This window comes from Colius striatus, chromosome 10 (assembly GCF_028858725.1).
Source record: "Colius striatus isolate bColStr4 chromosome 10, bColStr4.1.hap1, whole genome shotgun sequence".
Classification (NCBI taxonomy): Eukaryota; Metazoa; Chordata; class Aves; order Coliiformes; family Coliidae; genus Colius; species Colius striatus.
The window spans coordinates 34096832-34168920 of record NC_084768.1 but is presented as its reverse complement, the minus strand read 5'-3'; the positions used below and the strand labels follow the sequence as shown (position 1 = coordinate 34168920).

Sequence of the window (72089 nt, the reverse complement as noted above, 5' to 3'; positions counted from 1 at the left end):
TCTCAGTATAGGTATCCTAGTAAGAGTCTAAGTGAGCCTTGGTTAATGGGTGTAGTTAAAGCATAAAGATGTCTGATATTGACTAGGGAGGACAATTGAGCTAATCATGGTGAAGTGCAGTGACTGTGTGTGTTATTATAATTGTATATCTGGACTTCTCAGATATAGGGGAGGGAAAGGTGATGAACTGCAGTTTCCTATGCATGACTAATGGCCAGTATTTGGTACTTCAGGACCAAAAAGGACTGGAAAACACAGGTTATTCTCATCATTATAGAGCAAGGTATACTTTATCCGTTCTGTAGCTCACAGATAATTAAGCTCTATGCTAAAGTAGATCTGATTAGTCTGCTTTCTGACTACAGAGGCAGCTTCTGACCATCATATGACAAAAGCTGGTGAAACGTAAGACAAGTATGTCCGATCTGAAGTTTTACTGAATTTCATATGCTGGTCAGATTACCCAAGGAAGTACATTTTGTACTCAGAGCTCATTCAGTAGTTTTCATCCTGGAATTTACAACCTAACTATCTCAGTCAAGTTCTTTCTAACACCTTCTTACCAAATAAAGTGTTAGTCTGCTTTGCGATACAGCAGTCTTCATCATCTGTACTACTTTAGATCTGACATCCCACTCTACTGAACATTGGTGAATGTATATGCTAGAGGGTATAATATTATTCATTGAACACTGGTGGGTATATATGCTAGAGGGTATAATATTGTTTAATGGAGTTGCTAAATTACAATGTATTCATAGGATTTGAAAGTACAGTGCCATTGCCTATCTCTTTTGCTGTTAGTGATCAATCTCCTGAGGCAATATTGTCATGAGGACATAACTAGGTTAGCAACAAAAGTGAGCCTCAGGAGAGTGCTCTACTCCTAGTCCTGTGTAACAGTTTACACAATTTGTTGCTGCTGTTTCTCACAAAAAGAAATCTGCTGGCTTCTGTCAATGGTAATTACGAATGCCTCTTGATGAGTATGAGCTTTCGGACAAGAGTTACTATTCCAACAGGGCTTTTCCACCCTTCAGCATTTCCTTTCTTTCAAAGTATTGGCTCTTCACTCAAGGGATCGAATTAGAGAGGAAAGAAACATCTGTCCTGCAGTTGTGAGACTTGTCCAAGTGAACACATCTGGTATAAATAAATGCAAATAGAAATGACACAGGTATGGGCCCTTTGAAAGTTACTGAACACCTCTTGAACATCTTTTGAGTATGCTAATTCCTGAACTACTGTACAAAAGCATCTGTAAAAAAAAAGTGAACTCTAGCCAGTTTCTGATGAAACAGTTATACATATCTGGTCTCAAAGGGTCATTCCTGGGTGGGCCTCAGCTGTGAACTTTTTCTGAAGCCTAGGTGTAGCACCTGAATTCCTGAAGTCGATTTCCTACTGACTTTAATGGCTCTTTGCTCAGGGCACAGGTTGTTCTGCTCGCCTATAATGAGGCTCCTAAATCTTCCTATTCACAATACAGGGAGTGTAGGTGCCTAATACAGGATTCCCTGCAGGCCATGGGCTCAGATAGCAAGTGTTATTATAGCCCATCAGTCTCCCACTGGACTCTGCTCAAACATTGCTAATCCAACAGCAATAGTAGTTTGTCTGTTTTGTTTCCTGTTTTTGCTTTAAATGTTAATGATGAACCTGATTAGCTACAAGACAGCAGATGCTATAGTAATAGAAGATTCAAATAACAGATGTAGGAACAGAGTCTGGCCTTGGTTTACATGACACGTTACTTATTTAATATTTTCTCTCTGCTCTCTGAGAAACTCCTTAATGAATAATGTGTACAAAATTAGGACTGTTATAATGTTATGCCCATCTATAAAAATCTGAGAAAATAAAATTGTTTTACCTAAAAGCAATATATTTTTTTGAAATACAATACTGATCGCAGAAGAGTTAACTGATAAGCTAACAGGACTGATTTGTTTCTGTCATCTCACCTTGGTAAAACAATTCAACGTGATACAATTAAAGGTCAACAAAAGAAGCGTGTAGATCTCTGTTACTCTTGGTTATGTATATGGCATAAAAATCCAGAGTACAATTCACTGCACTGAAAAATATAGTATTTTAACAATTTCATTCCAACAAAAGCCATAAACTGTTTGCACTTACTGATAGCTATTAAAAAGGAGTCTTGTTTCAGCAAACATTATTTTATAGCTCTGTAGCCCTGATGAGATATCCAAATTATATATAAACAGAAAACTGCAGTAATAAATAACCCAAGCCCTACTTGTTTATGTCCAAGTTACTAATGGCTCACTGGCACCTTCACAGTATGGAACTGTCTTTGATAACAGCACGAATGCAAAATCAAAGCTGACAGGTTTGCACATCTATTGAGTGGAAAGGCCACTGATGTTGCCTGAGCTCTGGCAGAATGCACACTCACTGAAGACCCTCCTCAGCTTTCTCCTGTAAAATAACTTGTCTTGGTAGGAACATATGGGGATTCCCTGTGAGTACCCCAGTTTGCCCCATGATGCAGAAACACAGTGGCCACTTGTGATGGGATCCCTCTGTGAGGAGACTTAGATCATGTCAGGTCCAGATGACTGCAGAGAGAGTCCTTTTGCTTTGGCAGAAGGAGTCCTTTTGATTTGGCAGACACTGCTGGTAGCTGCTCTGGGAAGAGTCCAAGTAGGTACGAGCCTACAGAGAGGCAAATTCCACCTTCCTAGAACCAGAGACTTTTACTGAGGCCAGGCCACAAACCCGGGCTGGTTCCTTCCTTGCTATTCTGATACTGTATTGTGGAGTAGCTTTGGAGACCATGCTCTTCAGACAGACAGCCTCCAAGTCACGGTTTAGCCATGAAGCAGCATATAATCAAGAAAGCAACACTGGCAAACTTCTTTAGCGTAGGTATGTGACTCCAGTGCTGATGGAGTATTTGCCACATAATTTCAGTAACTTCTTCCAACCGATAGAAAAAATCTCTGAGATTGGCTTGGCTGACAAACATTACAGGCTTTGAACTTTGCTGGCAGGTAAAAGTTGTATGTCAATGACCTAGAAAAACATCAAAAGGTATGTCAGGGAATGCTGTTGCAAGGGCTGGAAGCTGGAAATCTAAAAGAAAATCCTCAAAGATAATATGAAAGGACTTCAAAGGGAGAAGATATGTAGCAAACCAACCACACTGGTCAAAATCAGACACAGAAATAAAAAATTTCTCTGACTTGTGTAGAAGTTGGAAAGGAAATAAAAAGGAACTTTTGTGATGCTTTTCATGTTTACTTGTGCACATGTACCATGTAAGCAGCAGCTGTCTTGTCTTCAAGGTGTATATATCAGTATATAAATATACACAGTTAATCCCCCAAAAGGAGACTGATTGTTGATTTTTTCTTTTTACTTGTGCACCTAAAGATGTTGTATATATATTTTTTTTTAATTGCAGTTTATTACAAGGTAGTGAATATGTAATACTGAAAGACACCATCGTTAAATATCAGGTCCTTCACATCACCTGCCAGAATCCAAATATGGGACCTAAGACTCAAAGTGAATGCATTAATGTAGAAAAATTACTCAATCATGGATCATCTCAATAGCATAAGGCTTTTTATAACCTCTGGTACTTTATCTCTTAAGTAAGGATTTTTCAGCAATGAAAGCCTAACTTGAGAACATAGAATTTATGTACATGGACCTTTGGAACTGGACGTAAGTAACGCTTCAAAATAAGAATGACCAGGCTGAGTAAGATCAAGAATCTAGTAAGACCAGTATCCTGCTTCACATAATAGCTATGAATGGATGCCTAAGGAAGATATGAAACACTGGGCAGAAACATATAACACTATGCTGAGCTTCCAGTCATTTGCAGCAGAGAAATTCTGTAAGCCAAGCATGTTTTCTGTGTATCTAGTAATTTCCAGGAACTTCTCTCCAATGAACTTCAGTAATCCTCTCCTGAAACCAACATTTGAGCCAACACAACATTCTGTAGCAAGGAGTTCCCAGCTTTAGAAACAGACACTGTGAAGAATTACTCTTTCCCCCCGCCACCCCCATTTTGATATCTGAAAGTCAGGGCTACTGTAGTGAGATTCAGAATGGGTTTCTGAATCTGTCTCCTGCCACACACCCTGTTCTGTGAGACAAGCTCTATTTGAACAAGCTGCAGGACAGTCCTCCATCAATGCCATTGTGCAATGAATGAAATAAACTGGGAAGGAGAAGGAAATAGCAGCAGCAGCTAATCTTGAACATCAAAATGACCACGTGAAGACATTTCCAAAATGCATTGGAGCACATTTGTGTGTGCTCTGTGTGGTTTACCTCAGTGCCAGAGTGCACAGGGCTGCAGTTGAAATTCCATTGATTTTTTTTCATTTTTGTGAAGTTCTGCTTTCAATTCTCAGTGTATAGCAGTGTTACCAAATATGGGAGAATCTGCTGCCACTGGATTTGTATCACTGCCCATGCACTGGGGATGCATCACAGAAATGGATTTCTTTTTTAATTTATTTTTTTTATTTCACTGGTGAGCACAGATTCCCTGCAGTCTCCAGTGTAGCAGAAACTTACAGGGAGATAATACATTAGATCAGATTTTTCCTGCTTTAGAACCAATTAAAAAAAAAAGACAGGAGCAGTGTAAAAGAATGCTGTTCAATCTATCAGCTTCAGTAAGAAAGGTGAAGCTGTTCAGATCACCTGCTTCAGATGCAACATAAACCTTTTTGGTTTTTTCCCCTCCAGGAGGAAAATAAACAGTTCCCTTGTCCCTAGAGTGGGAGGACACTCTAACAAGCAAAAGCAGGACACATTCCTTTCCTCTTTCCTTTAAAACCAGTCACTGAATTGCTTCCAACACATTCCAGATCTGGTAGGATAGCTTAATTGTCTTCACCTGAGGCCACTGCCTGAATTCCTGTCAGTTAATATAATGTCTATGGAGTGAGGCACCTCGATTTCTTTCTGATGAAAGCAGGTTATGCACCCAGCCCCATGGTCACGAGCAGTTTCATAGGTTCACTTGCATATGAAGATTTATGAGTTTCCTGGGTATTTCCTGTGCCTATAAATTTTGAGTCTATAAGTGTCATCAAGCATAATTCCTCCCTAAAGACTTAGCACAGATATATGAAAGATGAAGAACTGGTCATTGTAATCAGTTGTGGTTATGAGTTGAATTTTTAATTGCTTTCTTTACAATTAAAGGGCTGTATGGAGAAGGGAATGCTGCTGGTTCACTTTCACTGGGGGTAAACTAGGGAAACTTCCATAACAATTCATGATCAGGTGTGCAGTGTTATTCCATAAGACAGATGTTATCATGTGTTGCATACTCTTATATTGATATATTTGATACTCATGTATCAACAAGTCTGTGTTTTGGGTTGTATACAGACACACTGGAAACTATAGCTTCCAATCCTGTAGCTGCTTGTGATTAATTTAAACATAAACCCGAGAGACAGAAGGGTCTGAAACACATGCAAGGCTCCTACTAGAATGACATTATAGTATCATTTTTGTCTTAAACTCAAAAGATTAAGTTCTGTCATGAACAACAAAGATAATCTGACAATGTTAGTCACTTTAATTAACAAATCATTCTTTTGGTACTCACATCAACTATTTCAGTTACATAGACTTTCCTAGGAACGTCTTGTTTACATAGAGAACGTGAAAGGAATGGAATACCTGTTTCTCAGGTGTCTTATACAAATAAGAGTTCTTCATTGTTCCCATAACTATCAAAACACTACATAAAGTAAACTAACAGTGACTTAGGCTGGTCTAACTACCATGACAGCTGAAGGAATATGGTCATCAATTACACCTTTGGTAGATGAAACAAACAAACAAAAAAGATATTTGTAGACTATTACCTCAGAAGCTGCACCAGTAATATTATTTCTGCACAATGAGTTTTACAGATATTCCATAAAATCATCGTTATGAAGACAAAGAGGGACACACTTTCACCTGTGATAAGCCCCTACTGTACAGATGTTCGACAATAGTTAGTACACTGACAGCTCTAATACACAGATGCGGTTTGGGAATGGAGATGAATACAGATCAAGAAAATAATGATTTAAATTATCTGTTAAGATTACATCAAATACAGACAGTGCCCGCTATTAAGTGTATAATGCTTGTGTAGATTATTTCCTTTACCATTCGCTTTCTTTAATAACATTAACGCAAGTGGCAGAGGAATGATTTACAAACCTGACCTTCTGGCGCCGCCCTGTGGCCTAATTGATAATTGCACGACTCTCACCCTCTTTCAGGTGCTAACTGACTGTGACTTCCGTGGCGAGTGGTGGAGCAGGGCACAGCGCAGAGCTTCAGTTTCATGTCTCTTTCTGTCGCTAAGTATCACATCGGCTACTCTAACAAAGTTTTCCCTTATTCGTGAGAAAGTGGTTTGGAGGGAAGTGAGTTTTCCTTGTTATCCTAAAATTGATTTAAATATGCTCCTCAAGCTGTGGCCAGTATGATTAATACAAATAAAACGTAGACTAGGGAGATGGTGTTTGAATAATTAAAACTCAAATTGGACGGGCTGAAAATCTTCACCCCAGAATCCTGAAACAAAATAGAATAAGAAGACTGTGGGATCGGTTCTGTGGGAAATGTTTCAAATAAATATAAAGTCAGGGGGGTACATGATTGGAGAATATGACAACAGAATATGACTGTATAACAGAGGGAGAGGATGGAAGCAACTGATGAAGGGTCCCTGAATTTGCCCTGAGTTGTCTGAAATGATTCAAAGTAAAGAGCGAAGCAGTGAATAATCAAATATAAATGGCTGTATTGGACTTAGCTTGGTTTTTTTAAACAAATACTTTGATTTTCTAGGCAAAGACAATGTGACACACTTTATTCAAGTGAATATTAACAAAATACATGCTATCATGCCACTCAGAAATTTATTACTGAAGCTAGCAAAGTTGATAATTTTTATAGATTTTTTTTTTCCAGGCAAGGAACTGGCTAAAAGTGGTAAGGCTCTGAATGTTTTCTGAGTGGTGCATCCAGCTAGAAGAAAGCTATAAGGTTTTAATATAGTCATTGGTGACTTGATATAAATGCTACCAGTCCTCTGTCATCAAAAAAACTTAGTACCAATATCATGCAGGAAAAAAAGGTTGATCCCAAGAAATGTAAGCATTAAACATAATTAAATTCTATAATAGAAACTATAACATACTTCTGAATAATAATTACAAAGATGTGCCATAAGGAGAATATTGGATTTGGAAAGAGCAAAACAGGTTAATCTGGTTTATACAGCATGATGTTAAGTGTGGTATAGCTGTATTTCTTGACACCAATGAGACTTTAAAATGGAACAGTCAAGTAAATCAGTATGCAGACAAGACACGCATCACTGGCACATGTAGAAATGACTACTGAAGTGGCCAAGGGAAGAAAAGTGAAGGCTGAGTGATATTATATGTGATTGTTGCATATAAATACATTAACCAGGTAAACACAGAGCAGGAAGATCTAGAGTGAAAGAGCCATGATGATGAAGAACAAACCAGCGTAAACTGCCAATTTGCAAATTAAGATTATTATAATTAGAATTTAGGAGAAAGATTGTAACCTATAGGAGTGAGTTTCTAGGATAGATTTCCAACTGGAACATGGGACCAAATCTTCATAAAATTTGACCCTAGAACGTCAATTTATTAGCTTTACGCTATTTGTGTTCTAGCCCCCGTTGACCAGAAAACTTCTGGGGAGAAACCCAGACTTACACAGCATGACAAGCATAGCACCACTCTCTCCAGTGTTAATCCTGAGCAAATGCCCTCCAGGAAATGTTGTTGAGTCTTCCACAAGCTGTCAGCCCAGCCTTACCTGTGGTGGATCAGGTATATCCCTGATGATCCTATCAACCAAAGACTGGTTGGATGTGTTAATTAATTAGTCAGCTAAGAAGCAGCTGAATGCTACCTTCAAAGGTAAGAATGTAGTTAAATAACATATCTGTACTGGAATGGCTACACAGTGAATGGTCACAAGCATAGTGAAATTTCTGAGTTTATGGAATGGGTTGATTGAGAACTTTGTGCTACTACCAGGTTCTTGTCTGCATTCATATTGCCTTGGAAAAACAAACAAACAAAACCTACAACCAAACTGCTTATGTAAAGAGCTAGTTTGGTTTCCCAACCCAAGAATTCATTACCATATATACAGATATTTTGAGGTTTTTTTCAGAACACTGTTTTATTAATTAGCATCTGGGAGGAAAACTGGAGCTACTGTGCTTTGTTTGGGTGTTAGCCCAAGTATTTCTTGCTGCTGGAGGAGACTATGTAGCTCTAAAGCAAACTTTAGAGCACTTCAAACGTTATTGTCACATTTGTTCTACTTTTTTATTAGTTTTCTTTCAATTTATTGCTATTCTATTTTAGTTTAGTGACGGAATTCTGAAAACAGTAAATTCCGAGAATGCAAGTGAAAATATCCTCAAAATGTTAGCATGGTGTTCACTGTGGGGCTGCATTTTCCATTCAAAAGGAAGATGATGAATCTAGAAGTTTTGTAGCAGCAACTTAAAGTTAGCTTGGATCATTATCCAAAAGTTTGGAAGATGAGATAAGTTTTCTTGAATCGGCAAGATACCGCTCATGTGACTACAACTGAAGTGGATAAACTTGGAGTCTAAGACTTGCTACTGTGAATGGGAGGTCCCACTATCCATCTCTCAAAGTTCTAAGGAAAAAACACTATGACTTTCAAGTACATTTGTAGGAACCTCCTCCCTTTTCTCTTTCCTTATTCCCTAGACTTTTCTTACTTGCTTTAACCTTTTCCTCTGAGATTTCGATTACTACTTTGCTTCCCTCCTTCATCCAAGGTAGTAGTCAGTGTTCTGCTTTCTCTAAGATCCTATGTTATTCAGGGATATAATCTTTTTATCACACATAATCTGTTCCCAGCAGCAGACAGAGGACAGGCTATGATTGTACTACATTGCCACACAAACCCTGCTTCTGTTACAGACAAAAGCTTTGGATCTTCCTTAGTGAGCAAGTTTTAGAAAAAGTGAAGGCTATGTGTCTTAAGACATAAAGGTTCCTCTGTAATTGGAACAATTACTTTAAGCTGTAAGATGGCACAGAAGATGAACCTGTTGACCATCCATTTGAGAAATGTCAATGTCATTGGTGCCTGAAGTAAACTTTGCAAAATTGGCCTGCAAAAACTGCTCAGTACTTGCACGACCTGCCTACTTTTAGCAGTTTTACTCATCCACATCTGAAGAACTCTGGGGCTTCTTGGACTGAAAGGTATTTCAACAATAGAACCAGACAACATAACTGTTCTGCTTCTAATTTACCCTAGAACTATATCGGTCAAGCCCTATGATTTACAATTTCACATTACAAAAGGAAATATATAAAAAGCTTAAAGGGTAGGGCACTGGTGTTTTTAAGGAACAAATGTATGGTACAACTAAGTGTAGGAAAATAATTAGGAAGACTAAGTTTATCTTTGTTTTTGCTTAGTTACCATATACAACTACTAAAGGTTGGTCCATACTTTGTATTTGGTTACTTCTGCTGTCTGCTGATGCTATTTGCACCAAGTTAGTGTGAGATAAACTAGCGTGTGAACATTAAGTGCATCAACTAAACTGATAATACAGAAACATGTCTTTACTTGTGATAAAAACTCACTCTCATCTTATTTCAGATAACAGGGCAATTGGCAGTTGACATTTGACATGGAATGATGTAATTTGAGTGACTATTTACTTAATAGTTAAACTGTGTATCTTCTATTTATATATTCTACATTAAGATGGACTGTGTGGGTTCAGTCTTGCTGAGCTGGAGCAAACAATCCTGCCCTACCTTATAAACTATGCCTTAGTTGGCAGGCAGAGAGGATGAGCTTTCAGCTGTGGCTTAGGGTGTAGCTCTCTGTAGGAAGGAACAGAGAATTTTCTCACGTTGGTTAGAAATATACAACTTTATGCCTTAAGGCTGAAGAGTAGAATGATTTCCTTCTGCTAGAACCAGATAACACTTCAATATTTATTTTTTCCTGTGAAAAAGATATTAAATTATTCTCCATACCAAAAAAGGAAAAAGTGTGCATACGTATCTCTGTATTTATTATATACACATGCACACATATGTATATTCACACACCTACTATGTGTGAAAAACTGTGAGAAACTGTCACCATTTTTTTCTAAAGCATGTGAAATACTGGCCTATATAGTACGATGGCAGCTGTCCTGATGAGTATCACATTTGGATCGTTATTTACATTACGTTCCCTGATGAATACCTCCAGCCGTTTTTTTTAATAATTCTTTGATCTTTAATCAACACTGAGATCTAAAGTCTTTCTTAGTTTCCTCAATTCAATGTAAAGAGCCGCCACTTCTGTACGTTCTGCACATTTCCACTGCAATCTCTATTTTCTTACCACTAGACAACAATAAGCCATTCATGACTCGCACCTTTCCTTGTTGCTTCCTACTCTGCTACCACTGAATTTCTTTTCAAATCTCTGAGTAAATTCAAATGCTTCGAGAGAGGAAGAAGGCGACTAGATCCTATCTACTGTAAGATTTTCAGATCCAAAGATTACAGATCTAAACCGACACCTCAATTATGATAACTACTGAAAGGCAGTGCACACACTAGTAAAACATGTTTATGCAGAAAATGTTGCTAGGTAGAAGCAGCTGGATCTGTCAAAACAGTGGTCTAAAACTGCCCAAGAAACTGGAATTAAGGTTGTGTTAGGATTCAACCCTTAAGTATATGGCTTCTTACGTTTTTACCACAGTATTGCTGCCTCCTTCCACAAGTAGACAATTATTTTGTATTCACTTGAAATATTAAATCTGTTTGAAATCAGTATCTAGCACCAGATTTTAATGAACACCATCAAAATAGGATGCAAAATTTAAAAACAACACTAAATGCTTAGTATTTTTTAAAATACTATGTTTAAAGAAAGAGCCATCTAACTGCAACAGCCAGTAGCACAGAACACTGCTGCAAATATCTCTACAATACATCTCACAATAAATATTCTGAAAATGGGGGAAAATGCAATTATAGACCAACTTTGAATGTGTTAGACAACTTCTGCTGGGGCAGCATCCTACAGTGATTCTGTAGCAAAATTAAAGTAGTAGTTCAAATCATTTTATCAGCATTCATCTGCCTTCGCTATAGAACTGTAATTTTACGTTCCATCATTACCTGCCTCATCTGCTGTCTCAAAACTTTTGTAATATATTAACAGAGCTGGCCTGTAGACAATAGTCTATGTACCTATATAATACTAATTCAGTACAGGTTCATGCAAGAAGAGAATTGGGGTTGTTGAGCCTGGAGAAAAGAAGGCTGAGGGGAGACCCTCTCACTCTCTACAAGTACCTGAAAGGAGGCTGTAGTGAGGTCGGTGTTGGTTTCTTCTCCCATATAATGAGCAATTGGACAAGAGAAAATGGGCTCAAGCTGCACTGGGGAGATTTAGATTGCATATTAGGAAAAACTTCCTCACTGAAAGATTTGCCAAGCTTTGGATCAGGCTGCCCAGGGAAGTGGTGGAGTCATCATCTTTGGAGATACTCAAAAGATGTGTAGATGTGGCACTTATGGACATGGTTTAGTGGTGGACTTGGCAGCAGTAGGTTTACAGTTGGGCTTGGTGCTTATCCAGCATAAATGATTCTATGATTCTAAGAACTGCACTTGAATTCCCTATAAAATGCTTCTCCTACCATGTTTCCCCCAACTTCTCCACCATAAATTGCTAGCTCAGGCACCACAGGCTCTTGGTCCAGCCAGTTCCATCTCACACCTTCTCATTAGATTTTAGTTGCCTTCTTTCAACCTTTTTCTTCTCCAAACAATTATCTCTTAATTCCTCCCTTCTGTTTTGTTCAGTAGCTCTGAGTGTCACCATCCTGTTTTGCAACACACATCCAGTCTGCTTTTCTTGCCTAATCATTTAATTCCCTCCCAATACCAGAAACATTGCTCAGCCTATCTAATCTCCTCACTCAACTAGTCTCTCGGTCCTCTTTCTACTGGCTTCCTGACCCAAGGTGGCTCAGCCTCTTTTCCTAAATGCTGTCTTGCCAAGGCACCCCAGTTTCTGCAGCCTCTCTTCACTGATTTCTTCCCGAGCCATTTATTTCTCTTCCACTCTCAGTCTTGCCTCATCCTAATGCATTCCTTTCATCCTTCAGGTGATTTTATCACCCTGCATTCAGATCAGTGGGGTCATTCTTAAAGACAAAAAGTTACCTATGCTCATTCCTCATGTCTAGTTGCATTTTAGTGTAAAACACTCCTTGCAGGAAAAGCCTTTGAGATTGCATAGTACTTGATCAACAGCTGACTGCTTAGTCTGTATGGAGAAGGGCTGCAGTGACTTGGATAACATGATCTTTAGGAAAACTGATGGCCTACGGTTGCTTCACAGGGTAAAGTAGTTTGCTTAGCTGTAGGAGCTGAGAGATGTGAACATACTGAATAACAGACTCTCCAAACCTGCCACTAGCCCAGAGACAAGAATTGTTACAGAAAGCATGCAAGCCTGGTTTTCAGAAGTCAGTTATTAGGCAGTGAGAAGGAATAAGTGAAAAATTTACTCAATAACGCTACATGGACATCATTCATGACCTGTTATTAGTATGTAAGAACAGATCATTAGTCTCCTACAATGTTTACTATCTCTGACTTGGTTAATCAGAAGGGCTGCTATAGTAATTACCAACTTGTGAAACAACGGGTGGATCGGGATTTCAATTTTAGAAATGCACTTCAGGTTACCACATTCCTCCTCCACCTTTTATCTTTCTTCAGCTGGCAGGTGTGTGGCAAAATGGTAATTGAGTCTGAGTGTTAAATGTAAAGCATTGCATAAGGAGGAAAAATTCTAATTCTGCTTTAATTCTAAAAAAAAATCTGAACTATATTGATTCAAAATGCTGATTAAGAAAAGCTGAGCTTTCCAAGGGTAGAAGTTTAATGTGTAAAAAGTGCTAAATACTAAAAAATTTAAAAGTCCTTATAGTGAGAGGAAGAAGGAGACAGCAGTTTCCAGGATATGTCAACAGGGAGAAGAGTTCTGCAGAGTTTAAAAATCAGACCCTCACTACTGATCTTTCACGGTGACTGACTAAGCAAATAGATCTGCACACAGAACATATTAAAATCCTTCTGTTATATTAACGTCTTTTCTACACTGTCAATGTTATAAACAAATAACCCTTTGTTTAAAGAACACATCATCGTAATACATATCTGTGGCCATAGCTCCTGGAAAACAGAAAGATGGGTCTGATTAAGTTATTGTGGTTTAAACCTAACATCTGATACGTGTTGATCAAATGAGAGGAATATGACTCCTTTCTGAACGGTTATAACCAAGCTTCATCATCTGGTACTGTTGCAGGAACCACAGCGTAAACAGCAATGACAATACAGTTGTTTGAAAGTTACGTCTCTCTCTTACAAGCCAGCCTCTGCCAAATGTCAGTCTGCATTGCAAAGCATGGTGATAAATCACAGTGACCTAGAAGCTTGTTACATTTTCTTAATGTATTGAAAGTAATTTATTTCTCCGTTCCTTCATTCTTGGAAACAATTGGACCATACTGTCATGACACCTTTTATTATATAAATTAATATCCAAGCTGAGGTAGAAAACTTCTTCTGACTTTCGGTTTGCACCATTAGAAATCAGCAAAGATATAAATTAGCAAAGACATAAATGACTGGAAAACGGCACTTAAAGGAATTGTGGGGTAATCCCAAGAAAAGAATCACAGCTCTACCTATGAAACAGGAATTAGGTGTAAACTTATTTTAAATGTCTTTGTTTAAATTACTGAATTCAGATATCAAACTTGGCATCTTGACTTTGCAAAGACACATTATACTGTTTATGAAAACCTTCTCAGTAAAATGTTCCTTTAACACTTCTTTCAGTTTTCTCCCTTTTTGACAAAAAAGGCAACAGTTTTTCAACCAACCATTATTCTAAGTGTGATAGGAAGTTAACATCATTGACTTCTAGTCTTCTATTTTATTTACCTAATAGAACTTGGCTTTCAAATCACTAAAAGGCATCAAGATCAAACTGAGCTGTGATTCACTTCATGAAAAAATTGAAAAAGCTAAAGGGGAACATTTAGTTTCAGTTACCATTTTCCTACCCACTCACCTAGTCCAAACAAGGTAGGCAAGAGAAGCAAAAAATGCTAACTGACATTAAGAAACGCAGAATACTGCATTTTTGAGGAAAAATACAACTCCGTATTTATTTGACACAGATTGTCCAAAGATACTGACTCATGAAAGGAGTATCAGCATGCTAAGGATCAATATGGACAGCTCAGTGAAAACACCTTTCTGTAAAACAGTCAAAACCAGAAACCAACTAACAGGGAAAACAAACTGAAATAGTAACTTTAAAAAAAAAAAAGGAATTCTTAGTACAAATCGGTGGTTTGCTCTCATGTGACACAATAGGCAGTTCAGTATAGCATGCCAAACTGGTATAGCAGTTCAGTAGCATGCCAAAGCCTTATCACTTATAGCTGATGACTGGATTCTTCAAGCAGTTCATTAATTTTCCTGCAAACCATGCCAAATTTTACAACTAAGAGATATACCTAAGAGATAATACAGATTTCACAAAAGAGACCACATTAATCCCTGGAACTGTCCTTCTGGCTTCACTAGTTATTAAGTAACAAAATATCATAGGACTCAACAATTAACAAGTGAAAAATCTTTCAAAATTTATATGGACTTAAAAATTAAGCAACTCTACAGAACAGAGACCAGTACTACACAAATTACCTTCAGACTTGATTAACATACATGGTACAGTTTGCACGTTACAGCTTACCTCAACTTACTTAAATCAATCAAATTCTTATGCCACCTATTTAAACAAATATACGTTACACTGGACTTACAATAAACAACAGGATTTTTCATTTAATTATTAGATGATATGTTGTTCTAAGAATGCTACTGGGTGTTGTATGCCAAGTGCCAACAGCAAATAATACAGGTTCTTCCTGTTCTGAGAGAAACCAAATCGGGGCATCTTATTTGTTAACCCAGATTCCATTTTAAAAAAAAAAAAAAATATTCACATAACTATTAGCAGGACAAAACAACCACTCTTGTATTTCTGCCTTTGACTCACTCCTTAAAACTCAGCTTACTAAAATGAAGATTGACTGAGGACATAAGTTGAGAATCTGAAATGTTTAACAATTTTATTCTTGTTTTTATTAAGCGCTTTTTAAAGAAAAAAAAAGTGAAAATGAAGATTTTATCAAGGATACGTTTAGCTACGAGTGTTGTTGGAAACTGACAAACTAACGGATCAATAAAAACCTCATGTTTTGAAATAAGTGTCCATTCATCTATCACATTAACAAAGCTACTCTGAAAAAAAGCAATGTTCCAGAGGCAGCAGGACAAACAGTGGAGGGCTGGATGCATCAGTCAAATTTCTTAGATCACAGAAGATGCATGCGGAATTATTTAAGGACAAGTTAGAAGATAAATAAAATATGTAATAGGACATGGTATTGGCTAGCCCCAAGAAGTGGGATGAGGACATTGTGGAAGACAAATACAGCAGAACGCAAATCATGCAGTCATGCAAACAACAAAGGTCAGCATGGCCCAAACAGATGGACACTGCCTGTAAACAAAGTTAGGCTATATTACATAGCTAGTTCTGTGGAAGGGAACCTAAGCTTAAGGATGGAAGAGGACTTGTAAAGAAGTGCGTAGCAGTATCATAGCACATTTGATCTCTGCACCGATATTAGAAGTACCATCAAAACTCTAAAGGTTTGGTTAACCTGAAAACTAGATATTTTAATTTTTGTAATGATGTCAATATAAGAAGTTTACTTTGATGCAGAACCTACCTTTTTTTACGTTCTCACACTTACCTACTGCTAAAGCATCTAAGATTTAAAAACCAAGATGCTTTTACAAACATCAATCTTAAAAAACAATATGAATTTATTAATGCAGTGGAATTTTGCTGTATATTTTCCTGAGGTTAAGAAACGCTTTAAATAGTCTGATTTTTTGTTTTTTTCCGCAAAGCACCAAGGTACAGTAGACGTTTTAACGCAGGGAGATTATCGATTTGTGTCAGGTCACTAGAACAAGTGTCAAAGAACTAGATTCAGTAGTCCTCATGCTGGTGCTCTAGAAAATGTGAAGAATTTAATGTTCTGAGGCTCCAGCTTTTACAACAAAACATAAAATTGCCCCAAATATCAAGTATGGGGAGAGGGAGTGAGAAAGAAAAGTATATATGGTGATTCACAGTGAAGAAATGGGGGTTACTTCTCATAAAACTGCAGATTCAGCCCTGCTACTCCAGACAGATATATCTGAAAGAAACAGAAATACTTGGTAAGTGGACTGACCTATGCACACACTCTTATACCACAACAGCAGAAGCACAACATTCAAAGGTATTAAAATGTTTTTAAAATGTTTAAAAGCCCGTATGAAAATCTTTTTTTAGACTACACACGTGGATTCTAACCACATTTTGTTCTGTATTTATGCTTGACCAAATAAATTGCTTTGTCATTTCAGCGTTAGCCACTGCACCAGTATAGGCTTTAAATACACAACTGACCAGTACCTCTAGAAAGTACACTCAGTTCACACATATTATGTCTTTCTGAGGGCTATGACCACAGGGGAAGATGCAGGGTAAACATAGTTATGCTGGCATGGGTGTTTTCACTGGTATAGCTCGGCTTGGCAAACTGCTATTAACTCTGCTGGAAAAAGCACCAGTGCAAGTGTAACTGGTTTTGTAGGTGTCTGTCTGGTATCTCCTGCTGTACTTGGCATGGCTCTACCTGCGATAGCGATTGTCTTTCTGGACTTAACACAGGTAACAACTCATTCCACCCTCTGTCTGAAAGTCTAGCTTAGCAGCTCCTCTCACGGCCCTAAAAAACACAGACAGTATAGCAAAACTTACAACAAAGTCTCCCTTAAAAGCGTATCTCGTATTGTCTCCACGTTTATATGCCATGCATAATTCTCGCTCGGGAAACACAATGTTCACTTGCACAAAGGCCCTCCGTGAAAGCGAACCTCCGCAGCCCCACACGCCGGAGGTGTCAAGCCCAGGATGCCCGGGAAGACTAAACGGCGAGCCCAGGCCCGGCCGCCAGGCCCCGAGGCCCGGCTTCCAGGCGAGGACAGCCGGCAGCAGGCCCGACCGCGCCGGTGCAGGATAAAACGCCCCTTCCTTTTGATCCGCTCCCTGCCGCGGGAGATGGGGAAGCTGCGCTAATTACTGTTGCACAACCGCCCCACGGCCGCTCCCCGGTCGAGGCGACACCAAGCCCGGCTGGGTGCCGGCCGTCCCGCCGGCTGAGGAGAGGCCGCGCGGCCCCGCCTCCTCCCGGCACTCCCCGCGCCTGCTCGGCCGGCCTCGGCTGCGCTCGGCTCCGCTCGGCTCGGCTGGGCTCTGCTGGGCTCCGCGGCTGCACTCGCGCTATGGCTGCCTACAGCAAGTACCTCACCGTGCGCCACTCCGCCATCGCCGGCTCTGCCGCCGCCGCCTGCGCTCTCCTCTGCCTGCTCAACAAGCGGCGGGCGGCAGCCGCCCAGCACGGGTGAGTGGGGAGAGAGGGCTAGGCCCGGGGCGGGAGGGGCGCCGGGGCCAGCCGTAGTGCTAGAGCGAACGGGAGCTGCGGTGCCCTCGTCGGCTGTCTGCCTGGCAGAGAGGCAGCCGCGTCCCTGCTGCTGCGACTGTCGACACCCTTCTGCCGGGGAGGTGGCTCCCGTGGAGAGCTGTCAGGCTGCTTCTCCTCTCCAGCCGTCCCTGAGGTGCAGCCCGTGCCCTTCTGGGGAGTATCCAGCCACCTTGTTGCTCAAATCCCATTCGTTTTCTGCATTTTCGTGGCCGTGAACTGTGATTCTGTGATAAGCGAGCAATTGGCTCTTGTCCTGAGACGCCCTATCTGCGTAGGCAAATAGTGGACCCCAGCTGCTGTTTTAGTTCTACCGTGTGGGAGTAAGGTACAGGGACGGCAGTTTCCAAGAGGTATCTTCCGATTATGAGGCCTATGAGGATGCCTTGCTGGTGTATGTGTGCCAGGTTGTGTGTTTGTTAATCTCCTGTGGAGCATTTGGATACCATAAAGTGTGGCAGATGAAGAACATACCTCGTGCTTAATCTTTTCACAATTTTGACACATTGGTGGCTGTAGATTATTGTCTATGTGCTAAAGATCCAATGTCTTACTGTGGTACAGTTAGATATTGTATAGTCACTACAAACTTATCCTGGTGCTAGGTTTTGGTGGTGAAATGGATTTATCAGACTTAAGTAATAACATACTTGTGATTAAGCAATAATCCAGTTTTATATTCCCTAATTCCTTTCAAACATGGTGTCTTTAAGAGCTTTGTGAAGTTAGGTAGCTTAGTCATGTAACATGTCAGAAATAGATACAATGCTGACAGTTCGTGGTTTTGCTACCTTACACTGTTTGCATGAGAATAAAACCATCAAGATCAGAAAATATTGCTGAGAGATAGTCTTCTACCAATCTCTTAGGGAGGAATGGTATTTTTCAGCTATCTATACTGAACCATAGTTAAAAATACCCTTTATGGAAGGGTAAAAAAATGGTGAGCTGAGAGACAATAGCAATTGACAGTGGCAATGCAACTATTAGCTTGAGAGTCAATATTCTGAATGTGAACGTTAGCCTTAATGCTGAAGGCTGTATTTAGAATGTGTAACTCCCTTTCCATATGAATCTTTGATATCGCTAGGTACATTGTTAAAGATCTGAGGCATTCATATGTGTTATGTGGACAAAACCCTATTACAAGATTAGTGAGAATTGGAAAGTGGCGATAATTTATTAGTTATGTTCCTGCTACTTCAGCAGTTGAATGGAGTCGGGAGAGCCTGACTTCATCTGTCCCTTTGTAAGTACCATACTTGCAAAGTTGGTTGTTGCACTTGTACCTATGCATTGCTTTACACTTTTGAGTTCCTCCGCAGCTAAGATCTTATTTACTACTGGTGCTGTATTGTGGTCATAGGTTCCAAACTCTAACATCCAACATTCAGTTCTTTCCCTAGTAGCTGTGCTGCTGCTCGAATGCTATTTTTGAGGATGATTTTTGCCCACTGGTCTTTGTTCTTTTCCTCCATGTTTCCCCGTGAGGCAGACCTTGCCAGGAACCTTACAGAATGTTACCTATCAAGACTAGGCAGTAGGTAAGCTACATTGCCTATACCACCAGCCTAGACAGAAGCATCAAGTTATTATCATTGCCTCATCCTACTTTGTCTTGGTAGTTCATGTATCATTCATGTCCTAATGCTTTATTGCTAATGTAAATTATAGCTCTTATACTTGTCTTTATGCCATATCTTCACAAGTGTGCCAGGCTACTTGTACTGGTATATGATGCTGACATATAATAACAAGTGGTAAACCTGTGTGCAGTAATGATGAAAATCTCCAGGGCCTAGTGCACCCTCTAATTTCTGTCTTGTATTTCTCTCTGCCTCTTTGGAAAGAAGGAGAAGCTAGGAGGATACAGCTGTCCTAAATTTGTTTACTTATTCCTATGGAGAAGATTTTCACTTGTTAATCTATGTAGTCTGGAAGAGGATTGGTGGTATATCTGCTGCTTGAAGTTTACTGACTGAAATGTGTGAGGAATAGCGGTGATTTAGTGTTATATGTGTAAATTCCTTTGGTAACCTTGGTCTGTAATGCCTGGAAATGTTGTGTCAGGTTAGTGTGAGATGAATTTCAGCTTCTTGATTTCTGGAAGATGAAATTCTAGTTTTGAGCTTCCTGAGGGCAAAAGTGAATGATACAGACTTGAGTATAAGAAGCAAAACACAGGCCTTAAGGCTCAAGTGAACCATGGAAGTGTTCTAGTGGAATTGTAAGTTTCATCTGCAAAACCTCTTCCTTCCTTCCTTGCACAGTTTATTTAAGAATGCAGACTTAAATATTTATGCTTATGCATACTTTGTGTACAAAATAAGATATACATTGTATCAAGTTTTATTATTGATGGAATAACTGTTTTTTGTTTTCTTTTGTGTGGTTTGGTTTTTTTTACAGTTTTACTGGAATGTCAGCAATAGTTCTGTATCACTGCTAGTCAAGGTTGAAAAGTAAAAACATACAGGTTTTTCTAAACAAAAGTAATTTTTTAGCAAGTCAGATGTGTTTGAATGTGTAACAAAAAAGTTGTCTTACACAGTCTTTTTGTATTGTGTATTAACTTTTGGTCTAGAACAGTAAACTACAGAAATTAAGGTAGGAGGAAAGAGGCAACTTTCACCTACTTTTCTGCAGTCAGACAATACGGACAAGGTCCAGTGCAACTCATATCAAATAGTAATGTATGAATAATTAAGCTGTATATGTTATGCTAACCTACCTTAGTGGGTCAAAGATCACTTAATAAGTACTAGCTGCATTAGTCACAGGTGTTCTTCTGTAAGAGCTATTACATCACTCATCAGATTTTTAGAACTGAGAGGCAGTGTCACTTGCAGATGACAGTATGTTTTAACCACAACTTTCTAAAGTCTTGCAAAACATAATAATATAGAACTGTTTACTTACGGTAAGTTGTTAGTGTTTCATGGTACTTCCTTGCAGGAAAGCATGGAAAGAAAAATGTGCTGTTTCTCTATTTGAGTTGCTTTCTTCAAAAAGTCTGTCTCCTTTGTAAAGCTTCTTGGGAAGGGGGAAGCTATTCTATGTAAATATGGTTATTACTTCAGTTGTAGTATTTGGGCATTTCAGAATCATAAGAAATCGTCTTGTTTGAAAATACACACTACCATGGTTATATGATACAGAAAAAAACCAGTCATGACTTCATCAGGAGCAAACAGAAGTGACTCCAGCACTGGTGATCAATGTCCTGAAAAAAGAAAATGTTGCTTTCATTTAGGGAAATGTCTCATAAAATCTATTTTAAAGATCAATGATTCTATTTTTTCCACAGTTTAGTATTGGAGAAAGATTTATAGAGCAAAACAATGAAGGAAAACCAGCAGAAGTCGGTCAGTATTCTTTGTACTTTGTCCTCTGTTAGTTAAAATCGAGAAAGTGTAATGCCCAAGAGTTTGTCACTGAGCAAGGTCTGAAAAGACTGGTTTTTAGAATGAATTTTTCTTTCCTCTTCTTTTATTTTTTTTTTCCCCAGCAATAGAAAGTATTTAAATAAATCTTTGAACTAATCTTGACTATTTTCCTAAATGGTATTTTGTGCCGTAATACAAGTACAGTCTGTCTGTGTGAAAACACTGACAACCAATGTTTCTCTTTTAATAGCTGCTGGTACTAGGGCATAGCAGTTTGTTGCTATGAATTTCTATTTTCATTGAATACAAATGATCTGAACTATACTGACAATGCATGAGTAGTAGTTCATATTTGTGCCATATTTAAAGAAATGTCCAAAACTATTGAAATACAGAACCCCTTTTTACTCTCTTGTTTCCTGGCCTTTACACTTCTGCTTGGTTTCACCTAAACATTTTAGTTATTTAAACAAAGACACTAAACCTGTAATAAATGTAAACACTCAAAAAGGTGGCAAATGCTGAAACAGGGTTACCCAATAAAGCATTGTAAAACAAAAACGGCCCATAATGTACAACACATGTAAGATACAGTTAAGCTATATGTTACTTTTCGTCTACAAAAATCTAATCCTATGTCTTGTTTTATGAGCTTTGTCTTGAATATTAGATATCACTGTATCAGATGAAACACAGCAGAGTATTTGCTTCAGAAATAAAACCTTAAAGATTGTTAGGTAAAGGAGTTGGATATTGGCCATTATTCCTGTAGTGAGAGTTGTTCCTGACTATCCATGTAGTTTAAAACAATTATCTACACAAGTGGAGAGTGGACTTGAGTTACTTTCAAGAGGAAGGTATTTAACTCCTACAGCTTTCTACTGAATGAAGGGACTGAAAGGATTATTTTATGGTAATTAGGGTAAAGAGTTTGGAACTGCAAGATTAGGGAAGGAGAATAAACAAAATGTAGTTAACAGGAAGGAATTGATAATATATGAAAAGGTGACAAAACATTTTAGAATCTATTCCCAGACACACTGGCCTTTCCTATCACCCAGCCATGTCTATTAGAATCAAGAGGATGCTAGGGTAGATGCATTTAATTTTGTATAAATTTGGCTTCCAAAACCCAAGTGTTTGGCATCTCCCCTATGGAGAAAAACATGCATAACGGAAGGAAAATGTATACTTGTGGATTTAGAGGTTAGACATGCGTAAAGCAGGGGGAAAGGCTCATTTGTGTTGAGACACATGAGCAGAGTTGTTGACACAATATGTATCAAATAGGATTTTACACAGCTTATCTTAGGTCTGACACGCAATCTGGGCACTTGCCTGTTGTTGGGCTTCTCAGCCTTTTTCTTCTGACCTAGGAAGTAGATGTTCTGCTTCTATCACCGGCTGCACTGCCAATGAACCTACATCAGCAGTGAATGATATAAGTACGATTGAGTGACAGACACATTCAGACATTTGGAGGAGCTTTCAAATATATCACAGAAGTGTAAACATAGCAGGTGGCAGTTGCAACTTGAAGCAAGTCACATGCTTTTATTCAGTTTTTGTACATTGGAGGGTATGAAGACAAGAGAAACTAATGACTCAATCCTACTCCTGGTGTTCAGACTGCCTTTCTTTGGGCCCAGGTAGTTAATTAGTGGTTTCTCTCTTATTAAGTAGCATAAAATGATTGCTGTCTAAGGCAAGATCTAGTAAGTGTGTTTAAGAATATGAAACTATTTTTCACTTTGCAAGAAAATAGCTAGGAGTCTTTTCCCACTTGTTAGCCACCAGGAAGAGCTACTTGACTGCAGCTCAGGCCAGAGCACAAACTTAAGGAAAAACTTTATTAGCTCTAAGGTTTTTCTTTACATGTTACTTTATTATTGAGACACAGACTTCTACTGAAGCTTGGTATTTTCTCTACAACAGTTCTGCTTTGTTGCCCTCTTCTCAAATGTTTGTGGAGACCTTTGAGCTTCAGTAATGCAGAGCAATCCAAAGCCCCAGCTTTCAGTGACATAGCTGATTGTGACCTTCTCAGTCTCTTTCTTGTTTGCCTGAATGCATTCCCGTCACATTATTTTTGGTTATGCTGCAACTAGCCACTGACCTGGAGCCAAGGAAACTGTGCTTTTGGATTATGTGTGTGCTGGGGGTGTACTGCATAAATGGACATGCTTTTGGACTGTGCCCAGGCTTCTGAACAAGGTTGCTGCCCTTGACCTAAAATGACCGTTGCTGTTGCTCTCTCGCTCTGTGGGGTGTGCAATATGAAGCTGTGTCTAGCAGTGAGTGTGCTAAGAGCAATGCTATACTTCTCTCATAGCTTTTATTTCTTCACACTGTAACAAGAGAACCTGTTGCATTCTGCCTTTAGTCATTTAAATTATCTTCTGTCTTTGTGGTGTCTCAGTAGTATCTTGACTGCAAAACTAACCTGAAAAGTGAACAATCAATTGTGAAGTATTACAAAGTCCTTTATCTTGTAGTTTTTCGGTTGTTTTAGAAGCTGTGAAAGTTGCCCAGTGCCATTCTAGAATGTAAGGTCAAATACATACATACTGCAAAATACAAATACAAAAGTTGCTTAGAGATAACGACTCTTTGAAGAGCTACACCGAACCCTAAAACATTCTTCATTTGGGCTGTGTTAAGCAGAAGCTAGTCATCACATTCTAGAAGGAAAGTGGCATGACCTAAAATTTGTAGCTTTTTTTTTTTCAGTTAAGCACAATGTAGCATTTTCAAACCCTTATTTCCTCTTCATCTGTCATTAAACTGTAAGTCTTGCTTACCTCTCTCTTCATCTGCCATTCTCTGTTATGCTTAGCTTGGTATAGATTGCTTCCACTGAACTTTGTTCTGGAAAGAAACGGATATTTGTAGAGGCAATAATCAGTTAACTTTTTCCCGTTTGCTAGGAAGTACTACAGCACTAGTAGTCCGGAGACCATTCTGTCATAAGACACAATTGTGTCTTGAAGGCTTTTTGTGGTTTCTTAAATTACTTTCTTCTGCAGCAGTGTTGAGAATGATCTTTTTTATGTAGCCGCCATTGTTGCATGTTTCTCTAGAGAAAATAACTTCACTGGTATGGAAATAGTTAATCCCAAAGACTGAGTGCTGTTGCCAACACTTATTTGTAGACTGAAATTGTGTGGTGCTATCATCAAGTTTTCTACCTCCCAGTGCGCTACACTGCTGCCCTTGAAGTAAGATCAGCTGCCTAGTGCCTGTATGGAGTCCCAAGACCCTTTATGAATTTCTTTAAAACACCTTACTGTTTTTGGCTGATTGTTTTTCTTGATTTTGGGGAAAGATGCTTTGTTGTATTGCATTGTATTTGTCTGCTGTCTAAGTACTTGCCTATTTAATGATCTTTAGCAAGATACTGTTTGGGTGCCATGCATGACAGGTTTGGTGTAGTTGTGTCATCCCAGTACTGTTCATACCTGTCTTTGCTTTTTGCATGTATGTTTGCTGTGAAAAGCTCTGTGTAGTTAAATAGTGGGTAGCAGGCAACATCTGAGAGGTTTCTTTTCCTGAAACTTTGTCAGATGTTAAATGTCCCATTACATCTATAGACTGTTCATGTGTTTCGAGGTTTTGTTTGTTTGTTTGTTTTCAGGGCTTTTTGATTGGTTGGGTTTTGTTTTTAAAAAGTAAAATCATAGCTGATTTAGGATAGAAGGCACCTAAGTCACTCGGTGTCTGCACAAAACAGGATCTCCATTGAATTCAGACCAGGTTGTCAAGGGCTTTGCACAGTCAGATCTTGAAATATATCCACTGACAGATTCCGTGGTCTTTGGACAACTTTTTAAAATGCTCTGTTATTGTAATAGTGGTTTGTTTGGATTTTTTTTTTCTTATATCCAGTTACAACTTCCCCAGTTGAGTTCACATCTGTTGTCTCTCTTCTATTATGTACTCATGTAAAGCCTCTGGCTCTGTTTCTTCAGTGGTTTCTTCAGTAATGGAAAGCTGCTATTAGGGTCTCCCAAGGCTGCTTTTTCTATAGCCCTGTTCCCTTGACTTATCCTTACAGAGCTAGTGCTCCACCCTCCTGGCCATCATGGTGGCCCTCTGATGAACCTGCTCAAGTTTATAAAAGTGGTTTTTTTGTACCGGTTGTCCAAAACTGATCATAGTACTCCTTATCATAAATTATAACCTTAATAAGGAATGTTTAAGACATTACTGTAGTTAAATGTGACTTCTCATGTCTGCCTGTTGTAGTCACTGAAGTATTAGTTTCTAGTTGGATTAGAGTCCAACTTTAAACACCACGAGCATGGAGGATCATTTTGAAAGAATATTTGTGTTTTTGTAGAATGAAGGTAGCAGTCAGAGGAAACACCATGAAAATTGATGTAGATTAAATTTACGTTGATATTTTGTTAATGGTCACATGAAACAGATGGAAGTTGTGGGATTTTACGTTCTTCTTGGTTTTTTTAATAGGACAAACTCTTTATAAAAGCTCCTTCTCAGATCTCTGTCTCCAGTATAGAGAAATATCTTTACAGAATTACTGAGTCTAGGTATTCTGGAAGTTTATTCCATAGATAGCTCATCTGAATCAGAAGTACCTTGTATCTCATTCTATATGACCTGTTCTTGGCTTTGTTATCTGCATTGCTGCAGAGGAGTTGCTGTTGTTTTTGTTACTGGACTTTTTTTTTTTTTTTTAGTTACCTAAACCAAGGTCCTGTGTTTGTAAACTATTGAATTCTTTTTGATAAACTCTAATTTCTATGGGGAGCTGATGACTGGAAATAAAAAAAGCAGTGCAAATTCAGAGAAGGGCAGGAGAAAAAATTCAGGACTTTCTGATATAGAAGGAAAAGGGGAGAAATGAATGGTGAATGGTCACTGCACAGTTACAGCTGTGAGATAGAGTGGAACAGATATGTTCCCTTATGGGACATCAGTGCTGAATCCAATGCTGCTCTCATTCAAACTATGTGGAAGTTGTTTTTACTTTAGAATCGTTCATTGTCCCATATAGTCTAGCTTCAGTGTTAATACATACACTCAGGGAAGGGTTTCATTTTAAGTACCTTGTGATGAAGTGAGTGTAGCTGCACTAAGGATCAAAACCAGAGCTCTTGTGCACCTGGATTATAGTGTTATTGATTGAATATGTGATGAATCATACTGACCTGAGCTCTATCATCACTATTATCCTACCACATCACCAAATCAAACATCTGTAGTGCTTGAGCTTCAAGGCACACCTATGATAATAAAAAGCACAGGTCAACTCACAGTGGGATGCGGTATGTGTGGATAGGATGATCACTAGTTAACATTGCAATAAAAGGCATCCTTATGCTTTTGTTCCAAGCAGTCCTTACACTGTGCTGCTTGACGATGGTCCCTATACCAGGGGAGTTGTTTGCAGTGGAGAATTTGGACAGCATGTAGCACTTTTCCTCCACCAATAAGGCTTGTGATGCTCCAGCATTAGCTAAATGAGAGGTCTGGAATAATAGAGAGCTTGAACCTATTCCAAATGTTAGAGCTCTCTGCTGTAACCAGATAGTCTTGTATTCTTGCTGACTAAATGAGGGTGTTACTTAGTCTGTAAATTCATGAGAACACAACCACAATTCTCAAAAAAAATGTTCTACAACAGTGTAATGGGTTCCAGAGTAGTACCAGTAGTAAATCAGACTGAAAAAAATGTGGCTCTTGAGAAGGAAAAGTTCTGCAGTAATCAGCCTGTAAAAGTTTCATTCCAGGCAGGACTATGTCAGTCTTTTGTTGCAGGTAAAGTGGTTTTACTTGTTGAAATAACAATGCTCACCAGCTGTTGTGACCGATGCCCGAGCAGGGATGCCTGCACCCCACCAGCTGCCCCAAGTGGCATAGCATTCTGTGGTACTGAATAGCTTTTTGGCTAGTTCCGGGTTAGCTGTCCTGGCCATGTTGCCTTCCAGCTTTTTGTGCACCAGCTTGCTGTCAGAGACTGGGAAACAGAAAAGACTTTAACTCAAGGTAATCACTAATTAGCAACACCCAAAACATCAATGTGCTACCAACATTATTCTCATACTCCAAAACACAGCACTGTACCAGCTACTAGGAAGAAAATTAACTCTATCCCAGCTAAAACCAGGACATCGTGAATGATTTTATGGATTTTTTTCTTATAGAAAAAGAGAGCAAAACACTGTTAAAGCTATTTTTTTTTAGTTAATTTTTAAATTAATAAATATTTTTAAAGTTTAAGAAAAAATATAAATTCTAGTTAAATTTGAATTTGCAGTTAAATGTAAGATCATTGTTTCTCCTTTCTCTTGAATGGATCAGTTGAATCAGTTTCAACTCAATTCCATAGTTTCAGCTGCTGAAATTCTCTTAACAGCTACTGTGGGAGAAAATATATTAATAAATACATTGAAGGTATTCAACTACCAGAATAATTCTGGGCCTTGCCATCTTAATCACAGAATCACAGAATCTTAGGGTTGAAATGGACCTCGAAAGATCATCCAGTCCAACCACCCTGCCAGAGCAGGACCACCTAGAGTAGGTCACACAGGAACTAGCCAGCTGGGTTTTGATTCACTTCTCAACCTTCTAAAGCTGAAATAGTTGTGTGTTATGAGTGTTGTGACTTCAAACATTGGCACGTCTTGAACCAACAAAGCTAGGAATGACAGCATTTGTGGAAGAGCAGCATATTTTCATTTTGTATTACAGCAGACCATGAGTCATCTAGGAAGATACATAGTTCAATAATAACTTGTTAGTACCTAAGAATACTACATTTCTCTTAATCCAAATCCAGATGTGATTGGACCTTTCTGCTCTCAAGGGCAATTAAAAAAAATATGTCAATCTTTTGTACTTGGAAAAATTACAAAATGTGCTGAGAAATTCCTTGTACCAGCAATATGTTTACTTACTTCATGGCCTGATTAAGTGTTATATCTCTTCTGAACTTATTATTGAGTTTTTTGTCTCCCAGTCTGCCCTCTGCTGCCCTTCATGTTTTTTGTCCTGAGTTTTACATAAGTAGTCTTACAAGATTTTTATCTTCTCCTCGCAGGCTTCCATCTTATCATTACCTTTAATAAAGTTCTTGTTAAGCTGGCATAGAATCATAGAATGGTAGGGGTTGGAAGGGACCTTTAGAGATCATCTAGTCCAACCCCCCTGCAGAAGCAGGTTCACCTAGATCAGGTCGCATAGGAACGTGTCCAGACGGGTCTTGAAGACCTCCAAGGAAGGAGCCTCCACACCCCCTCTGGGCAGCCTGTGCCAGGGCTCCCTCACCTCAACAGGAAAATAGTTTTTTCTTATATTTAAGTGGAACTTTTTGTGTTCCAGCTTCATCTCATCACCCCTTGTCCTGTTGCTGGCTACTATAGAAAAGAGGGATGTCCCAACCTCCTGACACCCACCCTTTAGATATTTATAAATGTTAATAAGATCTCCCCTCAATCTCCTCTTCTCCAGACTAAACAGCCCCAGTTCCCACAGCCTTTCCTCGTATGAAAGATGTTCTATACCCTTGATCATCTTGGTGGCCATTGATCACCACCCTCTGAGCTCTGTCATTCAGGCAGCTCTCGATCCAACTCACTGTCCACTCATCCAAGCCACACTGCCTGAGCTTTCTGATGAGGATGTTATGGGAGACGGTGACAAAAGCCTTGCTGAAGTCAAGGTAGATGACATCCGCTGCTCTCCCCTCATCTACCCAGCTGGTTATGCACTCATAGAAGGATATCAGGTTAGTCAAACAGGATTTCCCCTTGGTGAAGCCATGTTGACTCCCCCTGATAACCATCTTATCCTTCATATGTTCAGTGATAACATTCAGGATGAGTCGTTCCATCACTTTTCCAGGGATGGAGGTGAGGCTGATGGGCCTGTAGTTTCCTGGGTCATCCTTCCTGCCCTTTTTGAAGACTGGCGTGACATTGGCCTTTCTCCAGTCCTCAGGCACCTCACCTGTCCTCCATGATTGTTCAAAAATGGTGGAGAGGCTTAGCAATCACATCAGCCAGCTCTCTCAGCACTCTGGGATGCATCCCATCAGGACCCATTGACTTATGAGCCTTAAGCTTGGTCAACAAGTCTTTAACCTCTTCCTCTTCCACCCAGGGCAAGTCCTCTGCTGCCCTGGCCATCCTGTTATCCTTGCCGGACTGGGCTTCCTGAGTGTCGGCCTTGGCTGTAAAGACTGAAGCAAAGAATCATCTCTTTGTTCTCACTTTCACAGTCTCCTCCTTCCCTTCTTTTCTCATATTCTTCTGCTACCTTACCTTTTCCTTCCATAATAGCTATTTATCTTGATTGGTCTGTAGCATTCATAGATCTTTCTGGCTTTATCCTAGATTCTTTTCTTTGCAGAACTTTAAAGCACAAGTATGGAATGATGCTGTCAATAAGCTTGTGGGATAAGTGGTTGTTTGGCAGTCTGCAGTTGTTTTGATGTTGTAGACAGATGGAGCAATGCCTTTCATAGTTTCTGCTTCCCTATAATTTCGAGGTGCTGTTTTGGAAGTGTGTGAATATTGTAGTTTTAAGGCACCCTGCTATCAATATTTCATTATGATGGTTGAGAAATGGAAGGTTACAATGGTTAGCTGTCACTTTTAAACTACACAAATGTATAAACTCACAACAGCTTCACGTGCTTATCTGAAACTTGAATGTTCAGAAAGGGAGGCAAACTATAACTATCTTGCATGTCAGTTTACCTTTCTTAAAAAGGGAGGAAGAATAGCATTGTACTTTTCAATGTTTGTTTGTCACTAGTTGATACATATTTTTCCTCTTAACTGTTTCCTAAAATGCAGGGCAAGGAAAAATGACAAAAGCTAGTTCCTCTCCCAGTGCACACCTTTGCAGGAACTTGATTTCACTAGATCTGACATTTCTTTTCCCTCCAGAATATGTTTATGAACAAGTAATCTTTACATATAGTAAAATGCATTACTTGGAAGGCAAATGCAAACAAAATCTGTTTGGCTTATGTAGATAGGGTGCAGCATTGAAGTTGGGTTACTTGGATTGCTGAATCTGTATTCATGCAATTTTCTTTGTTGTCAGTGGAACCATGGAGCCATGCTTGCAAAGTATTTGTGGGCAACATAAAATGAGGTTCATGGTACAGAAGCCAATGTAGAGCAAAACTCAGATGAGAGAGGAGGGCTTAATTTTCCTACTTGAAACTGAATGTCGGAAGAAGTAAGGTTACGTGTGCTGTTTATATGCGATTTCAGGAAGTTTGGCATAGAAGGTAGCCTTTGCTGTGAAGGCATTGTACTATTTTGAGAGAGATAGAAAGGAATATAATCCCAAGCTTTCCTTTTTGTCTCTTCTGTATAGAGAGGAAGACAAACACAAATGTGTTAATAACAACTCAAATCTTTTTTTTCCTCCACAGTAAAAGAAGTGGAAAGCAAGCCTCGCAGAACAATGAGGTAACCGCTTCTTCGTGTAATATATTTTTAATAATTTTAAATAATACTGGGGGGTTTTGGAAAAAAAAAATCCTGCAATTGTAGCTCTATTTTGACAGAATGATGGCTATGGTGCAAATGTGGTTACAATGATACTTTCGTACTTGCATTGGTGAAACAAACAGAAGACTTGAGTTAATCAGATGTGACTGAAGTTTGCGTAATGATAGGTGATTGATGTGTACCATGTACTTTTTCCTCTCCTTGGGCCTTATGAGTGTTTAAGGTCTAGCATTGTAAGTTTGACAGTGTATAGCAACAAACACCTGACTGTAGGTTTGGTATGACTTATATTTGCTTTTTTATTTAAAAGAAAAAGCAAGATGTAAGAGTTGCCAATTTTGAGAAAGCAGTTAAAACTTCTGGTAGGAGACTTGGCATTTCTTTGGTCTCTTGTGTATCTATTAATTAATTTACTTGAAAAGGATATATTGTATCTCTTTAAGGCAAGTTGTTGTTTCATGGACAAATAAATTATGACAGCCTGAAGGACGGGGCCCATGATTAGAAATATTGGGCCATATGATGGTGTGAATAGGGAACTGTTCCACATACTTCCATCTTCGCTAAAAGAAGAGACTTGCACTGACTCAATATAAAGGTGTATGTAAGCATGATGTTAACTTGAGCCAGAACCTGACTGCACTGTCTGCCATAAATGTATTTTGCATAGCTATACCTATTTGTAAAAAGCTCAAGTAGCTTTCTTTTAGTCCTCCCCATCTTGGATATAATTATAGTGAATGAGGAATTAACAGTCCAAGTAAAAAAGCTCTGGGAAAGAAGATATTTGAATTAATGTAAATGCAGCACAGAAGTAGAAATGAAGAAGAGGTGAATAGAGTGGAAGAGTAGGTTCAGCTCAGACATGAAGTCTTTAGTCAGGTACTCCTAGAAATTTGAGAGATCAGACATTGTATCTGTAATTTCTATTACAGAAAATTAGTAACTTGTATAGAGTCATGCTTCATTAGCCTGGACGGTAGTCTTTAGTTGTTGGGATTCTTTAGGTTTTTATGTAAATAATTTTTAATTACAACATTTTTATCATCTACCTTATAGCATCCTATCTATAGGAATAGAAAGGTGACTGAAGGAAGGTAACTGTAAATAGCTTGGATGGGGGGAAAAAATCACATCAACATTTCAATACTACATTGCCAAAAAAATCTCACTCTTCTTATTTTGCTTGTTTAAAACAGAAAGAAGGAAAGAAGGAGCGAGCAATGGTAGACAGAGTGTTCATTGCAAGAATATGTCGAATCCTGAAAATAATGGTCCCTAGAACACTTTGTAAAGAGGTAAGCTTTGCAGTAACAAATGAAAATGAGCATTTCTGAAGTGAAGTTTTATTTTGTAATTATATCAGAATTTAAACAAAAGCTATATTTCACTTGAATAGGACTAAATTGCACTACATGTTTTAAAATAGCAACATGTTAGTGAGAAAATCAGCATAGATGTTCAGTTGTTAGATCACTAAAGTTGTATTCTGGTTTCAATTACGAGATAAATTGTGTACTGTCAGCTAATAACTACTGTCTGTTGCGTATCTTTTAAAAGGGCATCCGTGTTTTGTGTGATTCAATGCCAGGTAGTAAACTTCTCCATGCAAATGCTTCCTACCTTTACATGACATGCTGTTCATGCCTTGTTTGAAATTTAATCAATCAAACTTTGTTAACATGATTTCAGGAGAGCTATCCAAACTAGAATTTAGCAAGGTAAAATTGTTTGCCTTGGCACCTCTCTCATGCTTTCCAGAACACTTAAGTGTTTTTAAAACAGAATTAGTTGAGCTCACAACTTGTGATGAACTGTAACAGATTAAAAGTTCAATATGCATCAGGCACAAGAGCAATGAATTCCAATGTACAGAATGTAGAGCAAGCATTGGCAGCCAACTCACCTGGATGAACAGAGACCTTTGGAAGCTCATTCACAAAAAGCAAATACATGCAAGGTAGAGAGGTGTGGATGAGAATGCCTTGGGGTGCTGGCAGAGGTGGCTTCTGTCAATTGTAAAGGATCATGGCCATCAGAAAGGATTACTGATAATCCTTCCAAAAACTAAGCATCACTCTCATCTTCAAAAGCAAGTATACTGTAAGCCACAGACTGGTCAGCTTCACCGTATTCCTGACACAGTTGTGAGCAAATCCTCCTGGAAGCTAGCTCTTGCCACATGAAGGACAAAAAGGTAATTTCAAACAGCCAGCCTGGATTTACACATGACAGATCATACCTTACTACCCTAATTGTTTTCACTGAGGAGGTAATTGACCGTATGGATAAGGGAAGAACACAGGATGTTAAATACCTTGATTGTAGCAAGGCCTTGAGACTAAAGCGTCTGCTTAGTACCCCAATGGCCAAACTGAGTTGACTGGGTGGGTGGACTATGAAGTGAATGGAAAATTGTCCAGCCTGTTGGATCATTTACTTGAAAAAAAGTGTTGAAATTTATCCATTATTTAACTGTTATGTTTGCATTTTTGTACTAGACAGGTTATTTGCTGCTTATTGCTGTGATGCTGGTAGTCCGCACATATTGTGATATTTGGATGATACAAAATGGAACGGTCATTGAAAGGTATCTATAAACTTGTTCTTTTTAAACTTTCATTCTTGTATTTAACAGGGAAAGTAGCCTATCAGAATGCACTCAGAATTTTATAGCTTTCTTACATAAAACTGTTGGAAAACTGGTATAGCTGAAGTTTATAGAAGGGAATCCTCATTTTGAAAGAGAAAAAATGATTTTTAATCAACTTTTTCATTCTGTTGGACACAATTATATGATTTTAACCAAAAGTTATTTATGAAATGATTTTCAGTTCTTTTGATCACATTTTGTACACTGAAGACTCCAAATCTTACGTTGATCTGAACACCCAAGAGATCACTTCAGAAAGCGACACAGTGGTTCTGTGCCATAGACTCAGACTTGTTGCTTGGATGTTAGGACCATTATTTCTTCCTACTGGGCTGTTTGCTGTTCAGATTGATAAACACAATAAAATGTTTTAGACAGTGTTTTGTAGACATCTGATTGTTCTTGTTGCTCTTGGTGCTAACTGAAGCAAGTTGGAATTTGTCATGATTGTGAACTCACTATATTTCGGGGAAGACTGTCAGTGCTTTACAGAATGTAAGGACTGCTTTGTTTCTCTTTGGTGTGTATCTGTGAGAGCAAAGAAGAAGAAGTAGTACTCTCTGACCATGAACTTCCAATCTCTTAATCCAGCCAGTTACTGCAGGAGCAGAGGGGAGATAACTGCTTAGTCTGTCACTTAGCACTCTCTGAAATCTGTCATACTTGATCGTACTCCACTTCCTTTTTTTTCCCCTGTATTGTCCACTGAGAGTTTATCCACTTATGATGTACTAGTTTATACTTTCTTGTTTCTCTTGTAACAAACTCTTGGCTTATGGTCATTTACAGTGCTATCATTGGCCGCAGCAGAAAAGATTTCAAGAAATACTTGTTCAACTTCATCGCTGCAATGCCAGCTGTAAGTGCTTTTCTTGTGCTTGTCTATTAGTAGAACATATTTTAAATATAATTTAAGAATTTAAGGAAGGGATCTCAAATGAGTGTCTTAAAACCTGTGGAAATTAGTTTTTCTATGTACAGGTCTGTATTAAGACACGTGTCATTTTCTGACTCCAGTGGGTGGGGGATTTTATCAGCATGGTTATTGCAACTATTGAACTGTATAACAACATCTTATGGATTGGGTGATGTTTCAGCATTGTAGACTTTAGATTCTTTTGACACCACTGAAGGTGATGATTTCTTTTTAGTCTTTAATTCCTGTATTTCTTACAGCTTCTTAGACTTGTTAGTATTTTTTTCCCATCCTTTAATTTTCCTTCAGCTTGTCAACATCTCTGACATGCACCAAATAAAAATAGTTATTACTACCTACTAGATTATGTATCTGGTTGACAGTGGACTTAAAAACGAATTGATCAATATATGGTATGTCAAATGGTAGCTCTATTCTAGAGCTTATCCAAAGACCCGAAGCTACAGCAGAGGAACATAGTTTTATATGAAATCTTTGGATTGGGTGAGGCCCGCTAGGAGCTGAAGCTTTTGAAAATATAGACAGAAACCAAATCAGTGGTCCTGCAGATGCTATATGGTTGGTCTTCAGTGTGTTATTTGGCTTCAAGGGAAGAATTCATCTGTCCTAAAGCGTGTGCACAATTTATGCTGCAAACTGATCTATTAACTCTTGTTAGCTAAATATTGACATACTGTTTTTCATATTTTAGATCTCTTTAGTGAATAACTTCCTGAAGTATGGTCTAAATGAATTGAAACTTTGCTTCCGAGTAAGACTTACCAGATACCTCTATGAGGAGTATCTTAAGTAAGTAAAACCTTCTTAATGTCTAAAGTTTTTAAAAATTAAATTGGTTAAAATCAAACCAAATTATTTTAGGTACAGTGAGAATGTAGAAGATGCTTAATAGTTAGGTATACTGCTTAGAAAAGACTTTTGGTTGCAATTAACTTGCTGTTAAGGATGAATTACTTATCCAGGTTATATATGGCACAGATACAAAGACAGCACAGTTGGCCCAGTCGGGGAAGAAAAACCATCAAAGCACTGTACTGCCTGCGTTTCTAGGTCAACTTCCAAAGCACTTCATATAGTGCTAATAATCCTGCAGACTGAATTGGATGCTTGAACTTGAGTAACTGCTTAAGTTGTTCTGAACTGAATGTTGATTTTAAGGTTTGCCAATGCAGAGTTTGTGTTTTCTAATTAAAGGCAGCAAAAGTACACAGAGCAGTATGAGCCTGGGCTTCAATTAAGACATCCTGGAGCCAAATAGTTCCGTGTGATGTAATGTGGATCCAGTCAGGCATACAGTCTTTTGTTCCAATTCTTTGAGCTCCTAGGTAATGGTTTTTTTTTTTTTTCTGACACTTAGCTATTGTTTTGTTTCAGAGCTTATACATACTACAAAATGGGAAATCTGGACAACAGAATAGCTAATCCAGATCAACTCCTTACACAGGATGTGGAAAAATTCTGCAACAGTGTAGTAGACCTGTACTCAAACCTTAGCAAGGTAAGTCCTTTTAGAAAGAGCCTAGAGTAACAGCTGTGGATGTTCAGGGTATGATGCCAGAGCTCAAAACAATTTCTTGCATTTATATGTGTATTGCTGGGAGTATGGCTTTTAAAAAAAAAGGTTTATGGTAGTATATCACTTCCCACTCTCTGAGGTTTTTGTGATGTCTGCTAAAGCACTGTTGTAGGTTATGATTTGTGTTTAAAAGAAAATTTAGGAACTTAATGTGTTCTTTTGCAGTTGAGCAGTGATGAGTACACCTTCTCAGCTTCCTAGGTTTCAGAAGAAAACCTAGCTTCTAGCTACATAAGAATGTTTTGAGTAGGAACATGTGGTTGAATATACATTTCCCTCTGTTTCTGGTGTAAATTTTAGGGAGTTTAATTAATGAAGTAGACTACTGATAAAACTTTTAAACTATTTTTTTAATGCTTTCATACAAGCAGAAGTATAAAGCAAAGTACAAGTTGATATGTTCAAAAACTTCTGTCTACAAAACCTATAGTGCAACCACTCTGGCTTTGAGAGTGAGTGTATGGAACAGGCTGCTTGTAAAGTGGAATATTGCTTGTATCAGGTATATAGCAACTATATGGTATTATCCTTCTGCTCAATATTTCTCACAGTTACTTCATTTAAGTAATCATGGGCCCTAGTCCAGCTTTGCCTAGTAAGCAGAGTGTTATTACAGACCTTAAAAGAGTGAAGTACATTTTTATACGGTGTGTTCTTTATCTGAAGATATGACGCTTTTATGTTCAATTCTTGAGTGAATGTTTTCAGGGAAATGTAATGTGTCTGAGATCTTTTGTCTTAGCACGTAGTTTGTATAATAGATTAACCAATATTGTGCTTTTAATGCAGGGCTGTAAATGTTGATGTGGCAGTTGGTTTATGGACCATTTTAGATTAGTTTTACATTAGTATTCTAATGCTTCTTTTCTGTGCTTCTTTTACAGCCCTTCTTGGATATAGTTTTGTATATCTTCAAGCTAACAAGTGCAATAGGAGCTCAGGTAAACTGAGTGGGCTTTTTGGCATTCTAAGCAAACTTTCCCTCCTTTGGTTATAGCCTAGTACCTGTTTGGAGTTTGAGGAAAACTCTGGATGTTGAATCCATCCTTTATTTGAAAGGATATACTAAAAATATGCCTTTACGCTTAATGTTTTAATGCTTTAGGGCTATCTTGAGGCAATTAAAATTCAAAAGCAGAATTTTCAGGTATTCAGTCATTGATTTGAAGAAACAAGAAAGTTCTTTGCTTTCTTCTAGAGTTTACTTGAAAATCCCATTTAATACAGTACCCTTCTGGCTGCTTATCTTGGGTGACTTCCATTTAATGGAGACAATAAGTTTTCTGTTTCTTTGCAGCCTCTATAAAGGGGAGCCATTCCTTACGTTGAGCTGTATGACCATTATATAAGTTTAATCATTTCAGAAGTAAATATCAGCTTAGAAAAATGATGCATTATAAAAAATATTCAGGATTTGACAATAAGTAGCTTTGAGACATGTTGAATCATAGACTTTTTTAGTTTGGATAAGACCTTTAAGACCATCAAATCTAACTGTCAACCTAGCAGTATTAAACCATGTTCTTTAATATCAATTCTATACGTCCTTTAAATACCTCCAGGGACGATGACTCAACCGCTTCCCTGGGCAGCCTGTGCCACTGCCTGGCAACCCTTTTGGTGCAACAATTTTTCCTAATGTCCAGTCCATGTCCTTTTGTCACATCACTCGTTACTTGGGCAAAGAGACTGGCACCTCCCTCAGTACAACTTCTTTTCATGTAGTTGTGGAGAGCAAGGTGGTCTCCCCTGAGCCTCCTTCTCTCCAGGCTGAACCTTGCTCTCTACAACTACTTGAAAAGAAGTTTTAGTGAGGTAGGTGTCAGCTGCTCTTTTTAAGACTTGTTCTCCAGACCCTTCCCTAGCTCTGGTGCCCATCTCTGGACACACTTCCAGCCCCTCAATGTCCTTCTTGTAGTGAGTGGCCCAAAACTGAACATAGTATTTGAGGTGCAGCCTCACCAGTGCCGAGTACAGGAGGACTATCACTGCCTCTATCACTGCCTACCTGAAAAAGCGATAATGGATAATAATCTGAGGACTGTAACAGGGTAGGAAGTTTTCTCTTCATATCTTTAGCCTGGGTACCAGGGAGGCAGTGAAGAAATGAGTCTGGTCGGTTCCCTTCAGGAAAGGAGTCTCCTATGACAATAGCCTGTCTTTGGTTTATGGAGGCTGTTTTGACATCTCCAAGCTGAATGATCCACTGTCCTCGTTATTGTTCAGTTCCACATGCAGAACCTTTTACCTGTTACACAGAGGCACCTGGGCAGTTGGGGTGGTCACAGAGCAGACGTGCCTGCTCTGCTGGGTGAGAGCTTATTGCCATTGCCCCATATGCCTTAAGCCACTGTGTTCAGCCAGATGGAAAGAGGGTGGGGAGTTCTTCATGTCATGTATCATGTCTGTCTGTGGGGCCTGTCTCAGGGAAGATAACAGATTGCAGTGAGGTTTGTCTGAACCTAATTTTTCCAGTCTCAGATGTCTTTGCAATGCTCTCTAACATTTAGCTATTACAGGCAGTTTATATGCCTTCAGTTTTATGCCATGCCACATTTCAGTAATAGTTAAGGATGCTGTTTGGGAGCCCTGGTCTGCTGAAGCTTAGAATCCAGAAGAATGAGAGATCCCTACCAGGACTACTTGAGAGTAGCAGGAAGTGTGTTGGAAATATATTGATCAAAGAAGGGAAGAGGATTGAAATATTGACTGCTATGACAACGTAGCAAATACAGAGAAAAAGAAGTAGGTAAAAATGAAGGAGAGGAAATGAGAAAGGGCTAAGAAATTATTAGTGAATTAAAATAGGATGGTAGGACAGAGTGCACTGAGTGATGCTAAAAACTTGAGTAGAAGGCTGGGATGGGAAGGGAATCTGGGGACTGAATTAGTAAAATTAGTGAAGCTACGTACACCACCAAAAAAGGAACATGATGGGAATTGCAAAAGTAATTGCATTGGTAACATGAACACATGGGAGGTGAGAAGTAAAGGATTCGTGCTTTCTGGACATTTTGGGTACAGATGTTGCAATTTGAAACCATCTAGATTGTAAGCTTTTTTTCTTCTGATATTCACAGGGCCCAGCTAGTATGATGGCATACTTGATTATTTCAGGGTTTTTCCTTACACGTTTAAGGAGACCAATTGGCAAGATGACTATTGTAGAACAAAAATATGAAGGGGAGTACAGATACGTCAACTCACGGCTTATTACAAACAGGTAGGGGTTTGCCTGGATGGCAAAATATAAGTGACAAAGTAATCCTGTTGTGTAAATGGAAGCTGTATGTTAAAATACATTTGGAAAGTCTGATGCTGTCAGTTCGGAGAAGTGTTTCATCTTTATGCAGATACATGAAGATTAAATTAAATAATTAATATCTGCTTTGTATTCCTAATTAAAAAGACAAAATGTAGCTAGGGCATGATAAGATTATGTTCTACTGTTGTGAAGAAGTGCAAACTTATTTCATAGGGTAACTGAAAGAGTTGCATTACTGTGTTTTATGGGTGACTTTTTTCAAAGACTGTCTTTAACAAAATGAAGTTCCATTCTTTGTGGGTTTGTTGTATTTTTTTAGTGAAGAAATTGCTTTTTATAATGGAAACTTGAGAGAAAAGCAGACTATTCACAAAACCTTCCGTAAACTGGTAAGACTTCCTTTATCTGTTAAAACATTGTGAGAAAAACTCCAATTAATTTTGTCATGGTGATTCTTGACATATTATTATAATTGAATTACAGTCGCTTGGTGTTTGTGCTACTACAGTGTTTAGCTTTAAAAATAAATTAGTAGGCTATAAACAGAACACAAGCTTCTGTTAGAATAATCTTTGTCTTGCCACTCACTTCCTTTTTAATTCACTTTTCTCACTGCTTAGTTTCAAGTGTAGATTGTTTTTGTCTTGAGAGCAAGTCTTTGCCAGCAGAGACACTGGGCAGTACTTGTCACAGTTGCAGTTGATGTATTTGTGATTTACTGAAAATTAACCATGTTTGGAATCGAATGTCTGTAAAATAATAAAAGGTAATAAAACAGGTACTGACATTGTTTTAAATTTTTTCTTCTGTGACTTACCAGGTGGAACACTTGCATAATTTCATCCTGTTCCGGTTCTCCATGGGTTTCATTGATACTATCATAGCCAAATGTAAGTGTTTGTCCGGTGCTAGTGGAATGATATAAATAGCAAAGTGATAAGCTTTTTATGAGAATTCTCATTTTTTTCTTATTGCTTCAATGAGTGTGTAGCTTAATATTTGCTCTTAAACTGCAGACCTTGCCACTGTGGTTGGTTACCTGGTTGTTAGCCGTCCATTTTTGAACCTGGCTGATCCTCGTCATCAGAATAGCACTCATGCAGAACTTCTAGAGGTAAATGGAACAGAATTAAAACAACTTGCCAAATGTAATTGAGTTTTTTTTTTTAGTCTACACAAAGAAACTTTTTTTCTGCTCTAGGATTACTATCAAAGTGGAAGAATGTTACTGAGAATGTCCCAGGCTTTGGGCAGAATAGTCCTTGCAGGCCGTGAAATGACACGATTGGCTGGGTAAGCTTAATAGCAGTTACGTAAAATAATCTTCTTAAAGTTACGTTGTTGATGTTTCTCATCTTGTTTTAAGAAACTGACTATAGAATTAAAATGAGCTTATGTGCTTTGTTCATTGCATCACCCTAAAAACATATAGAAATTTAAAACATTTTATACTGAAGACATATCTGAAGATCTGCCAATTATGTCCACCAGTAATTTCCTATTTGAATAGGAGCAGAACACAGTTTGAATGTTTAATTGAAAGGACATTGTCAAATGCTCATAAATCAATTACATATTCACAATTTACCAAAATATGAGAGTCTCAAATAGTTGACTATTACAAGAAAAGGTTCTTGTAAGTATTGTGAATACTGGACAACCTCATTGCGACTCTAAAATGTAAACATTCTATTTCTATGCTGGGTTGAATAACTCTGCCATTTTGACCGTTTATCAGAGTACTCATTAGAGTTTATATGGATTTCTAAAGATTAATTACTGGTGTTTTTTCAGTTTCACAGCTCGAATTACAGAATTAATGCAGGTTCTGAAGGATCTGAATAGTGGCAAATATCAGCGTACTATGGTATCACAAGAAAAAGGTAGATATGACTTAATATGCAATATGTGCATCTCTCTGTAGTGTTCCTTAATTTAATACTTTTTCTCCTTAATTTAAGACGCAGAGAAAAAGCAAACTTTGCCTTTGATACCTGGATCTGGAGAAATTATCAACACAGATAACCTTATCAAGTATGTTTACAAAGTTTCCACGCATTTCATATATTTTTAACATAGTCTGGCTTTTAAGTCTTTCCCTCTGCCATTATTAATAGAAGTTTTAATATACATTATTACAATATGCAATTCCTGTAGTACTGTAGTTTATTTACAAACACTTCCACCTTGCTAGAATTCGGCATTTCTATTCTGTAGGTCAGCCCTGTCTTCTTATGCTAGCAGAAGACAATGTTCTGTCTGGGCTTAACCTTTTTGGTAACATTTGCTGCTGTCCTTTTGGAATATCACTTCTCAGGCTATTTTGTTAACACTATATCAAATTTCTTCTTAGAAATATGTTGGTTACAGATTGTATTCCATGAAATAATTCAGCTGTAAAAATCAGGGGAAAGTCTGTGTTCAGTTTCAAAATATTCACTCATATCTGTGTATGCTTGGACAGTTCATTGAGGTGCTCAAGTAACAATCAATTCCTTAGTCTTTAAGTCTTAAGGAGCTATGGTATTGACATAGTAGTACTGCTTAAAGGCATAAAATAAAGCTGCTTAAGAGACCGAATAGTGTCAGTCTGGTCAACATGGAAAGCAGGTAGTGGGGTAGAGGGGAGTGAGTGAAGGAAGAGAGACAGAAGGTGATACAGCTATTTCTATTACTTTGTTTTGGAAAAAGGAAAAAAAGAGGGGAGGAAGTAATTAGCTGTGTATCACAGAACTAATGGAATATGCTTCCACTAGCAGGTTTAAAAAGTGCACACTTAAATGTAAGTTTATATCCAGAAGATGCTTTGGGTCCAAAGGCTTAGAAAGATTCAGAAAACAAATATACAGAGGAAAGAAAAAAGTCAGTAGGTGTTTCTTAAACACTGAGGCACCAGTTTTGGTTCTAGATTTTCCTTATCTGCCCATAGTTGGAAACTGTGACAGTGTATGGAATGATGTACTACTGAAGTCTTGCCCTGTTCCTTAGATCTCAGAGCAAGCATTCAGTGGTACAGTTTTAACTGCTTTTAAGCAACAGGCGGGTGTTTTTGTTTTTAATGTTACAATACAAACAGGTTTGATCATGTTCCCTTGGTGACACCAAATGGAGACGTTTTGATTCAAGACCTTAACTTTGAGGTAAGCTTTAAAATATCATAGAAAACAACTTTCATTCGCAGTTTTAAAGTGAAGGTGATTGTTTCAGAGGTAATCTGGTTCATAAAAAAAATGTGCAGACAAAAACTGAAAGGCACTTACACGGTATGTTCACATCCAAACAAAGCTAGTCACAGCTAAGGGTTGGAAAGGACCTTTGCTAGTCCAACCCCCTGCCAGAGCAGGACCACCTAGAGCAGGTCATCCAGGAACCCATCCTACTTTTTTAAAAAAAAAGCCAATAAGCTATTTAAAAAAACCACAAGTTTTTAGTGGTACAGATGTGTTTTATTCCAGCAGCAATTGGTGCTAAGCTAGTTGGAAAAAAAAATTACTGTTGTTGGAAATTACTCATTCTAATGTCAGAAAGTGCAACGTATAAGCCTGAGAGGATATGTACTTGCCTTGGTGTTTGTAGCAGCTTTCAGCAGTGCTTTCTCACTGCCCTTTTTAATGTGTTGATTTTGCATTTTTAGGTTCGATCTGGTGCAAACGTACTGATTTGTGGGCCAAATGGGTGTGGGAAGAGCTCACTTTTTCGTATTCTTGGTGAGGTAAGGGAACTTTTTAAAATAAATGTGAGAAAATCCAAAGTACTGTTGTAACTGGACTTTTTTTCATCAAACTGTTTTCTTGTTGCAGTTATGGCCTCTGTTTGGTGGGCGTTTAACAAAACCTGTAAGAGGAAAGCTGTTCTATGTTCCTCAGGTGAGACAAAGTATTTCAGTGGACTATACTGTTCTCTTTCTTCCTACTTTGACTGTGTTTAGAAATATTTGACATACTCTTGTTTCTAACTATCCCAGAGACCATATATGACTCTTGGAACGCTCCGAGATCAAGTTATATATCCAGATACTTTAGAAGATCAGAGAAAGAAAGGGATTTCTGACCAGGTGATGATAATTTGTTTATTAATCCTTCATCTTGCTTAAGATGAGTAATGCTTCTGGCTGAAACTGCTATTTACAGCCACTGCATTTTGTTTCAGTTCAATAATTATCATGATTGATAAGACACCAGTATAATAGTGTAGCCTTTTATTACTTCCTTCAGTCATTTCTTTAAGTTTACTTCAGCTGTATTTATAATTCCTTTTTCAATAAAAGGTGCTGAAGGAGTACTTGGATAACGTCCAGTTGGGTCACATCTTGGAACGTGAAGGAGGCTGGGATAGTGTTCAGGATTGGATGGATGTACTCAGCGGGGGAGAAAAACAGAGAATGGCAGTATGTCTCAAAAGCATAAGTACTTAAATACAGGATATGGGTCAAAAATGTGACCTGAATTGTAAGTGATTTTTGTTTAGTAAATGTTTGGTATTTTACTCATACGAAGCCCCCAAGATGTGAAATGTCTGAATACCAAGAAAACAACCTGAAATGGTGCTTGTTATACTCAAAACTTAATGAAAAATATTGACCTTTTACCACACTTTAAACTTTGATTGTATAAGCAGAAGTTCTAAAAGCTAAAGATGGGATGCAGCTCTCAATTTTCCAGCTTCAGTGAGTGCCAAGTTAAAGAAATTCACTTGCCACAGTAAATTTTTCCCACAAATTCTTTAAGTTCTGACACTGTGTATTGGTTGCCGTTCTGTATCCACAGCAGATTGTTTTGATTTGCATTGCAGATGGCAAGGTTATTCTACCATAAGCCCCAGTTTGCAATTCTGGATGAGTGCACCAGTGCAGTCAGTGTTGATGTAGAAGGCTACATTTACAGCCACTGCCGAAAGGTAAACTTGCTGCTTCTAGAACTATATCTCTGTATGTTAGGGGGAAGCTTGAAATGATACAAGGTACACTCTTCCTTTCTGTCTAGTGTGGGTTAAAAATAAGCAATTTAAACAAAGCTTAGAAGGATATGCAGGGACTCTTCATGCACACTAGAAGTCAATAATTGTTGTGTATCAGAACTCTTCCTAACTGCTAAGTAACCTTACTTCTCCAGATAAACCCTTAGAATGTCAACTGAAGAACAAATAATCTGAAATTTTACACTTCTTTGTTGTTCCAGAGGTTTCTTTTGGCCAGGGCAACCCAAGTGGAAGGCTGGGAATTAACATTTCCCTGTATTTTGAGATAAGAAAAGCCAAATGCAGTAGGAACACATGATGCTATTAAATACAGTTTTGTTTTATTTTTTCTCTGTTGTACTGTTGTAGCCATTCCATGTTCCACACAGTGCCATATGAAATGTGTGTGAGATTCAATTTCACACTCCTAGCCTGGGAAAGATGGGCTTGAAATAGCATTAATTGTGTAGCAGCAGTATTATCAGAATGGTAATGAGCGAAGCTGTGCGTCCACTGAAATATGTGCTTGAAACTTGAAGTGGAAACTTATGGAGCCACATGTAGTAGTGAATTAACACTAGATGGGGATGCTGCAGAAGAACAGACGTTATTTCTTGAACTAATTTACCACAATATCAATGCCATGACATTTTTCCAAGTCTGTTTTGCATGTAGTTGTTACTCTGATAACTTGAATGTTCGTTTGTACTTTACATTTTAGAGTTATTGCTGCCATGGGGCCAATGCATGTTACTGCAGAATAGAACTCCTGGTTAAGCTGTCATTACTGAAAGAACACAGTACCCTGTTCTGTCATCAGAGAGATTTTGTCCTTTACTTGGTGCTGCTGTCAGGAATGCATAATTAATTGAGTTGCAAGGAAACAAAAGAAGATTATTCACCTTTGAATTGTCACTTTAAGTTTGTAATTCATTAATAGCTTTTGTGATTTGGTGTTTTGGGTTTTTTTTGTTGTTGTTAAAGGAGGTTTGTTTTAATGACCAGGTTTATTGTTGTACCTGCTTCCTACCTTACCTCCTTTGCCTGGTTCATTCTACGTTTTACCAAGAATGATGAAACTAAAGATAAATCCCCCCTTTTTTTTTTACTGCAAAATCTTATATTAAGGCTATATATGTATACTGTTAATAGTAGAGTCTGGAAGTTTGTGTTGATGAATTTAAACCTCTTCAGCTGATATCATGCTGAAAAAGAAATAACATCTAATCCATGAGAAGTATTAACTACTTTTATTGTGTGTGTTTTCTTCATGTAGGTTGGCATCACTCTCTTCACTGTCTCCCACAGAAAGTCACTCTGGAAACATCATGATGTATGTGTCTTGCAAAGGATAACTGTAGGGGGTCTTGTTGTTTGACTTGCTATTAAATTGACTTTACAGTTCAAGATGTTCTTATTTTACAGGCTAATGGGCCATCTTCTGGTTTTGGGGGATGGGGTTTAAAGGTTTTACTTTCATAATCCAGTTGCAGTGTTTGAAATATTCTTACATTTCCAGTTACAAAGGGAAAAGTAACCAAAAATCCTTAAACGTATCTGTAAAAGTAGCCTCAAAAATATGAAAGACTTGCTAAGATTCTTAACTTCATAGCCTCAAAAGCCTTCTTGAACCAGAGTCCATGAACAGCATGGATTTGTTTTCAAGGTATCCAATATCTACGCATTTAAAAAAAGCTGATCTCTCATACGTGGAGTTGTTTGCTTCCAAACTAAGATTTTACTATTTTTACTACTTTCTGTGCAAACAGACTACGTGTGGGAAAGGTACTCAACCAATATACAGGCATTAATGCGTGTCTTAAGTGTGTTGTCACAAAACCCAGGATAGTAGTGCTCAGTCTAGGTGTGACCTTTAGCAGACTGATGGTTGATATGAAAAACCCCAGTTTTTAACTTTATTCCAGAGGCAGTTGATTTTAGTGAAGCATGGGGTGGGAGAAGCATACCCTTTGGTTAGCTGACTTTAAGGTTTTATATTAAAACTACTTAAACGACCTGGTAATTTTTAGGTGGTTAATAACATACTGTTTTATTTCAGTTTTACTTGCATATGGATGGCAGAGGAAACTACGAGTTCAAGAAAATAACTGAAGACACAGTTGAATTTGGATCTTAGACATGAACTGAACTGCACAGTTCCTGTAATCATCAGTCTCTGTAGCAGGGTGGCAGACATTGTACAATAAAACTACTAAGCTTGTTTTTTAAACAAATTAACTAGGATAACCCAAAACAAGCTGCTAAGTGTTTACTATTATGTAGGATATTGCTAATTGTGTATATGTTGGTTTAATTATTGATACATACTAAGAATGTCCTTATTCTTGTGGTTTAAAAAACCTGCCTGAATTCAATTGGGCTTAAATCGGTGTAACCTGATTCATCCTGGGATGCAAACCATTTGAAATCAGCTGATTTGACTTTTGTAGACCTTCTTTCCCTTCAGTGAAAAGCCCTGTTAAAATTAGGGTTGCTACCTCTCTTGTTCCTGCAAAGCAGTCTTGGATTGTTGCTCTGTTCTATGCACATTTCTGTGTTATCTCACATGGTGCAGGACATCCTCCTGTCTTCAGATCTGTGCCCTGTTAAATGAAAGAGCTTTTTCCTTGACCAAGCCTTGTGATGTAGCCAATATGCCCTTGCTGATAAACAATGGACCAAACCTAAAAGACAAAACTAATTCCTTCTGGTTAAAAAAAAAAATTTGTAAAAAAATTGTAGAAAAAGCAGAAAGCTTGTTCTTTGCTGGATTTTGTGTACTCTTTAACATCTGTCTGTCCATGCAATTCTCTCTGCTGCCCAGCAGTCCCGTTCTCTCACAGTTTAGCAAGAGCTTTGTGTATCCCCCCCATTCTAACTGCCCTTTTTCTGCCAGAAAAATACTTGGGTTGAGAGGAGATTGGGGGAGAAAAGGATTGACCAAAAAAAGGGGGGAAAAAAAATGACGTTGTATGAAACAATCTAACAAAAGGGTGCAGGCCTTCAGCTCCGAAGAAATGTGAATGGCTCCCACAAGTGGAAACAGAGGAAAGAATGTGGGTGCAAATCCTCCTCTTGAAATCAGTAAAGGTTAGAATGGGCTCAAAAATGTTGATCTGTGAAATTGCAGGCTGCTGTCTGTCCTGTAATAGAGCAGTTGCTTTTTCCAAGTTCTTCCTTTTTTTCTCTCTTCCAAAAATCAGATATGAGTTTGAAAGAAAGTGATACTTACTGTTTGATCTTCTAAGCTGTGAAGCCTAAAATGGTGCTTTCAATCCTTCACGTCTGTTCTCCTTTATGTCATGAAGTTTCTTGATTTCTGATCCAAATTATTCACTGATGATTCTCACTGTTGTCTAAGGAACTCTGTTCCCTGCTGGTTTTCTTGTTCCAGCTGCCAAATGTCCCTGAAGAAGCCAAACTGTTTAAATAGTTTACTGTAACCATTTTTTTCCATACAAATGATTCCTGTGATTCCTTTGTGACTGACAAACATAAATGCAGCAAGGTGGGTTTTGTGATCAGGGAATGGGAAGGTACAACTCAAACTGTGTCACTGTTTAGGCTTTAAAACAAAAATTTACAATACCTGTTGTACAGTGAAGGTCTGGTAGTTATTTAGGTGTTCCATATAGGATAAAATATAGGAATGCACTACATTAAGGCATGCATACCATATGCAATAAATCTGTTCTCTGTGCATCTTTTATCAAGGATTTAGATTTAAAGTGAAAACATTTTATAAAATTAGTATGTACTTGGATGCACTGCCGTCTGTTAATTTTTACCTATTTTGATTTGCCGTCATCTTTCACGTTGAAATTGCTACCTGGTAATATTTTTCCCTTTACCGTAGTTCCTGTCCAGTACGTCAGTACTGCTGTTCTTTCACGATACTCAAATACGAACAGCTGTCCTGGTGTAAGAATCTAGTGACCATCGTAGATTCGTAGTAGAATCCGTCAGTGAGAATCAAGAAGCTTCTCAGAAGTGTAGAGGACTCCAAGATAAGGTACTAGAATAGAGAAAGGTAAATACAGGTATCTCTCTTTCCTGTTTATTCCGATCCTCACATCAGCCCCAACGCAGCAGGTAGCAGCATGCTGTGGGGTGCTAACCTCTCTTTAACCATGAAGATGAGGATGCCAGGTAGTGTGTTGTATTTTTTTTGTTTGTTTGTTTGGGGTTGGTTGGTTTTTTTGTATGAAAGTTCTCAGCACAAATGCAACTGCTTCTCTTGGAAGGGATGGTTTAGTGGCATTTTAGAGAGACAAAGGAAACAAATCTTTTAAATTAGAGAGTTTCTATTACTTTTGTGACTAGGACAGACTTTGTAGTGGAATAATAAACTTGGGATACTTTAATGTATTTTTAACACTGGCAAGCAAGACCACACACAGCATGCTTATCTAGCACCCCAGCAGCCAGTCCCAAGGTACTTTATAATTCAATTAATTAATAATAGAGTTTTATGTAATCTCAGGTTTATTTTAAAAACTAAAACAAATACGACTCCATAACCAAGGAGGAATAGGTTTGCCTTTAGATGCCATGAAGTTCACTGAAACTGAGGATACTATTATCTCCTTAGGGCCAGGACTTAGTGTTTCTAAATATTCTGGAAGGAAAGAAAAGTATTCTGTGTTTGATCCTGAGAGAGGCTTATGAAGAAAATATAAGGAAGAATGATGATGTAGTGTGACATTCTTAAGAGGCCTTACATTGAAGTATTTTGAGATAGACTTGGTCTCATGAAAGATTGTAAAAGATCTAATGAAAATGATCCAAGTCTCAGTTGTGTTGCAGAATTGCACTGTGATGCTCTTATTTCAGTTCTTATGTCTTTTTAATAGCACAAGTTGAAAGTTTGTAAATTGGAATTCTGAGCTTGGCATGACAAAGTACTCATGAATACTTTCAGTCTCAAACCGCTGGTGCTTTGAAGATGGTACTGGTCATAGTCAGACAGCTGCACTTCAGCAGTGATGGGCAACATTCCTGTATGTACATACTGTAAAGTGTTTTGGAGGAGGAAATGGCGCTATATAAATGCAAGATATTAAGTGCCTCTGAAATAATAAATCTGAACATAAAATATATCTTTTTATGTTTCTTGATGATGTGATTAGCATTTTGTTTTAACAATGCAGACATATGACAGATCAAGGATTTAAATAGAAGTAATAGACCTAAACATCTTGTGAAGTTCCATGGGGATTGATTTTTGGAAACTAAAGACGTGTTGCTAGTAATCCTGCAATGAATGCAACAGTGCAACTTGGCATTTAAAACAGAAGAGAAGGAGAGCTTAGACCCTCCACTTCCATGGAGTGTGTCTTTCACAAATCAGGCTTAACAATCACCATCTCTCTCAGACTGGTTAGAAACCTCTCTCTTGGTGACCTTTGGGAAGTCTGAACCATAAAGATTAAATACAATTGCTTTTAGTGGCAAAAGGAGCTCATGTGCTGTAGTGCCCAGACCCATTCTCCAGTCTGCTTGTCCACAAACCAACATCCTTGTTCCTCACCCATCTCTCATTCTGGGAAAAGAAGCAACATCCACACATAATCCAGCACCAAAATAGAACAGAACTGGAAAAAATGAGGTTAGTCCTGTCTAAACAAAACCAAAACTGCCAAGATTGGTTTTCTTGGCTAGAAATAGAGAACTCCACCTATAGCTTTAGAGTTTGGCACAAATCAAAGCTAATTTTTTAAGCTTGATTATAGAAAGCTTGGAGAATACTGTTCTGGAAAGACATTCTGTGTATCCAGTTGAGGAGACACTCTTCTACGTAACCAAATATACAGAGTGGCAGGGATTGGAAGGGACCTTTAGAGATCATCTGGTCTAACTCCCCGGCAGAAGAGGTTCTCAGTCCATTCCTCTTAAGAGTTAGAAGGGCAGCAAAAGAAAATCTGCTTTCTGTTTGAAGCACACCGAGGAAAGAAACTGGTAAGAAGTTTAACATTCAGTGCAAAAATCTCCTAATTCTGAGCTTCTTCTGAGTCTAAAGGAGAACTTTGTCAGAAGGGAATGGGGGTTTGTGCAGGTTTTAACAGCATTGTGCAAACAGTCCAAACAATGGGTACATAAGTACTTGTTGCTACCTGCTACCTCCAGATTGTTAGCTGGAGCCTTGCTTCCAGCAGTGCTGGACAATTGGACAAGGGAGGGCGTGTTATAACCCAAGATACTCAGAGAGCCTGGCCGAAGGAAGCTTGGACTGAGTGGAAGATGATGTTCAGCAGGAGAGTGCTGCTCCCACCCTTCCTATCACATCTCATTGAGCTGTTCAAGCTCTCTGTTGCTCTTCATTATTATGAAAGAGAAGATCTAATAAATTTCATATGCTCTTCTTCGAATTTTGGTCAAATATGGGTATCGGTGTACGAGCTGTTTAGTAAAATTTGGAGTTAGCATACTATTATGCCCTTTTTTGCCACTTGGGGTCACCTTTTCTAGGCACAAGAAACATCAGACATGCAGTTGCAGAATTCATCTGGAGGTGGCTCTCAGAGTACAAGCTGTAAGTGTGGTGCTGCTGTTGTGATGCAGACAAGGGACAGACCTGTGCTGCTCGTTTTTCCCCTACTGCAGTAATGGGTGCAGCGGTGCCATCGTTAATGCTTTACTGAAACAAATGTTATGAATAAAGTGGAAAGATGAGAAATCAGGATGAATATGTCTGTGAAGACGTATTTGGTGTGAACAGATGGTAAAAGTATGAAGGCAGCAGCGGGAAATCTTTCTGTTAAGCATGTACTCTTTAAACATAAAGACAACGGTCAACAGCCCTTTCCTCTGGAATGATGAGTACTTTTTACTGAAGCAGGTTTTAAAATCTCACTTGTTATTCTAGCTTTTTAATTGCGTTCTGTGATTATTGAAGAACATGTGATCTCATGGGTAAAATATTTCTCTGTTCAGAGTAAAGTGTTTTTTAATTAAGCCTCTTTTAATGAAACAATTTTGTGGACGTAACAATGTCTGAGTACTTTGCAATACAAATATTTCTTAAAGTGATAAGGCAGAAAGTTTCAAAATTAGAAGAAGATACATCAGAGAGGATAAGTGAGATCTGGAACTGTATTTGAGTTAAGACTGATAACTTTATTGCTGGTTTATACAAGCCACTAAAAACATTAATATTTAACAGTGATTAGGTGCACTGAGGCAGAGAGTGGTGCTAGCCAGTGTTCTGCAAGGTTTTGATCCACTTACAGGGACCAAGGGAAGCTGTAAAGAGTAAAGAAATGCTGCCTAAATTCTTGCTTGTTGATTAAGTGTTATATATTTATTTGGGTGCTATATTTTCATTTAAATCGGATCCTAACCATCTGCTTGCAGTAATGAGAGAGACAGTGCACATATCTCTGGGGGAAGAACAGGCAATTGAAATGAGTAGGAGATGGGGGAAAGGAATGGAAACATCAGCAACGGAGTCAGGAGAAGTAAGGACCAGAAATGTTGTGAACTTCTTACAGAAGCAAATCACTGAAGTGTGTCACTAATAGGGCACCGATTTTGACAAGATGAGAAACATGCATGATCCCTGCAATTGGACATAGGTGAGAGGACCTGGGTGTAAAAGCCCTGGAGGCAGTCAAACAGAGCTGTCTCTTTACTGACAGGTTTTGCTGGGAAAAAAATTGCCCGTGAAGCAAATCTTGCCTAATTCAGGTGCAGTTAGAGGCTGAGGATTTACAGGAAAAGATGTTCCTTCTTAGTCCTTGGGGGATACTGAAATAGGCTATATGGGCTGAATAAGAGCCTGGGCCAGAAGAAGCCAAAGGATCTCAGTAGTGGGAACATTTCTCGTCATAAGGTAGAAAAGAGATTTGCAGCACATCTGTCCTGGTCGTTACACTCTGAGCTGTTGTAAGTGTCCTGCTCTAGAGCACTGGAGGGGACACACTGACAGCTTTCTGTGACAGCTTATTTTTGTTAAGGGAATGGGCATACTGTGCAAGAGAAAGCATATGCCTTAGTGAATAGCACCACACCTAATAGTTGTGGAAAGATTTTCAGTTGGCCAGTTCCTGCTTCTGTCCTATCTAGCAGCTTGTCCTTTTTCATTTTTCCTGTCGTTCTCAAGCATGAATACCATGTCTTCTCTCTCCCCCAGTGACAAACAGCTGATAGAAAGTACAGATAAATAACGCATAATTAGAAGGCTACTCAATTGACTTGTGTCTGTTACTGTCAAAAGTCCCTCGTTCCTGTGTATTGTGAGGTTCTGAAATCACGTAGCAATCACTATTAATGTGCAAAATAATCAATGTTACAAAGCTGAATCAAGAAGGTAATCTGTCACAGCTGTTTATTTTCACTTAATGCAGAAACTCTTCATCCTGAGTTGCCACATAACTAGTGATCCAAGTTAAGCTTATAATCACATTCTTATCACTATGTGCCTCTCAGCACCAGCCCTCTTGCAGTGGAAAGCTGAGTCTGCTGGAAATAGATTAGTTAAGCTGTTTGCTGCTATATCTGTCATATATTTATGAAGTCCTGCACAGTTGTTCATTTTAAGTAATGGCATTAATTTTACTGTCTGTAATGCTGTTGAGACTAGCAGAAAAGTAGCATAACAACATCAGCTTATATTCAATCACTTGAAGAAGAATGTGGTTTTAAAGCAGGAAGATAAAATGAAAGTGGCTTATTACAGAATGCAGTGTTCCACATTCACCTGCATAAAGAGAGAACACAAGTACTTGTGTCAGGGAACTGTGCAAACTTGCTTGAAATAGCTGGATACTATTCTAAACCTTTTTCTGCAGCAGATGGCAAGAAGCAAAGGGGAACTGGGAGCATCAGTCAGAACATGCTTGCTTACAGGCACCTGCTTAGAAGATAAGCCAGAGAACTTAGGTACGAAGGAAAAGCCTTCCCTTTTTCACAGCAGTTCCCTGGATAGTTGGCTTCGTCTTAAATGGGTGCAGTACTGAAACGGCCGTATGTGTGTTGTGGATAGGATCCAGTCTTTCTTCTTAGGGACAATACTTTCTTTCAACAACTCCTTTTGCCCACCCTGATACTCTGAGAAAGTTAAATCTCTGCATAAAACATTTTGAGTAGGCTCAAGGGATAATACTTACGGAAGTTTGCAGTAAAAAGCCCCTTTCTCAACTGTGTCCTCAAACAGCAAAAAAACGTCTTTGAAACAGGATCTGAGAGCCCCGTGACCCTGGTTACTCAGCATTGTTGGATGATAACGCACTGCAGCTAGGGAACAGAAGCGCTTCAGGTTTCCAGAGCTTGTGCAGTAGTGGGGTCACTCACACCATTTAAGGCAGTTGTTTGCATTTCTGTGGGTGTTCATTCTTTCTTCTAATAAACACAACCTTCATGTTCAGAACAAAGCAAAAATATCTTAGCAATGAAGCATGATTTATACCATTCTGTACAGCATATGACAATCAACTGCAGGATCTAGTTTAATAAATGCTATGTGATATCCTACAGGCTTTCCTTTTCCCAGGAGCTCTTCCCTTTTCTGCACTTGGCACTAAATGAAGCCGAGGAAGCAGAACACCATAGAGAAGGGAAGTAATGATGACAACTTTGGAATGTTTTAAAACTTACTCCCACAAGTTCTCTCATATTTTTGATTGCTGTTCTAAGATTCTTTTTCTGTGTATCAGCAGAAAATACATTAAGCATTTATTGCACAATATTAAGCAAACGGGGGGTTTTTTGGAGGAGGGGTGGTGGTGGTATTTGTTCTATTTTTTGTCTTTCTCTTGTAAAAAAGATAATTAAAAATCAAAGAAACCCCCACAAACCACATTCACAGGATTCTTAATCCATGCTAAGAAGATATCTATAATACAGTAGGGATGGAAATCATACATAGATTGTGACATTAATTTTATCTGATGTTATTCCTTCTCATGAATGCAATGGAAATCTTTTAAAGCCTTGAGATACACAGCTAATTCTCTTGATTATTTGTGTATGTGTGTGTTCCAGGCCCCATAATGCCTTGAATGGATGTTAGTACCACAAGCAGGATAGGCACCACCATGGGAATTCCTTTGTGACACCTCCAAAGACCCATCTGGTAGGTGCTCTGTTAGAATGAGAAGCTGTGAATGCAAACACTGAGTAATTGCTCACATGTGAAGCAGACAGCAACTTGGGACTCTTCAAAACCTTTCATCAGTTCATGAGCTGTGGCTTCTCATATTTTTATCCTTACAGATAGCAGATGTCCTGGTAGTCTATTTTGCAGACTCCTGTCTGGACTTCTGGCAGTTTGCCTACACTGCAGTCACAAGAAAAATTTCCTAAGTGGATTTTTAACTTTAGTTCTGGAATGAACACTGTGCCTCATTTAAAAAAGGAAAGCAAAGTCTTATTTTCCCAGTCACCTTTATTTCACTAGAAAAGTATAAATTAGCGCCATAAATACAGATCACCAGTAAAAAAACTAGATTTTCCTTTATAAAATAAATATTAAAATAGTCAAAGCCACAGGTATCTCCAAATCCCATCACCAAGATGATTTGAATCTATGCCACATAAACCATTCACCAACAGTTTAATTAAAAATAACGTTCAAAATGCAGCTACCTACTCAGTGCTTGCATGAAGTGAGTTACTACGGACTCAAAATCTGCAAAGTATTTGTCCTAACACTTACTTGGGATCATCAGACCACCCTGTCCATATAACTCTAGGTATAGTGTAACCTGGATGTGTTTTCCAGATGGATAGCAGCTACCTACTTCAAGAGTGTTCCTTACAAATTGTCAGTACAGTAGTTTCCATTTGTTTACCTTTGATTGTCTATATCCAAAGATAAACAGAGTTAATTTTATTCAGAAGTGCAGGAGAAATAGTAGCATCTTTGTCACATCTGAACTAACAGATCATTTCACCAGTTAATAATGTAAAATCATTAGATGTTAGATAAATACAGGTTTTGTTTCATAGAAACAGAAAAATGGTCCTTTTAGTTAGTTAAAGGACATATATTTTTCAAAATTAGTGTATTTTTTCCCTCACAAGTACCATAAATCTTCTGGCTCAGTAAGGTCATATTTTTAGAATGTCTGTGCCTGGCAAAGTCCAAGGTCCATCTAGCTCAGAGTCCTGTTTCAGACAGGACAACAGAAGGAGCTTGGGAAGAGTACATGAGCAGGTTTAGGCTGTTGTACGGGACCCCTAGAATACTCCTACAGCTGCCAGCCTCTGTGACACGGGGGCTTCCTGATACCAGGATTTTTCTTCTCTGACTGATGGATTTTTGAATCCACACAAAGTTTGGGCTTCAAAATACCTATATTAGAGAGGCTAGAAAGCTCTACCCATTTCCTCGTTGTCTGGGTTTTCTTTGTTTGGGGTTGTTATTTTTTTGCTTTAGAATTGCCACTGGTGTCCATAACAACTTTTCCTTAGACACCATTAAGTGGTTCCTTTTCTCTCACAGCTTTTGTTTTCTTGCGCTTGCACAGGATCACTGGTAAGACAACAGTGAGAACGATGATCGCAATCGCCATCACTGCTATGATGATAAAGACTTCTGGTCCATATTCTGTGAGGGAGGAAATAAATGCCAAGATCTGGTTATCAGAAGCCAAATTGTCACAGGACTGTAAACTCTTAGAACCCACTCCACTGAGCTGAAAAATTACTTTCTGTATTTTACAATGTCACAGGTGGAGTGACCACCTCAGTGTGAACTGAAGTCATTTTAACGGAGATTTATTGGATGGCGGTATAGCATTATGTCATCTGTTTCACCCCAGGTTTTAACCTAGTTTAGTTAGCGCACTAAAATACCATACTACCACCACAAGAATGTCAAACTATTTCCCCTACCCCTGCATTATTTCTGTGAAACTAAGTCCAAGTGGAATTCTTTTCTAGGTCAAAAGCTAGAAAACACCAACAGAAGAGATTTCTATTCAAGCTGTAATTTACTAGAATTCAACTATTTAGGTAAACAAAAATACATATCTAGATAAGAAAATTAATTTGAGAGAGATATTTTCACAATTTTAGAGGAGCTTTTAAATTTAAGAGTCCAAATATTCTTGTCTGGTGGAGAAGAAAGATACAGCACAGCAATGTGATACTATGTAATAAATATTGCTGACTTTATATTGAATAAAGTGTTATCCAGATTGGTTGATTTACCAGTAAATAGGCTAATCTGCCAACCTCTGACCTGGTAACATAGCAGTAAAGAAAGTCTTAGTCTCTCCATCTGCTTTTGAGATAACGGATGAAGTTTAGTTCAAACTACAAGTCAATGGAAATGCCTGTACACTTCCAGCACTCCCATGTTTTAGAGCTAATCCTTCAAGCACTTACTATGGGACGTGTTATTGGAAAGATCTGAGCAGAATATAAAAACAAAGCTGAAGGCTAGTGATGTCATCTGAAACCGTAGTGACTAGTCATCAACTCAGTTTAAAACTGATCAAAACAGTCTAGCAAAACCCTAAACCCAACCACAACTGGCTAAAGATAGTGGACTCTGGCTTAATGCAAGTTCTTCCCATCAATTTCTACGATCAATCTGTCCTCTAACTTACATAGCAAAGTTTATTTTATAACAGGCACCGCAATTTAAAGAGGTATAAAAAGATACTTGGTATTGAGGTGTCTTTTTGTTAGAATGCTAAAGACTATGACAAACTTCACCACATACTTACCATCTAAGATATTTTTTCCTACACTGGTACAAAGCACCATGCTTTCTTGTCCATTACGGTTTTCTCTGCGGGAGGGAATGGTTCCCTGTATGTAGAAGCAATAGTTCGTTGTGCTGTCAATGCTTACTTCAAATTCGTGGCTCTTGGTTGTTGCATCTTTCTGTAAAGGGAAAAAAATTATTTCAAGCAAGTATTCTCTGCAAAAGAGTTAGCTCTTAAATTAGCACAAAAGTTGTGTAACTATAACGTAGTTACGGAAGATGTAAAAGGGAGTTAGACCTTACCTTTCCAGAGCTTTGATCTTTCCAATAATAGAGTTTGTATTCCAAATCATGTTGGAAAATGTCTCGAATACTTTGAAAGCTTCCGTTAGGAAATGTGTATGGTGTAAGAGGATCTTGGAAGACAACGTTCAGTTTGGAACTAATTTGTGTGTAATTCTGTATGTCTGGTTTTCCAAGAACGGCTAAACAAAGATTGTTAGAATTAAAAAACTGGCATCATCTTTTCTACACAACATGCAATTTTTTCTTTCCCTACTCCCTTCCCTCCTCAAATCAAGTAGAAGTTTACAGAGCCAAAGTAATACAGTGAAATCCTGAATTATTAACAAATATTTCCATCTAGTACACAACGTTAATAAAATGGTCTGCTCACTGCAGTGAGAAACAAATGGTAACTGAAATCTTACATGCTCCCCTACAACGAAAGCTTTATGCCTGAATGTCTTGTCCAGTATCAGTATGGCTACCAAGGATAAGCCTTTAGGCCAAACCTAATCCTTGTTTAAGTCAATGGAAGCAATCTTGCAGGGAAGTTTATGATAAGATTTAATTGTCAATCCTACTTACTCTGATTATAAGGTGTAAATTTTTCAGAGACTGAAAAAGGTGGTTCTTCGAAGTTATCCATCCCCGAGGACATGACAGATAGTATGTGTGCTGTATAGGTCTCTCTGACATTCCTGAGAGCGTCAGTAACATCACACTCTGTTTCTCTTGTCAGTATACATTTTTTTTTGGTGTCAGATGTCTGTCTGAAAAGAGGAAGAAAGACGTGTCAATACTTTCCAACCAAACTTTTACATATTTAGATACATTAAAAAACTTTTTCCCTCCAAACTGTATAAATTTCCCTCACCCAGTGGAACAGTCTTACAGGTTTACTAGGCTAAAAAAAAGAGAAAGAAAAACCTCAAAACACCACTGTCCTGTACAGCTGTGTTTCACAACTCAAAATGGAATTAAGGAAATCAAACATGAGCCAAATGAATTCTAGAAGTATACTATTGGACATCTACATGAATTTCAAAGTCAGTCTTTTATATTAATTGAATAGAAAGCATACTTAGTTCTGGTTTTGTTTTTTTCGGCAGTTAACTGACTTTAAAATCTGAGATGCTTAAATCACTTTGAAAGTGTTATTCATGATTCATCTGAAAACTACTGCCTCGCAAAACACCACTTGTCATATCTGTTGACACCAATATTAATTGTTTAATGTGACAACAATACCTCCTCATATATGTCTCTTGTGTTTGCACCCATGTGGGTGCAAGTGCCACTAAGATCCAGACAGTAGCAGCAATTTTCACTGAAGAATTAGAAAAACAATGACGAAAAACATGACCCATACCTTTTCCAATGACAAAAAGCAGATACATTTATTTGAAAAATAATAATAAAACTAGGGGGAAAAAAAGTGGTCTTTCACATTTTACTTCCTAAAAAGAAAGAATGGAAAACCAGATGGGATATGACTGCTTCAATACTTTTCCCTGGTTTTGCTGGTCAACTAAGGAAAAGAAAAATTGTGTGATCTTGGATGAAAGAGCTATTGACAACTGTTTGGAAGCTAACAAGTGAGTTTTCCTTCTAGCAGGTCAAGTTTACTTGAGAGTCATCTGAACGCCCTTATCACTTCACCAGATTTCACAGGTGAGTGACAGTGTCCTAGAGACACCTTGAAAAGGGGCAGAGGAGATTTTATTTTTGTGATCAAACAAATGTACTCTGTAAATGTACCCAGATGACGAAGCAAACATTTAAGTACACTACATCCACAACAGCAACCTGTCTAAAGAAGTGTATCCATATTAGAACTACACTTGATTCTATACTGAATCTTGGGCAAACAGACTTCCACTTTCTCACAGGCACAAATGTCTGGAAAGAAACTCCAGAATCATAAATTCCATTAAATTTATTCTGTCAAGTGTGGGCTTTGAAGTCTATTAATTGAATCACTCCCTTAAAAAATAAAAGAGCATATTAGGCCATTCCACTGGTATTTCATTCATTAGTCATGAGAGAGCTCTCATTTCTTTGCAACTTCTATAGACAGAGGAGACTACAGCACCATATTTTCATTAATATGTAGGAGAGGTGATGATGCAGTTTCCCTTTGAGGCACGTTTAATAATGGTCTATGAGTTAATACGGGAGCTAAGAACAGCATGGATTTACTTCATGGAAGTTTCTGTGCAGTTTGAAAGGAGGGTCAGACACTTCACATAAGATTGCTACTTTTTATGTCCACAATGTTTCATAGCTTGCATAAAACATGATGACAGAGGAAGTCTCGACAGAGGTAGACAAACAAAGGTAATTTTCAGTATTACCCAGCAAGACAAATTATTCATATGCTATGATTCACCAATTAGAATAAAATGCAGACTCATATTATCAGACACCTCCCAAGACTGAACGATGAGACTCAGCCCAGACACCTTGAAAGACATAAAAAAGTGAAGTTTTATGTAATATATGGCATGTTGAATTGTCAGCCCCTTCACCGTGTCCTGGCCCAGCCTCCGATGCAGCTGGCCTGCACTGAACCCCAGAGCTCAAATACTAATGACCTAAAGCTCCATTCTTTTGTTTCCGAAGTGGGCAAACCTAGAAGCCTGAATCTAATATTCTTTGGACACAAAGAAGCTGGGTTGGATACAGTAGTTGGGTTGATAGTTTCCATAAATCCTCATGTTTGGGCTCTTTTCCTGTTACATTCAGTCTCAGAAATATTCAAACACACCCTATTTGCATCTTCTTCAATTGCTATTAATGGACACAACTTGGTGTTATCTACTTACCCATGGATTTCTACTGTATAGAAGTAACCTGATGGTTTGGGTTGCCACAGTAGTATAGTTTTAAAATTAATTGAAGACCAAGTTATATTAACGGCTGTTGGTAGCTTCGGATTGCCTTGAAATACAGGAAAGAGAAGGATGCCATCAGTCCCAATACATGGAATTCCTGGTTCCCTGCAGCCACTGTTTAGCTAATGAAGCAGTTGCTGTTACTTGCTCGTTGGAAACATTCTTTGAGGGGCAAAAAAGCTCAGTCCTGCCCGCTGGGCTCAAGAACGTCCTACTAAAGGAACGTGTCCTGGCAGAAGTGTGAAACACGAGAATTATTTTCCCTCCTACAACTCCTAGGTTGCTGAGGTGAACTTACTCAGCGTTCTGTCTAACGCTTTCTTTGTGATCCAAGACCTCTGAAGAAGCTACAAAGGCTTGAAGAACAAGTGCGGTGTAGCTCGAAATCATCCCTGGCTTTATCTGCTGCAGAAAGCATCAGCTCCCGGTTTCCGCTTTCATTCATTTCGGGAAGAGAAAGTCTTCACAGACCAGGGGCTGCCCCACGCACTGACAGCGCGGAGCCGCCGCGCGTCCGCGCAGGAGCGGCGGGAGCAGGCGGCCGGCGGGCGCCAGGGCTGCTTTGGGGAACTGCCCGGAGGAAGCCGGGGAGGAACGCGCCGCACGGCCCCTGTAACCGCTGGAAATCGCGTCTTTCACTCAGCGGTACCCTAACTGTTTTCCGAACGTGGCCTGTCTGCCGCTCCAACCAGCTCCGAACTGGAGGCGAGGGAAAGGAATCGCGCAGATCGCTCCTTGTCACTGCGGGCCGGCAGCCGCGGCAACGGCCGCCCCTGGCATTCGCCACTGCGCCTCAGCACCGACGCGGCTGCGGCCCCTCAGCGTCCCCAACGGCCCGGCGCGAGGCAGCCGCGCGCGCCCCCTCCCCAACGGCCCGGCGCGAGGCAGCCGCGCGCGCCCCCTCCCCTCAACGGCCCGGCGCGAGGCAGCCGCGCGCGCCCCGTCCCCCCGAGCCCGCCGTTACCCACCGGCAGCGGCCAGGCACAGCACGGCGCTCAGCAGCAGAGCTGGTCCGACGGCGAGCGGCATCCTCGGGTGAGCGACCTCGGCGCTGCCCGGCCCCGACAGAGTGCTGTAGGTGAGCTGCCGTCGGGGCGGGAGGCGCTGGCTTATACCGACGGGAGGCGGGGACTCCGGTCGCCTCGCCCGCGGGACAGCCCGGCGGGGGAAGCTGCGAGAGGGGCGGAGGCTGCGTGGCCGCCCGGCGGGGTCGTGGGGAGGGGGAGCGGGGCTGGCGGAAGCGCTGAGGTGTCGCCGGGTTGAGCAAGCGGAGCGGGGGATCTTCGAGGAAACTGAAATTGCCACAGGAGAGGCACTGACGGAGCGGGTGTGCTGTCCCCGGACGGCTTCAGCACCGGCACCGCATCCCCGGGCGCGGGCATACGCGCCCGCAATCGGCGCCTCGGCGTCCCCATACACTTGCATCGCCCTTTGCTCTCTCTCCGTTGGCCAAAGGATGGATTACTGGTGAAACTGAGCAGAACTTGGCAACCGCCTTCATCCCCTGCAAACCCCTGACTGGCCCTCGAAGCTCGCTATGAAGGGCGAAGTGCGCCAGCACCACCCGGGCTCAGAGGTGACAGCTCTGGAGGGCAAGCGAGCCTGCGGGTTTGATAGTGGGTTAATTAACTTAGATCCTGCAGATTCTGAAGGGCCAAATATGTCAGTTCTTGCCTCACCATGCAAAATGTTTGACACAATTGTTCAGCCAGCTCACCTCCTTGTGCAAACATCCACCCTGTCACAGCTCACCTGTCATACTAGACAGCAAATAAGGTCCAAGTATTCAGGGATTTGTACCTCACCTCTCCCACAAACTAGGGTCCTGTTAACCCTTTTCCTACAATCATGCATTGCAAAGGTGTGCCATTTTCACAGGTAACAGAGAAACTGTCTCTGACAGAAGATTTTCTTAATCTCAGCCTGCAGTCCTTATGACAGGCTCCCTGGCCACTCTGGTGTATATACTGCCCTTTCTATATGTATTGCTGCCTCTGTAAGCACTTAAAACAAACTTTTGGAGCTGGGGGTTTGCGTGGTGTGTTTTCTGCTAATACTCCAGCTCTAGAGGCAGATATGTTGGCACTCAGCTCATGATTCGTCTGTGGGAAAGGCAGGAAATAGACTCTCTAGTAGAACCTATTATGTAGTTAAGGGGGATAGATGCATTTTACAGTGTTAAGCTGACACCTTTTTATTTTTATGATGATTGGTAAAATGTTTTATACCTGGAAAATATAGGTAAGAGAAGACTAATGGGGAAGTTTCGTATTGTTTGCCTTTAATTGTCGCGATTGACATATACTTAGATGAAAATAATCAGTTCTGTCTCGTGATGTAGAATAAATGCATATGTACCAAATTACAATATTCATTTCAAACAGAGTCTGAATTAGAATTCAGAGATGTTCTGAGGTGGACCTAAATCCTACATTTTTAAATTAGCAGCTGACCCTCATTAAAATCCAGCCAGACACTTTCAAATTCTCCTGCCTTGTTTTTGATCAAATTTCAGCAGTCTCTATGCAGCTGTATGTCAGCATTACATCAGCCGAAAAGCTCGCATGCTTTTAACTCTCTATCAAATACAGATCTTGTGTGACTAGATTTTCAAGATTGTGACCTTACAGCATGACAGTTGGTTTCCAGAGGACTTTACAAATAGAAATGATACTCACTTGTTTAAAGAAAAGAGGTGCTTCTATAAAAATTTTAATTCCTTTTAGGCTTTAAGTACAGTTAATTTCCTTGTAGTTCATTCACAAAAGATGGAAAGTGGGTCAGTGGTGGTTCCTGGTTTTTGAGTTGATCTCAGTAACCCTTTCTCCTGTTCATCCTTCCCACTTCCACCTCTTCTGCCATGACCTCCCATACCTGAGATAGGTAGGGAACCTTCCAAACCCAGTCCAGACTAACCAGCTTGACAAGTGCTACATTATTCTGATTTCCAGCAAGACATCTGGTGTTCACTAATGATGGTCTTTTCTGTGTCTTGCTCCATGCTGTGCCATGAGAGAAGTCCATCAGTTTACCAGAGTGGAAGGAAGCAGAGCCTGAGCAAAAAGATGTGTATAGATCAATCAAGCAGGTCATGGGGGACATTATGTGGTTGGAAGAAATAGAGTAATTTTACCAAGCTTGCCATCCTGAGGGAAGGAAGGTGAAGGGAAAATTTGATAGCTGGGGGTAAAGACAGCATGCCAAGGGGATGGTGTTGTTACATCAGATTGGCAGGTGAAGGATATGATGGACAAGGGAGAAACTTTGAGGTGAGGGACTGCTGCTGCCTCTACTTTTCTTTCTCCTCTTTCACCAAGCCTTGGTGAAGTTTTGAACAAAGAATGAGAACTGGGTAAATAAATTAATAACATAATTAATTTTCAATTAACATAAATTAATCTTACAGCTCCTAAGAATCTCTCTTATAAGATTTATTTTTCCCAAAGGATGCAACACACAAGTGAAACCACCACACCTTGTTTACTTAGGTTTTCTTCCCATGCCTAAGTTTGTGAGGAAGCAGACAAATTGGGGGGAAAAAAAAAGCAACGTAAGTATTGGCAGCAAAACCTATTTAAAAGGAGGCATGTACATTTATGGTAGCATCATTCTGAATCCAGCCTCATCTCATGACTTTTTAATTAACTGAAATAAATTGACTTTACTAGGTGGTTATTTATAACTGTTTGTAAAAATTACTTCCCTTCTTCACCAATTGTTAAAAAAATACTGACTTTTTAATAGTATATTTGGCATATATAACTTCTCAGTGAATGAAATGGTGGTAAAACTCAGTGTTCTTTAAAAATACTTGATGTGAGTATGCCTTGCAAATTGGACAATCAGATGGGTAAATTAAACAACTCTTCAATTTCAACAAATGTGGTCCCTAGGCTGCCATTAGACCTGTTCTTAGGAACTGTGAGAGAGAAAAAGGTAAACTGTATTCTGTTTGACATGGCTGTTCTAATGTTTAATCCTTTTGTAGTACAGCTCTCTCTTTTGGAGTCATTTGACAAAAAAAGTTCTATAACTAATTCTAACCAGCAAAATTAAATTGAGAGTTTCTTTAATATCCGGCATCTTTGTCCTGTCACATTACGTTACTTTTAATGCCAACTTGAGAGTGAGCAAAGATAATTGGAAAATGGATCCATTTAGCTGTAGGACAATAATTCTGGATTTGGTAATCAGACAGATGTAACCTTTTATGCTATGCCAGCATATTTTATCTATCGTACAGCTCAGAAGAATTCATTCCCGAGGGTCAGCCTTGGTTGTAAAGACTGAAGCAAAGAAGGCATTCAGTACTTCGGCCTTCTCTGCATCCTCAGATATCAGGGCACCCTCAGCATTTAGCAGCGGGCCCACATTCCCCCTCACCATCCTTCTGCTGCTGATGTACTTGAAAAATGCCTTATTGCTGTCCTTAGCATCTCTGGCTAAATTTAATTCCAGAAGGCTCTAGCCCTCCCAGTTGCACCCCTGCATGCCCTGGCAATGTTCCTATACTCTTCCCAAGAAGCCTGTCCCTGTTTCCACCTCTCATAGGTGGCTGCTTTCTGCCCGAGTTGTCCCAGCAGATCCTTGCTTATCCATGGAGGCCTCCTACCTCCTTTTCCTCCTTTAAATTTAATATCCTTGTGTTTCTCTTTTACTCAGAGAATGAAGCACAGCAGTGCTAGCCAGAATTGTACTTTATAAAATATTAGTTGTCCTACATGATAAAAAAAAGAGTTTTATTTAGGGATTTTGAAAGTAAATAATGATTAATTGTTAAAAAGCAATACAACTGAAGTCATACCTTGTTCATTAACTAAATCACGATGGCAAGAACACTATCAGAACATTACTTGTGTTGTCTATTTAACTGGACATAATTGCTCACAATTTACTGAATAATTAAATATAAATATCACTCTAAAGTGGCATTATTTTTTAAAAAATACTCAATAATATAAATCAGACATAAAGTTTACTGAAATGAGTGCATTTGTGCCCTCAGTGTCAGATTGGAAATTTTATCTTGTGGGAACAAAGAAAATATTAAAAGACTTAAATGGCTAATGCAACAGCATTGGTTTGCTCTCGGAGTTTATCATCATGACAGGAAAGATGCTGTGAATGAAAGAAGTATTTGAGTCTTCCTGTTCTCTGATTTCAGTCAGTATTGACAAAATACCAGCTGAGACCATATCACTTACTAGATGCTCTCTTCTGCCTTAGGTTGTCAACTCAAACCCTAGAGATCAATGTAAAGGTCTTATAATTTTAGCCCTACCGAAAAACCACTATGGAAAGGGAAGGACATTGCTGTTGCTAATCAGCAGCTTACCTGTCCATTATAAAGAGGAAGAAACTAAATTGAAATATTTAAATAATTCAACGTCTCTATTTCAGTCTGAAGAGGTTTTCTTGAATATCTATACGCTGGTCATTACAGACTTGTCTCTGTATTTGAATGTCATAAACCATTTAAACTCGACCAGTTTAAGGACAAGATGATTATAGCATAAACTGATATGAAGTAAGGCATTTCTTTCCTGTGCATGGAGCAATCGTCCCATAGCAGCCAGGGCCCTAACACATTCTTTTGCCATATCAAGGGGCTAACAGAGTTCACTTCTACTGACCTATGTGAATTGACTTAGGAGTTAGCAAAGAAGGAGTGAGGGGAAACTTCAGTAACTGGTATTTAACTAGAAAAGCTGCGTGGTTCGTAGCAAAGTGCTCAATGTTGAACCCTGAAAGCCTCAAGGGTTTTAAAATAGCTGTGTCGTATTTTTATTTTAATGAGTTAGGAGTCAGGTTAGGATCTCTTGTAAAGCCTAAATGGTGGCATTCCAAACTGTTAACTCTTTGATTAGGTGTCTTTGGAGCTTTGTGAGTGTATTTGTATGGAATGTAAAGTACATAGAGGAAACATTCTCAAGTTGAATGTTTTCCTTACAGCAAAAAAACCCTAAAAATTAATAGCACTGACCAGTCTGATTTTCAAGTGCTTTTGCTCATAGAGAATGTGTACTTTCAGAATGTTCTGTTTATAGCTAGATTCCATTTTTACGTTTGAAAAGCTGATTTTTTTTGAGTCTGATTATGATTGTTCTTTCCCCATAATATTTAAATTAAAAATTACATCAGAGCAGTTTTTGTTTCTTTATATCAGTTTCCATCATCTAAACAACCCTGGGCTGCACTGTCTCCTGCTGATTTTAAACATCTTAAACTATGTTCCCCTATGTTCTAATTTGTCTCCTTTTGATTTAAACAATATGATTGGTGTCTGATTGATACAACAATTATCAGTATAGGAGGAAAAATACCTTTCATACAGAGAGGAAATACTCCCTGGCTATCTAAGACATCTAGCCAGTCAAAGCCATCTTCCTGTAAGCTTCCAATTTCAAACTTAGCCTCCTCAGTGCCTTTGAATTTCAGGGAGAGGACATAAGAAGAGGGATGCGAATGGAACAAAACTGTGTCTGGTAGTGGTGCAGAAGCATACTTACATTCACACAGGTATATAAACACAGCACAGTATGCCTCATGCTGAATCACATACGTGTATGTCCATCAGTTAATCTTATTGGAAATAGTTCCCATTTTCTAGTGCAAGTCCTATATGCAGAGGAAAAAACCTGACTGTAGAACTTGCATAGTTTTTGCATAGATGCCTTTGTGCCAATAAGAGTCAGTGTATGCTGAGTATCAACTCATTAACTCCCTGCACTAGCAGCACTTTAGTTTTAGATAAATTCGGAAAGATTTGGGTAGACATATGCAAATTTGCCTTTGTTCATGAATAATCTGAGCAGCTATGCTGATCCTTTATCAAATACTTGTGCAATATCACAAGACCTTGAAGGCAGATAGCAGTGTGTTGATCAATTAGCAGTCCCAAGAAGAACAAAATAGCCTGTGGACCTGCTGTTGTAGTCCTTGATAGCATTTCCATTTTCCTACATTGTTTGGTTTTTTTTTTTATGATCAGCCTGGATAAATCTTCCTGAAATGCTACAGAAAAAAAGCAGCATATATTTCTAAGTCACCTGATTCCAATCTTAAATACTACTTCATTGTGTTATTAACAATATTGGAGTTTTAAGAAGACCAAAGTTTTGCAATTAAAATGTAAAATCTGGCTAGGCAAATAAAATATTGAAATACATTTTTCAAATGTTTCACAGGATTTTTTCCTCCCTCTCTCCTCTGCCTTCTGAGAGGCTTAGGCAACTCTTGACATACAGCAGAGGTTTGAGCTGAGATTGGAATTTTAATATCTCAGGAGGAATTTGAACCCGAAGTGTAACCTTTTCAAACACATAGTACCGCCAGGCAGAGACAATCATTCAATGAGGGAGGTGGAATTCCAGTAAGAGAGGCCAGAATGCCTGGTTTTTGGCATCCAAACTCTTTTGATGTAGTCTTTGAACTCTTACTGTACAATTCTGCTTATACCCAGACTTGCTATCTCATTTGAAAAGACTGAATTAACTGGGAAGTCATGTATAGTGCTGTGCAAAATGCACAACTAACAGCTTTGATTCTGTAACATGATTTTTGCATTAAGCATGCACTAAGAATTTCCTCTTCCATTGCTTGTGCTAATTCTGAAACCTTCCTATGGTAAAGATACTACCATTTTCTAGGAAAGAAAGGAGGGAGCACTAGGAAGTGGAACACAGACATTTTCTGACATATAGAAATATAGGCTAATTTGTCCATGAATTAACTAGTGCATTGCTCAGTGATTCATTTGAACCAGGAATCTGACAAATAAAAAGTACTGGACTCACAAAAGCTTTTATGTGCTACTTAAAAGGAAGGATGGAGTCAGACCCTTTCTTGGTCTTAGACTTGATGGCATAGAAGAAATTGAAAGCCAAAAGAAACTAACAGAAGTAAACAGGGAAACACATTCTCTCGCTGTCAGGAAAGGAACGGGCAAATTTTGTTCTGCCTCTGGTTATTTTGCCAGTGATCAGCAGTGCAGACTCCCACACGATAAAGGCATGCAGGAGACCAGCTTTTATTAGTTTCTTTTGCCATCTGTTCTTTCTTTGCCACCTGTAACTACATTCATAACTTGCACTAATTTAATTCAGAGTAGTCTGTTATTTAAAAACTGCAGATAAAAATGCTGTGAAGTTAAACTGACACTATAGTCAGTGTCTACAATAGCTCTACTTTTTTCCCCCTCAGTTGACAAATATGGCTTGTGTTCCACACATTTCCACAGTTGTTGCCCAGCAACTAATTCCCCTACTTTTGTTTTCACCCAGCTGGGTTCTCCAGCTTCTTTCAGATCTGTTCCACCAGCTCTCCCAGTTCAGAGGTTTTCCTTCTACACTGCTAGCTGAATGCTAAAATGTGTCCTACAGAGGCAAATCAAAAGCTACCTTCCATTGCTAAAAAAGCATAATTCTAGATCTGAGAGATTGTTGAAAGATTTTTCAATTACAGCCTAGATTTATAATTGGAAGTGATTCATAGCAAGTTTGAACCTAAGGATCTTGGGACTTTAAATCACCTACTTCTAGTTCATTTGCATTTGTTTGTAATCTTTATGTAGCCGTGCAACTCTATTAAAAGGACACATATTCTAATCCTTCCTACACTAGCTATATGACAGATTAAGCTTTATGGAATTAATTTTATGATGGAAAAAAAATGAAAATCAAGTTCCAGATACATGACATTTAGATATGCAGATAAGACCCTATATCCACAGTTGAATTCTCAGACCACAATAATTTCCAAGTCTGAAATAGCTACACTCCAAACTATTAATTTTTGTGGGGTGGCAAGATATGACCATACAGCACAAACTTTGTGTTGCAGACATTCAAAGCCTCATGTTGTCTAGTGTGTCTCTCTGGTGTGGTAAAGATGCATCCACCCACCTGTGCATTTTCACTTCTGCCATCATCAGTGAGGATGCACTACTAATATTAAAAAAAAGGTCGCATTTAATATGGGCTTAACTATGAGTCTGCATTTACTTTCTGGTAGAACCTGGCCCAAGGATCAGCTCTTTTCCATTCCCAAGTGGGTACCTAGATTAACCCCAGGTAGCAATGAGGTATTGCTAAATGCCATTTTAAGCTTGACAGTTGAGCTTTGTGCGAAACACCCATTTCAAATGTTCTGATATTGTTACCTGGAAAATCTACAGCACTTATTTTAATGTATTTGAAGAACCAGTTGCTCTTGCTTTATTGTTCTCAGACTCTAGCCAACACTAGTGATCAGCACCAGAACTGTATGTGAAGTTTTGTTTCAAAACTGAAGTTTTTGCTTTCCATCTGGTCTCTTTGAGACCAACTGAACTTTTCCTTTTTGTGCTTTTTTGGGTTTTTTTAAGCAGAAATATTGCTTGATATGTTTCCTCACATGCAGCAGCAGGTGAAAAATCTATGAAAGACACAGATTCAGGATTTCTGAAGAAGCAGAGGACATGACATCAGAAAGAGGGAAGCTTGGTGTTTGTAACTTTTCAGCACATTAAGACACTCTTTGTCATGTCCTAATGCAATGCTGGATCCTAATTTAAAGTAATCTATGTTAAATGCCTATTTCTATTTGCTCTTGTAATCAATATGTCTCAGAAACACTAGTGCTATGCAAATTATGTATTGCTAAGTTTACTATCTATTAATAAGTTTTAAATATGAAAATTACAATTTTGACTCTGTAGTGTCATACACCCACATTGTAATGTGTAGATAGATTTACAAGATGTGAGGTATAGAAGAAATGGGTCTGGTTTTATTAGTGCCTGTGCAAATTAGTAAAAAAGTAAATCTGACTAACTCCCTTTAGACTATTTTACTTTTTACTCTTGTATGAGGAAGAACAGAAGCAGGCCATGACATTATTGGAATTGTATTATATTTATTGTATTTGTGACAGTTGCTAATTTGTTGTTGTTGTTGTTCCTTTCTTATTTTTACTTCCGTTTACAACTACTGGTCACATCCTTGTTCTCTTTTCATAAAAAGTTGGAAGTAAGACAATGGCATTGCAGGAAATGAACCTTCCATGTCAGCTGTTCAGGTCAGCTGCTGCTCCAAAACTTGGCAAGACCAGCTACTAACGTTCCTTAGAGGGGACACTTGATAAATTCGGTTCTTGAAATCGAAGATAAATGAGAGTGCCAGTAGGTTTTTAATTAGAGACAGTTTTTAAGTATCAGCAGTTCAATTGTAAAAACAATTGTCCTATGAGCCTGATAAAACATGGTAACAGTTGAGTAGAAACTAGACTGTTTGGGGGTTTTCATTTAATTGGGCTTATTTGGTAGAAAGACAGACAAAAGCTGTTCTATTTGTCTCAAAAAGGCTTCAAAGAGATTAATCATTCCGTGTCTTGTAAGGTCTTGTTTAAGAACACTTCAAAAACTCAGAAGGAAGAATTGTATTTAAAAGCAAATTTGTCATTCATGGCACACCAGGTCAGTCAGTGGGATTCTATGATCAGTTGTACTATTGCTCTGTACTTATTTTAGCTTACTTTTGGGAAGGGGCAGGAGAGTTTCTGTTCTCTGCAGAATCTGAAATGTGTTTGGCTTAAGAAATAAGTTAGCCATCAGACAGAACTCCTATTATAGAAGCACTGGATATGCTGAAGCATGAGAAAAAACACTAGATGTCTAAATGACAAACCATGTTAACCTGTCCTAGAGCTCTAATGTCACAGAGAAGTGTTATCTTCAGCACAGGCTAAAATCAGGCTAACCATATTAGTCCCAGGCAGTAGGTGCTGTCAGCTGACCATTCCTATCGCTATGGCTTACTACAAATGCTGCATATCAGTGGTACATTTTCTTGGCTTGAAATCTGCACTGCTTTTCTGCTTTTAATTTTCTTCGTATAGTATCCTATATTCTTCCTAGCAATTTCAGCACCTTCCATTTACAGTTAAAAGGTTAGGGCTTAGTCATGTCAGTACAAGTTTTTGCCATAATAGGAAATAACTTCAACCAATACTACATTTTTAGAGTGTTTGATCAGTTCTCACAAATCTGTTATCTGGGGTAACTTGCAATCTGAGTGACATTTGAAGTTCTATCCTGGCATATTGATAAAATACAAATTAAAGATTATTTATTTGTAGTCAGAAAATCACAGCCAGTTGACCTAACTAGGATCAAAGTAGGCTGAAGCCTAAGGAATTGCTGATCAGCTGAAATAAAATACTAAAGCAATATGGCAAAAGAAAGAGCTTTTACCCTGCTGTTTTAACAAGACAAATAGACTAATGGGAAACGTTCCACCTCAGTAAGATAAGAAAAATTTTATTTATTTAATGTCATGCTGATTGGGATTCATAACCTCAGTGAGACACTTCTGGGTGTGTATTGTTACAATAAATATACACATTCCACTTGAGATTAAAAGCTCTTGGCACTAATAAAGAAAGTGATTGAGATAGTACTTATTGCTTAACGACGCTTGCTTGCGTGTGCTGCATCTGGTCATAGTTACTACCTTGCCTTTCAGTGAAAATTGCAACAGACCATTTTAGAGATAAGTATGGGTGCGTGTGTGCACATAGAGAGTTTCTCTCCAGTCTTGTTTCGTAATTCACACAAGGACATGTTGCAAAGCATAGTGTGGGGGCTCAAGAACACCTTTTCTTCTCCCAGTCAGATAATAATAATGTATTCTAGGCCAACTAGGGCTTGTCAAATCCACGTGCCCCAGCCCTTCTCATCACAGGGTGAGAAGTAAGGACTGGTTCAATAGCAACAAAAAGACTATGTAACTATAATAAATAGATGGTGTAATAATTGCTTGATAAAATGCATCTGAGTCACACTCTCAAAACAGACCTCTATGTAAATTGTATAGTCTAGCCCAAAATGTCTGGCTGCAGTTTGCTGATTTATATTTATTCTAAGATTTATTCCCTTGTGGTTGGTTTGTCATGCAGTTCTCTCTCCATTTCTTTCCCTCTCTTTCTTCAAAATTATACATTTTGTTGCTTGTTTTGGCAGTAATCTCCATAGTTAGTGGTATGATTTACTCTATGTTGTTACTTTTTTCTCTCAAGTATTTCAATTGCTATGGCTGATCCTGTGTGTGCCTTTCCTCAGAATGACTTACATGGTGGTGAAAATAAGGGCACATTATGACTTTAAAAACCTATCTTCTGTTTGTTTTTCTTCTACATCTTCTACTGTATTGATAATTCAGATTAATTACAGTAGATGCTATTTAGTTAGTTTC

The 72089-nt window shown here is 38.8% G+C and overlaps 2 protein-coding genes and 1 long non-coding RNA gene across 3 annotated transcripts; 1 reads left to right on the top strand and 2 right to left on the bottom strand.

The window, feature by feature from the left end:
- Positions 1-16031: 16031 nt before the first annotated feature.
- LOC133626285 (uncharacterized) lies at positions 16032-17423 on the bottom strand. Its single transcript, XR_009819385.1, has 2 exons — positions 17038-17423; positions 16032-16429 (listed from the first exon to the last, which is right to left on the bottom strand). It is a non-coding gene; the product is annotated as an uncharacterized LOC133626285 (long non-coding RNA).
- Positions 17424-17500: 77 nt separating this feature from the next.
- ABCD3 (ATP binding cassette subfamily D member 3) lies at positions 17501-49122 on the top strand. Its single transcript, XM_062003934.1, has 23 exons — positions 17501-17680; positions 30560-30596; positions 31838-31936; positions 33140-33228; positions 34081-34150; positions 34920-35017; positions 35603-35726; positions 36689-36745; positions 38885-39027; positions 39389-39458; positions 39890-39959; positions 40086-40183; positions 40271-40362; positions 40864-40952; positions 41031-41103; positions 42146-42209; positions 42704-42781; positions 42870-42935; positions 43034-43123; positions 43337-43456; positions 43861-43965; positions 45302-45358; positions 46085-49122. Exons 1-23 carry the CDS (start codon positions 17562-17564, stop codon positions 46160-46162), a joined length of 1986 nt encoding a protein of 661 aa, XP_061859918.1. The 5' UTR covers positions 17501-17561; the 3' UTR covers positions 46163-49122.
- A 5269-nt stretch (positions 49123-54391) lies between these two features.
- On the bottom strand, positions 54392-60954 carry F3 (coagulation factor III, tissue factor). Its single transcript, XM_062004093.1, has 6 exons — positions 60828-60954; positions 59791-59905; positions 57551-57735; positions 56984-57165; positions 56700-56859; positions 54392-55573 (listed from the first exon to the last, which is right to left on the bottom strand). Exons 1-6 carry the CDS (start codon positions 60886-60888, stop codon positions 55434-55436), a joined length of 843 nt encoding a protein of 280 aa, XP_061860077.1. The 5' UTR covers positions 60889-60954; the 3' UTR covers positions 54392-55433.
- Between the last annotated feature and the right edge of the window lie 11135 nt (positions 60955-72089).

What these genes read in the sequence shown, in the direction of transcription:
- F3 (XM_062004093.1), bottom strand. Translation starts at nt 60,888, where the DNA reads ATGCCGCTCGCCGTCGGACCAGCTCTGCTGCTGAGCGCCGTGCTGTGC. An exon ending in TATACAGTAGAAATCCATGG is followed by an intron (nt 57,736 to 59,790) that starts GTAAGTAGATAA and finishes TCCTCTTTTCAG; the next exon opens with ACAGACATCTGACACCAAAA. An exon ending in AAGATCAAAGCTCTGGAAAG is followed by an intron (nt 56,860 to 56,983) that starts GTAAGGTCTAAC and finishes TTCCCTTTACAG; the next exon opens with AAAGATGCAACAACCAAGAG.
- ABCD3 (XM_062003934.1), top strand. Translation starts at nt 17,562, where the DNA reads ATGGCTGCCTACAGCAAGTACCTCACCGTGCGCCACTCCGCCATCGCC. An exon ending in TCATCGCTGCAATGCCAGCT is followed by an intron (nt 34,151 to 34,919) that starts GTAAGTGCTTTT and finishes TTCATATTTTAG; the next exon opens with ATCTCTTTAGTGAATAACTT. An exon ending in TATGGTATCACAAGAAAAAG is followed by an intron (nt 40,953 to 41,030) that starts GTAGATATGACT and finishes CCTTAATTTAAG; the next exon opens with ACGCAGAGAAAAAGCAAACT.